The sequence below is a fragment of the Pelophylax lessonae genome (assembly GCF_965119305.1).
Source record: "Pelophylax lessonae genome assembly, chromosome: 10".
Lineage (NCBI taxonomy): Eukaryota > Metazoa > Chordata > Amphibia > Anura > Ranidae > Pelophylax > Pelophylax lessonae.
Window position 1 is genome coordinate 6,210,412 of NC_138777.1, and position 72,089 is coordinate 6,282,500.

At 44.4% G+C, this 72,089-nt stretch overlaps 2 protein-coding genes across 2 annotated transcripts in view; both read left to right on the forward strand.

The window, feature by feature from the left end:
* Positions 1–5,929, forward strand: part of LOC309565561 (vomeronasal type-2 receptor 26-like) — a gene marked incomplete at both ends in the record, with an annotated part of 51,001 nt that extends 45,072 nt beyond the window's left edge. Inside the window, one exon of the mRNA XM_082270518.1 lies at positions 5,250–5,929. Coding sequence (XP_082126644.1) covers positions 5,250–5,929 — 680 coding nt within the window. The remainder of the gene's footprint in view (positions 1–5,249) is intronic.
* A 2,793-nt stretch (positions 5,930–8,722) lies between these two features.
* Positions 8,723–42,539, forward strand: LOC309565562 (vomeronasal type-2 receptor 26-like; the record flags this gene model as incomplete). The annotated part of the gene is made up of 6 exons (XM_082270519.1): positions 8,723–9,123; positions 19,794–20,085; positions 28,291–28,488; positions 36,732–36,959; positions 39,515–39,641; positions 41,608–42,539. The coding sequence occupies 6 exons, from the start codon at positions 8,723–8,725 to the stop codon at positions 42,537–42,539; spliced, it is 2,178 nt and encodes a 725-aa protein (XP_082126645.1).
* Positions 42,540–72,089: the final 29,550 nt, after the last annotated feature.

Genomic DNA, 72,089 nt, shown 5'->3' on the forward strand with positions numbered 1-72,089 from the left:
ACTGGGGCCGGCTCCGCAGGCGCAGCCATCGCCATCCAGCGTAGTTAAGCTCAGGACTGGAGGGGGAGGACTGGCTGTGAAGGGGGTGGAGCTAGAGTCGAGGGGACCCCTTCTGCTTGATCCGGACCTGGCGGGAACAGTGTGCAGCCGCACCGAAGACACCGGCACCCAAGGCCTGCTGCAACTCTGCAAGGTAAGGAAGAAAGGGTACAACACAAACACCCTACTACTCTTTACAAGACACTCTGCTCTGCCTCATCTCATCCATCCCACCTCAGTGCCTCATCTCATCCATCCCACCTCAGTGCCTCATCTCATCCATCCCACCTCAGTGCCTCATCTCATTCATCCCACCTCAGTGCCTCATCTCCTCCATCCCACCTCAGTGCCTCATCTCATCCATCCCACCTCCATCCCACCTCTGTGCCTCATCTCATCCATCCCACCTCAGTGCCTCATCTCATCCATCCCACCTCCATCCCACCTCTGTGCCTCATCTCATCCATCCCACCTCAGTGCCTCATCTCATCCATCCCACCTCCATCCCACCTCTGTGCCTCATCTCATCCATCCCACCTCAGTGCCTCATCTCATCCATTCCACCTCCATCCCACCTCTGTGCCTCATCTCATCCATCCCACCTCTGTGCCTCATCTCATCCATCCCACCTCAGTGCCTCATCTCATCCATCCCACCTCAGTGCCTCATCTCATCCATCCCACCTCCATCCCACCTCTGTGCCTCATCTCATCCATCCCACCTCTGTGCCTCATCTCATCCATCCCACCTCCATCCCACCTCTGTGCCTCATCTCATCCATCCCACCTCAGTGCCTCATCTCATCCATCCCACCTCCAACCCTCTGCTGTGCCTCATCCCATCCATCCCACCTCCAACCCTCTGCTGTGCCTCATCCCATCCATCCCACCTCCAACCCTCTGCTGTGCCTCATCCCATCCATCCCACCTCTAACCCTCTGCTGTGCCTCATCCGATCCATCCCACCTCCAACCCTCTGCTCTGCCTCATCCCATCCATCCCACCTCCACCCCCCTGCTCTGCCTCATCCGATCCATCCCACCTCTACCCCTCTGCTCTGCCTCATCACATCCATCCCACCTCCAACCCTCTGCTCTGCCTCATCCCATCCATCCCACATCCAACCCTCTGCTCTGCCTCATCCCATCCATCCCACCTCCAACCCTCTGATCTGCCTCATCCCATCCATCCCACCTCCACCCCTCTGCTCTGCCTCATCCCATCCATCCCACCTCCAACCTTCTGCTCTGCCTCATCCCATCCATCCCACCTCCACCCCTCTGCTCTGCCTCATCCCATCCATCCCACCTCCAACCCTCTGCTCTGCCTCATCCCATCCATCCCACATCCAACCCTCTGCTCTGCCTCATCCCATCCATCCCACCTCCAACCCTCTGATCTGCCTCATCCCATCCATCCTACCTCCACCCCTCTGTTCTGCCATATCCCATCCATCCCACCTCCAACCCTCTGCTCTGCCTCATCCCATCCATCCCACCTCCAACCCTCTGCTCTTCCTCATCCCATCAATCCCACCTCCAACCCTCTGCTCTGCCTCATCCCATCCATCCCACCTCCACCCCTCTGTTCTGCCTCATCCCATCCATCCCACCTCCAACCCTCTGCTCTTCCTCATCACATCCATCCCACCTCCAACCCTCTGCTCTGCCTCATTCCATCCATCCCACCTCCACCCCTCTGCTCTGCCTCATCCCATCCATCCTACCTCCACCCCTCTGTTCTGCCTCATCCCATCCATCCCACCTCCAACCCTCTGCTCTGCCTCATCACATCCATCCCACCTCCAACCCTCTGCTCTGCCTCATCACATCCATCCCACCGCCATCCCTCTGCTGTGCCTCATCCCATCCATCCAACCGCCATCCCTCTGCTGTGCCTCATCACATCCATCCAACCGCCATCCCTCTGCTGTGCCTCATCCCATCCATCCCACCGCCATCCCTCTGCTCTGCCTCATCCCATCCCACCGCCATCCCTCTGCTCTGCCTCATCCCATCCATCCCACCGCCATCCCTCTGCCTCATCCCATCCCTCCCACCGCCATCCCTCTGCCTGATCCCATCTCTCCCACCGCCATCCCTCTGCCTGATCACATCCCTCCCACGGCCATCCCTCTGTCTGATCTCCACCCCTCCCATGAGGCAGTGGTGATGGGGGGGATAGGGATACCATCAGTAGCGGTGGTGGTGGTGGGGAGGTGGGGATAGGGATGACATCAGTGGCAATGGTGGTGAGGATAGGGATGACATCAGTGGCAGTGAACATTGTCATTCCTATCCCCACCACCACTGCCACTGATGTTATCCCTATCCTTACCACTACTCCCACTGATGTCAACCCTATCCTCAACACTGATGTTATCTCTATCCCAACCACCACTGATGTCATCCCTATCCCCACCACTGCCACTGATGTCATCGCAATCCCCACTGCCACTGATGTCATTCCTATTCCCACTGCCACTGATGTAACCCCTATCCCCACCACCACTGCCACTGATGTCATTCCTATTCCCACTGCCACTGATGTCACCCCTATCCCCAACACCAATGTAACCCCTATCCCCACCACCACCGCCACTGATTTCACCCCTATCCCCACCACCACTGATGTCACCCCTATCCCCACTACCACTGCTACTGATGTCACCCCTATCCCCACCACCACCATACGAAACTACATACAAATTTTGGGGGCGCCTGTGAACAAAAACCTTGATTTTACTACACGTGTAATATATCACCCTGCACACTGGAATGAGAGCAATAATTATAGGATCCTTATTCATGGTAACTCTGAACTGATGACCTCTATGATCTTTAATAGCTTTGCTATATAGGGTACTGAAATGTGTTGCTATTTTTGGGCATGCATAGTCTTAAGGTTTGACACAAACTCATCTTTTATATTTTACCCAAAAATTGGGTAATATATTTTTAATGTACCCTAAAATTACCTGTTATCTCTTAGCCTGGGTTCACACTAAATGCAGACTTCATCTAAATAGCAACCCGTCCATGCAAACAGATTGCGGAGTGTATGTTAGGTTAACGACACCCCGCAATCAGTTTCCAAAACGCAGCGCGATTTGCAGAATCAGATCGCATGGGTGTGCAGGCTATATATAACTAACATAGAGAAACCGGTAGTTGTTCATCAGTGGTCATTTTGTTAAAGAAAAAAAAAATGGGCTGCTCAGCCTAAAATGCCCGGGCCTATTTTTTGTCCCAGTCCGGGCCTGGTCAGGACCTGGAACCCCAGCTAGTGGCATTGTGGTGTGCCCAGAGTGGAAGGTTGTAGTTCCTGTTTCCACCAGAGGGTGTCTCTCAGCAGCCAGCAGATCCCAGCAATTAGGTCTCCACCTGATGCTGGCTGCTGAGAGGTTATTTAATCCCTCCTCTACTATTACCTCTTGCTTCAGTATTACGTCAGGGATACCAACTGCAGGCATCCAGGTGCAGGAACAAACAAGTCTGTGTAGCTGCACTCAGGAAACTGAACCTAGACTGTGTGTCATTGAAGCAAGTTTTATTAAAAGTGGAACAAAACCTATCCAAACACCAGCAAACAGAATACACAGAAAATATGAAGATATAAATAAACTATAAACACAATTCCAAACTAATTGACAGAAAACCTAACTAGCAGAGATCAACAGGGTAAAACTGAAAGGGGCCAGCTACGCACAGGATATAGGCACAAGGCAAGAACAGTATCAGGCAGGAATTAGGCTCAGGATAAAACAGAAAGTGGAATCTGGTTAGCAGGCAAAACACTGAAGCAATAGGTAATAGTAGAGGAGGGACTAAATTCCCTTCCAGCAGCCAGCATTGGCTGGAGACTAATTGCTGGGATCTGCTGGCTTCAAGGAGACACCCGTTGGTCGACACTGGGACTACAACCTTCTACTCTGGGAACCGCAGTGTCACCAGTGTTTTAACACTCCTCCTTTCACCACTGCATCTTTACCCTGCCTCTAATTGCTTCACTAGTATATGTTTTCCACAAATCCTACTACCCACATGTCTGCACCATTTTTGTCTCGCATTACTGCACCTCTGAACACTCTCACTCTGAATGCCACCTTGCCAGCTCACCAATGCAATATAACAGCCCCTCTCCTCAGTCACTACTTGCACCCCAAAACTTGCAGGTTCTTCTCTCTTCAACTGACCCCAATCCTCCATTTCAACCATGCATCATCAGCAATGCACCAGAAGACCTTACCTGCCCCACTGTGCTTACACCCTCCTGTTCTTACCACCAAGCTTGTACCCCCCCCCTTTTAAAACTGCATATTCACTACTCCTCTCACTCTATGCCTGAACCCCTCTACCCTCACCTCACTAGCATACCCATCTCTCACCCCACATTTGCACAAAGCATCACAATAACACTGCATGGCTCTCTCCTTTCCCAGTGTGTCTGTACCCTCTCTGCCACCCAAGCTGTGCACATGTCTTCTAACTTTCATGATCTCCCTGGCTCTCACCCTACACCTGCAGGAAGTGCACCCCCTTGACACCCTGTTCCCCTCCCCTACTGTCCTTTTTTTCTAACACCATGTCTGAACCTCTCCTTCTTACCATGAGCTCAGAACCCCAACCTTGCACATTCTGGGATGGGCACACTTTGTTATGGTAATTTGGAGTGAAGAGAAAATTCTTAAAACCAAACCTTTATTTTTCCATTTGGGACACAGTATAGAATGGTTTAAAGCTCTGTTAGAATTTACAATGTATCTGATGTTCAACAGTTACTAAACTGCAAAGGCTATTCTACTCTCTCCTAGTGACTAGTCAACAAATCTTTATATTTAGTACATGAGAAATCGTTAAGAAAATTTGCATGAAAATGTGAATGTCACATCATAAATTATGTAGAGTTAAAACCACACCAGTCCTTCAAGTTTGAAACAGATATATATATTTTTTTCAGATAGTGAAAAATGCTACAAATGCTCTGATCTCGAGTGGTCCAATGAAATTAAGACTTTATGTATCCCGAAACTAGAAGACTTTCTCTCCTATGAAAATGAAACAATAACTGTAGTGGTTACATCGGTGACTGGCCTGTGCTGTGTGCAATCCGCTATGATACTTGCAGTCTTTATATACTTCCAACACACACCGGTTGTAAAAGCCAATAATAAAAGCCTCAGCTTTGTTCTTCTGGCCTCCATCATTTTAGGATTCCTTTGTGTGTTCCTGTTCTTGGGTCGGCCGGTGGATCTAACCTGCCAACTACGCCAAATATCATTTGGAATTCTCTTCACGGTGGCGGTCTCTTGTGTGTTGGCCAAGACGTTCCTGGTTTGTATCGCTTTCAAAGCCACTACACCTGGAAGTGTGTGGAGGAAACTGGTTGGGGAAAACTTTCCCATCTTCATGATCCTCATTTGTTGCTCTATCCAAGTTATAATCTGTATTAGTTGGTTGACCATCTCTCCTCCCTTCAAGGAATTGGACACAAACTCATACCAGAAAAAGATCATCATTCAGTGTAATGAGGGGTCAGTTATCGGGTTCTACTCTGTCCTGGGATATATGGGGATCCTGGCTGCTGTTAGTTTTATTATAGCTTTTTTTGCAAGAACATTGCCGGACAGTTTTAATGAAGCCAAATACATCACCTTCAGCATGCTGGTGTTCTGCAGTGTCTGGATTGCCATGATCCCGGCCTATCTGAGCACCAAAGGGAAATACACGGTGGCTGTGGAGATTTTTGCAATACTGGTCTCTAATATTGGACTCTTAGGTTGTATATTCTTTCCAAAATGTTATATCATTTTATGCAAACCAAAACTTAACAAAAGAACAAATTTGCTTGAGAGAAAATCAGCATTTGGCATCACCATAAGGTCTAAATGAAACTTATAAATTAAAATAATAATAATAATAATAATAAAGCAATATTTTTTTTCAACCTTAGTATGAGAAGAGCAGAGCATTGCAATTTTTGTAGGTAAAAGGAGACCTATGCCTGTAGTCTAAGCTTCTTTTTTTTTTTTTTAATATATGTATGCATGATGAAAATCCACTTAATATTCTCCAATTAAGATAACTAATATAATAATAAAAAAATAAAAAGCTGTTGGCGCGGCTTGGTTGCCAATTTCGCCTTTCTGGAGGCCCTGGAGGTCCCCATCCCAGATTGGCTGGATTTGCCAACAACTTACGGGAACTCATGCACTGCTTCCCCAAGGCCTCAACGCTCCAGGAGACGATGACTGCAGTCCACAGCGAGAATAGAATCCAGAGACATTCCAACTTTTCCTGAGCCCTAACTGAGGACAGATGCCACAGATACCCTTTGGATGGCCAGGAGTAGAGGCTCTTCTTTCTCCATATGGGTGTCTCCCATTTAGCATATGCTTATCTTTCCGGGCTTTGTGGCAAACTGCCGCAGTGAAGATCTATCTAGACACATCTTCCTATCCTTGTTGCTAGTTTGCCCACGGGCACCCAGTGGATTGGACCCCAAGGGACCATGACGGTCTTTGTTTCTTCTTGGATAGCCTTGGGGGTCCTTCACTGTGTCCCCAGCATAACAATCCAATTGATTTACCATGAATACTTATTGTTGGCTTGTTTTGTATATTACTAATTGTTTGTACGTTAACTATAGCCCGCTGCTTAATGGGGGTCGACACGCTGCATGTGCGCACTATTATAACTGTAACTGAACACTGTGCTTGTGGACTTCCCTCAGTATACGGCTTCCTTCGGTCTTGAACATAGATATCAAATATTCCAGCCGCCCCCATACAAAGCTAGCCGACAACTTAGCTTGTTCTGGAACCTTCTCTTTTATTGAACAGACACACATAATTTATATACAGCATGGAAATCCCCCTCCTGATCAAATTACCCCATCAGGTCAGGGGTTGCCTGACTACATTCTCATATACAGATGAAATAGTATACAGAAATATAATTAACATATCTAAAGAACAACCAACACAAACAGTATACTATTTAAACTCAGCAACTAACAGAGGACAATGATTCAATCCACCTGAGCCAATTAACTAGCAGACGGCCATCCTTGAGCTCCTGGAATACAATACACATTATCATAAGTGTAAACACAGAAGATAACCAATAGATAACAGGTGGGTAGATCAGCATATTCAACAATGTGTAGAAGACAGGTGGTTGAGCTGATGATATTAGCAACTGTTATAAGTCTGACTGTGCGGAGCAGTCTTCATAGGTTTCTTGAGATAAATATTGCTGTCCCATTTGAAATAATCCAAACCATATTCTCAGTGTCCACTAAGTACTTTTTGGTGTATTTTTTTTTTCTTTTTTCTCTCCTCCTAGGAGTGGACATGTGAGCGTGGCGGACTGTTCCGGAAGGTCGTGGACCCTAATGTTATATGACATCCTAGATTATGTTAAGTTCTATGTGTGGATCATTTTGTAGTTTGAAGCGTAATCTTCGGCACATTTATTAGAGTCACACGCAGGTATTCTTACTGAGCCATTACCCGCCCATGTACCCCACAGGGTCAGTTTAAGGTGCCCTTGGAGAATTCCCTTTATTGTTACACATAGTTGTTCATAGTTGAGGTCCCTGCTAAGTTTACAAGTACAGGCTTCCACCTGACAGCACATCTGTGGCTGCTTTGCAGAGACCTTTCCGACACCTCCCCCCATAGGCTGCGCTTTGGTGCGTTAGGCTCTATATAGCCAATCTTAGCATACCTGATACACCCTTTCTCCTATAACTCATCCTTTAATATTGTTAGTAACTTTTTCCTTTTTCCGCTCTCTTCGCCAAATTTCCTTTTTCCTTCTCTTCCCCGCTTTACCCCCTTCCCCCCTCTCTACCCCCCCCCCCCTTTTTTTTCGCCATCCAAGCTCTACGAAGGGAAGATGGTGCCTCCTGTAGCTTCTATTAACCGCCAGCCTGGGAATGGGATAAAATGTACTTCCTTAAATGTTCATGGCTTGACCACGTCGGAAAAATGGTCCAGACTTCTTTTGGATCTCAATCAATTCCGTACCCAGGTAGCTTTCCTACAGGAAACCCACTTCAAACAAGAAGCGGTGCCTAAGTTGTACAAACGCGATTTTCCTTGGGTATATCATGTACCCTAACCTTTGTCTAAGTCCAAAGGAGTCAGCATTTTGATCGCTAAGACTGTCCCCTGTACCCTACATGAGGAACGTGCAGATCCTCAGGGCCGTTACTTGCTCCTAAAAGGCAAAATTGGAACTACCCCAGTGATTCTGCTTAATGTTTACTTTCCCAATTCGGACCACCTCAATTTTCTGTGGTCCTTGGTCCCAATCCTGTTGGAATTCCGGGTGGGCACTTGCATGTTAGGTGGAGATTTTAATTTTGCTCCGAAGCCATTACTAGACGTTTCGAGAGGGACATCTCACCTATTTGTACCTTAAGAAGTTGAAAACTGAATTGTTAATTTTGAACCTGGTTGGCCCTTGGAGAATATTGCACCCAAAAGAGGGATTACACTTAGTATTCCTCGGTACATCATACATATTCCAGGATTGTTTTTTTCGTGATTCAACACAAAGATTTGGCGCTTGTCGCCTCCTCCCAGATTTACCTTATCCCCTTCTATGACCATGCACCAATTCACTTGACCTTGGTATGCAAAGCTGCTTCCTCCAGTCCCCCGACCTGGAGGCTTAATGTTGCAGATTCCGGAAGTTCGTCTTGAACTTGACAAAGTACTATCTGATTTTTTTACGGAAAATGTAGATTTGACCTGGAATCCGGCAACCGTCTGGGAAGCACATAAATGCGTTGTACGGGGCACGTTGTTTCGGATAGGTGCTCAAAAGAAACATGAGAGGTCCAGGCGGATTGATGAGCTTGTTCCTCAAATGCGTCCCTCGACTTATTGCATGGCTCTCTTGAAGGTCAGAGAGGAACAGAATGGTCTACTTTATCAGAAGACCACACAATGCCTGGCCAGGGCCAGACATTCCATATTTGAATTTTCAAATAAACCGGGATCTATGCTAGCAAGAGTCCTGCGTGGACCGAGGAAACGTACCTTTAGCTCACATATCACAGACAGGGAACAAAGGTAAATACTTCTAAAAAAATAGCGAAGGAATTCTGTAGTTTCTATCAGGGGTTGTATAACTCGACCCCCGATACTGTTGCAGACCGGACAGAGTCAGCGAGTGCATACATCCGAGCCTTGGGGATGCTCACACTATCTGTTGAAATCAATAACTCATTAGAATCTGAGATCACGGCTGAGGAATTCAACTTGGCCTTAGCCCAAACAAAACCCCGGAAAGCACCTGGGCCGGATGGATTCACGTTGGCATACTACCACACTTTCTGGACCAAACTGACCCCTCACATCCTGACAGGTTATAATTCTTTAATAGGGGAAGGTTCCATGCCAGTAGACTTATTGAGAGCCTTCATTTCACTTAAACATAAGGAAGGGAAGGACCTGGCCCAGTGTGGGAACTACCGCCCAATTGCTCTACTAAATGTGAATCTAAAACTCTTTTCTAAAATGCTGGCAAACAGGCTCCTACTGCACAGTGGCGGCTGGTGCTCCATGGGCCGGAGGGGGGGGGGGGCGGCAGACCGGACTACACCAGGCTGCACACCATCCCCAACCCCCCGGACCACGGCGAGACAGGGGAGGAGAGGACAGGATAGACAGGACAAACAGACAGACAGGACAGGCAGGACCCCCCCCCCCGCTCACCCACCCTGCCTGGATGCAGCAGCAGGTGGCGGCGGCAGCTTCGGCTTCTTCCCCCTGTCTTTTGCATCTCCTCCCTCCTCCTCCATGCCCAATGGCATGGCTTCTCCTTTCGGCCAATCGGGAATTGGGTCTCAAAACCCGCTTCCTGATTGGCCAGGAGGAGGATCCGTTTGACAATAGCAAATTTTCATTCGCTATTGTCACACAATTGGGTGGGCTCGGGGCGCACTGCTCTGCGCCCCAAGCCCACCTTTTTTTTGACCTGTGAGAGCCTCTGGCTCTAATCACATGGTGAAAAAAAAAAGCCCCATTGAACTCCATGCGTCCGGCGCCCCGCATGTAGATTAGGAGGCCGGACGCATGGATAGGGGGGGCGACACCCCTGCGCCCCATATGACCAGTAGCTACTACTATCGCACATTCTGAAGTTTATACATTTAGATTAGGCAGGTTTTGTGCCATCTCGGGAGGCAAAAGATAATACAGTGTAATGGGGGAAAAAAAGGGTGCGTAAATCAATGAACAGAAGCAGCACTAGAAAATATGTGAAATAAGTAATAAGAAAAATAGTGCGCTCCAAAAATGTGTAGCAACAAAACTGGTTACATAAATACAAATCATGTACAGTGAGGCAAACACAAAAGCCTAATGAATGTCTTTAAGTAGTGGTTGACTTAAAGGTCATAGTCCATAATCAAACATATATATAACGATGATCTTCTGAGAAGTGAAATCCACAACTGAAATGGTGACATGAAAAAGGTGTATCAAATCAACGTTGTGAGTGGCCTCTTCCGTGTAGCCAATACAAAGTGACCTCCTAATAACAGGCAGTGGTGTAGTGATAAAAGGTGACACCCCAGTGGTAAAAATTAACTCTTACCGGAGATAAAGGAGGTAAAATCTTCAAGCTGTTGTGAATAAGGAATCCAGTGTCAGCAAAACTTAAGAGGTAGAGCACTCTCCCTTCCGGATCTTCCTGGACAGGTCCACCTACAGCATCTAGACACGATCTTGGTACGACTCAAAGTGAAGTGACCCAAAATTGATTTCCCATGAGAAAAAAAGGGGGCTAAGTGCATTATCCTTAAAACCAAAATTTAATAAAAGCAAATACACTTACAGCAATCCAAGTGAAATAGATATGACAATAGCTGAAAAATATCACGACCGCCTGCAGAACGGTTCCGTGACCAAGTGACAGCGCGATTAGCTCCTACCGACGTTATATATATGTTTGATTATGGACTATGACCTTTAAGTCAACCACTACTTAAAGACATTCATTAGGCTTTTGTGTTTGCCTCACTGTACATGATTTGTATTTATGTAACCAGTTTTGTTGCTACACATTTTTGGAGCGCACTATTTTTCTTTTTACTTAAGAGATAATACAACTCAGGTTTTTAATCTTATCTAAGCGAACCCGATCTTTGGAATGCTCCTTCCTTTTGCTTTCCACGGACACAGAAAAAGCCCTTTACAGGGTGGCCTGGCACTTTATTTGGGCCACTCTGTCTCACATCTGCTTGGACCCTAACATGCTTCAATAGATCTTGTCACTCTACTCCACCCCTTTGGCAGCGATACGGGTAAACGAATGGTGCTCTGACTTTTTTAACATAGTAAATGGGATGAAACAGGGCTTTCCCCTCTCACCGCTTATTTTTATTTTGACTCTGGAGCCATTTCTCTGCTCCAACAGTGGCAACCCCAATATCGGGGGTAAACAGAAGCCCTCAGTACACCATAAAATAGTAGTTCACACAGACGACTTGATTCTTCTTTTCTCCAATCCACATGTCTCCCTTCCCAATATCCTTGAGGCCCTTGAGGTGCTAATGGGGAATTATCAAATTTCAAGTTAAACTTAGCCAAGTCCGCGGAAAAATCTATACGGTACCTGGGTATAAACATTACTCCTGACCTTGCAAACCTGTATTCCGAAAACCTGCTTCCCATGCTTCAAATATTGAAATCTGAACTTCAACGCTGGCATTCCCTGACTTTGACATGGTTTGGGCGATGTAACGCCTTGAAAATGACTGTTCTCCCAAGGTTACTGTATGTTTTTCAAGCCATGCCAATCCGCATTCCCCCAACTTTCTTCTAACAGCTCTATTCCCTCTTTAGAGAATTCATATGGTCCCATTAAACTCAGAGGATAAAACTGCAGCTTCTGTCTCTGCCCAAAGGGAAAGGGGGCACTGGCCTCCCCAACATATTTTAGTATTATAGAGCAGTGCATCTTTCTAGGGTTGAGGATTGGCATTGTAATATGAGTTCCAAGCAGTGGGTGACTATGGAGATCGAGGATGCCCCTATCCCCCTACTGGCAGCATCATGGCTCACCTTCTCACCCCCTGGGGACATGCAGAAACACCCACTGATTGGCGCAACATTGGCAGAGGTTAGGTCTATCTTCCACACCACGAATATATCACCAGTACTCTCCCCTATAACGTCCATTTTAGGGTAACCCCCGATTTCATTCCTCACTAGTGGCAAGATTAGAGGGCTGAACCAACAAGGAAAATCCTGTCTAATGGATGTATGGCCACAGGGTAGACTTCCTTCCCTCGCAGACATTTCCAGGCTCTCGGATCCACCCCTGGATACCCTGAGCACTAACCAACTTAGACACTTTCTGCAGACTTTTCAGACTCCTCGTAATCTTACGCTATTTGAACCCTTATGTAGGAAGGGGGAACCTTCCAGACAAACACTGTCCTTGTTGTATAGCTAGTTACCAGCTATTTCACTATAGATGAACTGACACTGACATTTACCCGCCACTTGGAAGCTGACCTAAACATTTAATTTACGCCAAAAACAAATGAAGAAAATTCTCTTTTTGGCTCACAAATCTTCCATGGCGAACCAATACCAGGAAGTCAGGTACAAAATTCTTTGAATATGGTACAGAATACCTTTCATACTCCACAAGATGGACGGTGCCATACCCAACATGTGCTGGCGGTGCAATTCAGAAGTTGGTACGATACTTCATACTTTTTGGTCCTGTCCTGGGGCCTTTTTGGAAGGAGGTGACGACCACCGTAAAACACTTGACCTCTGTTGATTTGAAAGTTAATCCAGCTGCATGCCTTCTCCACCTGATGGAAAGACCCCTCCGGATGTTTAAAATATAACATACTATGCAGTTACTCAGCGCAGCAAAGGCTTGCATCCCTGCCTAGTGGAGGCAACCCTGACCACCAACCTGAGTTTTGTGGTATTCTAAAATAAAGGATATCCACCGTATGGAGGAATTGACAGCTACACTCCAAAATTCTGAAGAACAATCCAGAGACAAGTGGATGCTCTGGAGACACTTTACATGTACAGAAGTATATTTACGGGACGTAGCGCGATCTGAAGCCACACTGAGCTGAATGAGGCAGGGGCCCTGATTATCAGGATAAGCCTTTTGCTTCATTATCCTTCAGAGGATGTTTCGTTAGCTTGTGCACTTGTCTTCCCCACCCTTTCTTTTTCTCCCCTTATCTCACCTATTGCCTTTTTAATAATTTATACCTTTTCTGTAAGTACAATTATTACTGGTAGACATCATTGAGACACTCCTACAACATCGCTGGATTGAGATGGGCTCAGGTAAGTATTAGGGAGGCGGCTTCACACATAATTATTTTTATCTCAATGAATAGAATGCCTCTTCTGCCTTTACAACCACTTGAAAGTGCAACATTAAAAATTCACATATGCATTAAATAACATGCTTGGGGATGCCTTAAGGCTGGATGTGGAGTTATGCACCTGTACAATTTACTTCCACAAAAGTGACATTTAGAAAAAAATAAGCTGTTGTCACTAAGTTCCCACCTGGTTTTCTTCGGCTTCTAAAAATATGGCCTGGGGCCTCCCAAAATTCATACCAGACCTTTAGGGATTTTGAAGGGGACTCCATGCCAGTAGGTTTTAAAGATGACAGTACATATTGTTTAAAAATGTGTGCTGTGCCCTAAATAAATGTTGTGGGTCCCTCAAAATTAATGGCAGGCCATGTCCAGCCATGTGTTCTAGATGGCCAGGAAATGGGAGCTCAGTGAGTGTGCATCCCTTCCTGAACCTCATATCCTCAACACTAAGGTGGCACCTCATGGTGGGGCACAAGGGCACCCTCAAAAGGCCATTTGCTCCTCTGTTGATGGGAAGAATGGCCTCATCCCCACATCCATGGCCCAGTGGATGTGGGGGTCTGTTGGGGGACTTATAAGGATCTGGAAGAAAATAGGTGGATATTCTTGTATATTGCCCTCTTGCTAACATTATTTCAATAAGAAATAAAAACAATCACACTGTGAAAAAGCCCTTTATTAGAAAAAATAAAAAAATAAAAAAAAAAGTTCCCCTATACAAAGTAATTGCCAATATCATTGTCCAGCAGTGTAGATCTAATGTCAATCCCAAGAGATGCCTGATGACCTTTTCTCTATTAGTTAACTAGATTGACTTTTTTTTCAAAAACTGACTATGTATCTATGTAACAAAGTCAACAGCTAACTGAACAGAGGTAAACAAGCTCTCAACACCTATAGCAAGCCTTATGTCCATATCAGCAAAATGGTTAAAGCAAATTAACACCAATAAAATGTCATATAAGCCATACCTTTGCACTTCCTGATTACCAGATTATTGTGCTCTCCCCAGCCAATATCTTTCTCTTGTCTCTCCTGCTACCTTCCATATCTTCACTGATGCTCATTACTGACCTTGGCTTGTTCCTGGACTATGCTTTCACTTGATCGCAGCCTGTGACCACTTGGTACTGACCTTTGACTTGTTTACTGACTTCACTTCTTCTTGATCCACTACATGCTATATCTGCAACTGGACCCTGGCCTGCTCACCTCCATGTGAGGTGATCCTGAGGACCATGACCTGGTGCTAACGCGCAGCAAAACATGCAGAAAAACCCATCTACACCATGAGGTACTCTGGTGAATACCATTTAGTGCTTAGCAATATTTTTTATAAATGCCGTATAAAGAAAAGAGGAATCTTTTTAATGTGACTTCAAGAATGACATGGAAAAAACACCAATTATTTAAATAATATGTGTCCTAGATGGCCAGGAATTTGGGACTCAGTGAGTGTGCGTCCCTTCCTGAACCATACCAGGCCTCATGTCCTCAACACTGGGGTGGCACCTCATGGTGGGGCACAAGGGCACCCTTAAAAGGCACCTTGCTCCTCTGTTAATGAGAAGAAGGGCCTCATCCGCACATATCTGGCCCAGTGCATGTGGGGTCTGTGGGGGGAGGGGGACTTATCAGAATCCTTGTATCTTGCCCTCTTGCTAACGTTATTGAGTAGGGGGTATATAGTATCCCTTGTTAGTCACACAAATTAAATTTTAATAGGAAGTAAAAACAACCACATTGTGAAAAAGCCCTTTATTCTAAAAAAGAAATACTAAAAAATGTTCCCCAATACAAATGAATTGCCAATATCGCCGTCCAGCAATGTAGATCTAAGTCAATCACAAGATATGCCTGATGACCTTTTCTCTATTGGTTGAACTAGATGGACTTTTTTTAAAAACTGACTAAACACTTCCTGTGGAAGGACCCTTACCTTGGCCCCAAATTCCAATGAGGAGGTGTGGGTTGTCACAGCTCTCGCCGTGCCATACAGACGACCAGGCGTGGCCGCCGTTAAGTACATTTCAGGGGGTTTGAACCTGGGTACTTTGATGTTCTGGGCCTGTTATCCTGCCTCTGAGCCACACTTCAGCTCATGTGGGTCCAGTCTTGTTTATCTGGCATTGCCTGCAGCACTAGGGGGCTGGACTTTACCTGAGAATGCTCCTGTCTCTCATTGTCCTCCTGAAGCTAATTGCTCATATAAGTAAGTTATAAAACACTGCCTCTCCCTGAGAGCAGGGTCAGTTCATTGTTCCTGGTTGACAGATTTATTGCCTGTGTTCTTGTCTCCTGAGCTTGTTATCCAGACTGACTCCGGCTTCTGACCTTTGCCGCCGCTCCATGTTTATCCTGACTGTGACTACAGTTGTTCCTGGACTATCCTTCCGTTTGTATTCCTGCCATAATGCTAATTGGAGTACTTTTCCTGCAAAACCCCCGTGCACAGATTCACAGCCCAGATGGCTTCCTTACCTGGTCACCTTGGACTGTGGATATCTGCCCTACAGACTCCAAACAAGGTAAGCCCTAACATGGGTGATGTCACCTTTCCTCACTGTTACCTCCTGGGATAGCTAAGTTTAGGTTCTCTAGCCCGTTTTAGAGGCAGTTCTCATGGGATTTTGAGCACCTAGCTATAGCAGGAGGTAACGGTAAGGTCCAAAGATGCCACTCCAGGAAGCATTGGAAGCTAGGGCCTAGATAAATATATATATTTTTTTTTTTTAGCAAAAACTTTATTTTTAAATCCCCTTTGCAAGTGGTTTCAAAAACGGATGAACAAAAGGACCTCAAGTGAAAAATCTTTAGAATCATTTGTACAGTTTTTCTTCTTATGCAATTGGGATTATGCAAATGTTAAACATAGCACTACTCTCAGTCTTATTTTCATTTTATTTTATTTAAAATCTTGAACAACTCCAATAAAAGATAGAGCAGATCACTAGCCATGCTCAGCCTAGGAAACCACGCTGTATGTGATGTGACATAGGGGCTTCATAAATTAAAGCAAATTCTGATTGAGTTCCATCTAATTAATGATCAACGTGGATTTTGTTGTAACATTTGAATGGACACAATTTATCTCAAATTAGGATTTTGTTAAGGTTCATTCACACAGTGCCTGAGATTCCTTTTTTTTTTTTTATTTGGTTTGCTGAATTAACTTACTCTCTTATAACTTATATCTTTGTTTCATTGCCTCGTGTGATATTTAGCAAGACAATGACCACGTTTTGTGTGTTATTTATTTGGTATTTACTTCTATTACTCGCAGGCTCGGCTGCTTTGTGTTCCTGCAGATCTGTGACTCATAATCCGTCGGCAGCCTGTGATTTACAGCTAAGAGATACTTGGGAGGATTTTGGATATTTTCAAACCGGAGATTTTATTATTGGAGGAGTGTTCACGGTGAATTATCATATGATGCCATTAATAAGCAGCTCAAGTGTTACAGCCATAGCATGTGTTAAGTGAGAATTTTGCTCATTGATTTCTTTTTTTTTTTTTCTTTTGTTTTGTTTATGCAAATTCATATTATTAAATTAAGGTTTACATTGTTACAATTGATGGAGACAAATAAATAGGTTTTCAAAAATGTGTTTCTGTATGGATTTTGTAATAAAGGAACGGCAGAGGCAGATAAATAGATGTAAATAATGGTATGTAAGGGGCTCAGCAAGCACGATTGATATTACACGGACATTTCTCAGTTTTTACATTTGGCAATTCTTTTTTTTTTTTTTTTTACAATGCAATGATAATTATTGTTATTTTAGATCAAATTGACAACATTTTAGCCAATACAGTTATAAGTCAGTTTTGCTGGTTTACTGAGCATTATAGATAAGATTGCAAAAAAAAAAAAAAAAGATTGCAATGTGTGAATTAAAAATGAGGTACATTATTATTTTTTTTTTTCAACTATAAGATAAGGCAGGCGATAGTTGCACAGTTAAAAGCCAGAGTCAGCGGGAAGCACATTTATGCTCTTTTAGTAATCCTCTATGGGAGATCGGATGAAAATGGACCGCCTGTCTGTTTTCATCTGATCCGATCCTCCAGACTGATGGAAAAGAGGGTTTCCCTCCGTCTGGATTTCACGGACCACATCGGATCGGATAGCAGCGGGTGTCAACGAATATGTCACTGCTGATATCCACTGCCCCATAGAGCTGCATGGAGCGTCCGATCAGGTCTTCCTGAAAAACTGACAGGGACCGGATCGGAAAACCCGTGTGAAAGGGGCCTAACAGCTTCAACTCTTCTGGGAAGGCCGTCCACAAGGTTTAGGAGTGTGTCTATGGGAATGTCTGACCGTTCTTCCAGAAGCACTGTTGTTGGATGAGAAGTCCTGGCTTGCAGTCTCCACTCTTATTTATCCCAAAGGTGTTCTATCGGGTTGAGGTCAGGACTCTGTGCAGGCCAGTAAAGTTCCTCCACCCCAAACTCGCTAATCCATGTCTTCATGGGCCATGCTTTGTGCACTGGTGGGCAGTCAAGGGGCCATCCCCAAACTCCTCCCACAAAGTTGGGAGCATGAAATTGTCCAAAATGTCTTGGTATGCTGATGCCTTAGGAGTTCCCTTCACTGGAACTAAGGGGCCAAGCCCAACCCCTGAAAAACAACCCCCACACCATAATCCCCCCTCCACCAAATGATTTGGACCAGTGCACAAAGCAAGGTCTATAAAGACATGGATGAGTGAGTTTGGGGTGGAGGAACATGACCGGCCTGCACAGAGTCCTGACCTCAACCTGATAGAACACCTTTGGGATGAAATAGTGTGGAGACGTGAGCCAGGCCTTCTCGTCCAACATCAGTGCCTGAGCTCACAAATGCGCTTCTGGAAGAATGGTCAAATATTTTCATAGACACACTCCTAAACCTTGTGGACAGCCTTCCCAGAAGAGTTGAAGCTGTTATAGCTGCAAAGGGTGGGCCAACTCAATATTGAACCCTACGGACTAAGACTGGGATGCCATTAAAGTTCATGTGTGTGTAAAGGCAGGCGTCCCAATACTTTTGACAATATAGTTTAATTATTTAAATATGAATTTAACCACTTCTGGACCGGAAGGATTTTCCCCCTTAATGACCAGGCCATTTTTTGCGATTCGGCACTGCGTTACTTTAACTGACAATTGCGCGGTCGTGCGACGCTGTACCCAAATACAATTGATGTCCTTTTTTCCCCCGATAATAGAGGTTTCTTTTGATGGTATTTGATCACCTCTGCAGTTTTTTTATTTTTTGCGCTATAAACAAAAAAAAGCGACAATTCAGAAAAAAAAAAAAAAAACAATATTTTTCATATTCTGCTATATAATATTTCCAAAATTAAGAATACAATTTTTTTCATCATTTTAGACCAATTTCTGCTCTGCCACATATTTTTTTGGTAAAAAAATCCCAATAAGTGTAATTTTGATTTGATTGGTTTGCGCAAAAATTTATCGCGTCTACAAACTAGGGGAAAGATTTATGTCATTTTTATTTTTTATTCACTAGTAATGGCGCAGATAAGCGATTTTTTTTTTGGGACTGCGACATTGCGGCGGACAGATCGGACCCCTAAATTACATTTTTGACACTTTTGGGGGTACCAGTGACATTACTACAGTAATCAGTGCTAAAAAAATGCACTGTCACTGGAATAATGACACTGGCAGGGAAGGGGTTAACCTAGGGGTGATCAAAGGGTTAAGTGTGAGTCTAGGGGAGTGTTTTCTAACTGTGGGGGGGGGGGAAGGATTTGTGAAATGATCATAGAGACCTGTGTTCCTATATAGAAGGATCACAGGCACTCTGTGTTCATGCCAGAGAGAACAACGGTTAGTTGTGTTTAAAACAGCAGACCGTCATTCTATTCCAGCGGGGAGAGATCCCCGCTGCCTAGTGGGGGCGGGCCCGTGCCGCCAGCGTCGCGCGGTAGCCACCAGTAGAGCTCCCGCGGATTGCCGCACAGGTACGGCGATTCACCGAGCCAGCCTGCTGCAGTAGGTCGGCAAGTGATTAAACAAAAGCTTAAGCAACCATGTTATGATGGACTTAAAAAATGCCCCCTTCATCGGGGCATGATAAACCTTGGGAAAGCCTGGGATTTACAGCGGGTGATGGCGAGAGGGGGAGGCCCTTCACAGTGTTGTAAAAGAAATTAGGCAGCTGTAGGGCCGCCTGCACCACTTTTACAAAACAGCAGATCACTGGCTGAAACAATGGCTGCAGCTGCAGTCATGATCTTGTAATAACCACAGGAAGGAACTTTCTTTACGTCTGTCCATCAATCAGCAAGTGTTCAATCTATCACATTTTTCATTGGTTCCTTTGTATATACTTTATACATGTTCCCTTCACAGCCCCGTCCCTCATTACTATAAAAACCTACTTGCATTCTTCTTCGGCATTGAAGTAATGAATGAAAATTTTCGGGAGCTGCAGAACATTTCTCTGGGATATCACATTTATGATTCCTGCGGCGATGCAAATAAAGCTGTAAAAAGCGTCCTGCAGATATTATCCGGGCCGGGGAGAACCGTCCCCAACTATTCCTGTATGAAACAAGACCGGATCATCGGATTTATCGGAGATCATCACTCCAGGACAACCATACCTATAGCTCAGGTATTGAGCGTCTACAGGTACACTCAGGTGAGCATTTCCTTTTACATCAGTGAACTCAATGCTAACAATTTCTACTGAGTCATCCAAAAGCTGAACAGCTAAATATGTTTTAGATATAGATACATGGAAGCCATGTTACCTGTGTAGCACTGCCCCCTTGAGTACTGCCAGATGTCACACTTACGGGTCCGACCCTGAGTTACCATTCGCAACCTTGACATGCATAGTCTCTCTTTTTTCCTTCTTGGCTCATCCAATAATCAGTCCAAGGGTATGTAGTTGTTTTTGTGTTTATTTATAAATTAGAGTTGGGAGAAGGGAATAGTGGGATACTCCGAATTAACTATTCACAATATCGGAGGACTTCTATCTCTCGGTACAGCCAGGCTGTTGATCAACCTTGCCACTGAGGTGGATTTAGCTTTAAGTCTCTTTCCTAAGATGACTTGATGAACTAAGGTTATCTTCAGGACACTCTCCTCAGTATCCTTTTTCTCAACTGCCGACACCCGCCCACTGACCATCCTACTCCTGGGGTGGCCCCCCTCAGGTCAGGCCACTTGACACGAGCCCCTGTACTCACGATACTGATTTTCTAAGGTCTCCAGTGTCTCTCACTCAGTCAGCTCTCCTGGACCTCTGGGTTCAGCTCCGTTCCTCCGAGGCTGGAACTCTGCTTTAAGTCTCTTTCCTAAGATGGCTTGATGAACTAAGGTTATCTTCAGGACAGTCTCCTCAGTATCCTCTATCTCAACTGCTGACACCCGTCCACTGACTATCCTACATGTGGGGTGGCCCCCCTCAGGTCAGGCCCCTTGACACAAGCCCCTGTACTCACAATACTGTTTTTCTAGGGTCTCTAGTGTCTCTGCCCTCAGTCAGTTCTCCTGGACCTCTGGGTTCAGCTCCGTTCCTCTGAGGACGGAACTCCGCTTTAAGTCTCTTTCCTAAGATGGCTTGATGAACTAAGGTTATCTTCAAGACACTCTCCTCAGTATCCTCTATCTCAACTGCTGACACCCGTCCACTGACTATCCTATCCGACCTCTGGGTTCAGCTCCGTTCCTCTGAGGACGGAACTCCGCTTTAAGTCTCTTTCCTAAGATGGCTTGATGAACTAAGGTTATCTTCAGGACAGTCTCCTCAGTATCCTCTATCTCAACTGCTGACACCCGTCCACTGACTATCCTACATGTGGGGTGGCCCCCCTCAGGTCAGGCCCCTTGACACAAGCCCCTGTACTCACGATACTGTTTTTCTAGGGTCTCTACTGTCTCTGCCCTCAGTCAGTTCTCCTGGACCTCTGGGTTCAGCTCCGCTCCTCTGAGGCCGGAACTCCGCTTTAAGTCTCTTTCCTAAGATGGCTTGATGAACTAAGGTTATCTTCAGGACACTCTCCTCAGTATCCTCTATCTCAACTGCCGACACCTGTCCACTGATTATCCTACATGTGGGGTGGCCCCCCTAAGGTCAGGCCCCTTGACACAAGCCCCTGCACTCTGGCCCTCAGGACAACCTCCTGAAACCATGTGCCACTGCTACAGAGGAGGAGACAGCCGCCACCCTCCAGGACTCTGTTCACCAGCCAAAGACCCTGCAGCACATGTGCTCCTGGCTTTTATACTGTATCCCAGCATGCACTGAGGTGACCTGCCCTCTGCCAATCACCAGGACTGTACCAAAGCCTATGAATCCATTTGTCAGGTTTCCTCCCACTGTGCAACATGCCTCCCTATTGGACCAGTATGAAACAATGAATCACACACTGAGCACAATGAGCAGGTATCACTCACAGATCCTGCACTCTAATAGGCAGAGAGCAATATAGATTTGCCTGCAGCTCCTCTGATAGGCAGACAGAGCCAAAAACTATACTCTCTCACTAGCACCTACCTAGGAGGGTGCTACACTCACCCCCCACCAAACGAGCCATGTCCTCACTAGCACCTACCTAGGAGGGTGCTACACTCACCCCCCACCAAACGAGCCATGTCCTCACTAGCACCTACCTAGGAGGGTGCTACACCTGCTAAATGATTCGTTTTTCTGTCCATCCAATCCTGAGATTTACACAGCCCTGCCACACATTACAGCCAGACTAAAGACCTGACTTGTCTCTGCTGCAGTACAAGAAACAGATTGGTCACCTTCCCACCCCCAACCTGTGATTGAACCATGAAAGAGTAGCAAATGAACCTCAACTCTCATCTCCTTGTCTATGTCAGCAAGGTTTTGATCAGCACATATGCATACAGCACATCTGATTGGCCCTTAGTGTTACTCCCAGGGCTGCTGTTAGAAATGATGGGGCCCTGTACAGCCTACCTGGCAGCGCCTCCCCAATATGTCAAGACAATATTTTCACTAAAATATACTAAAATCATTATTAGCGGACACAAACATAACAGAGAACCTGTGTGAATTAACCCTTTTTAATTGTTTTTTTACATTTTTCAAAATTATTATTATTTATTTTAATTAAATTTATTTATTTTATTTCTATTTTACAATTTTTTTATTACAATCTTTTTGATTGTTATTTATTTATTTTTTTTACAATTTTTTTTTTACAGGACGTGGAAGCCTGCAGCGCTGTGGGGGGCACAGTAAAAGGGGGGCCCAGGGGGGGGGGGTGAATCAGGAGCAGGCAGAACAGGGAGGGGGGATCGGTGTCTGAGAAACAATTACAGGAATGATGCCCTGTGTCAGTGTCTCTCCCTGCAGCAGCTGAAAGCTGGCAGGAGGAGGAGAAACTGGCTTTCAGCTGCACAGGGCTCTCTGAAGCAGTAATTGTTTTAATTGCCCCTCAACCCAACCGCACCGATTTCCTGTGCTGTTGGGGCCCCTCTGTGTGCCCAGGTCCCCTACAGGAGGGCTGGTGCCCCCCCCCCCCCATCAGCGACCCTGGTTACTCCTCCCTTTTCCAGTCTGAGCCCAGCTGTACAGCAGATTGTAAGAGGCTTATACTAAGTCAATCTTAGGTAAACTAGTTGCATTTAAAGATAATCATTTCTGCTAAATACATACCTGCATTCATCAGGGTTTATGTTTTATATCTGCCTGGCATTTATATTTAATCCCGAACTCCAGGAATGTGTGCACAAGAAAAATGTAATCCGCTCCACAATCTGTAACAGTCTGGCCGCTGGTGAAACATTGGCTACATGTGTTAAAATGGACACCAGAGGGCGCGTCTAAGTGGAGCTAGTTAGCATTTATAATTTAAAACAGTGAAAAATGCACTCACAATTACTAAGACGTATAAGGCATATCTTAACCACTGTAACCCCGGAGGATTTGGCTGCTCAAAGACCAGGCCCTATTTTGCGATTCGGCACTGCGTGACTTTAACGGACAATTGCATGGTCGTGCGACGCTGTACCCAAATGAAATTGACGTCCTTTTTATCCCACAAACAGAGCTTTCCTTTTGTGGTATTTGATCACCTGTGTGATTTTTATTTTTTGCGCTATAAACAAAAAAAAGAACGACAATTTTGAAAAAATAACAATATTTTTCACATTTTTTTTTTTATATGAAATTCTCAAAAAAAAATGTAAAAATCTAAATTTTGAACATTTTAGGCCAATTTGTTTTCTGCTACATATTTTTGGTAAAAAAAAATCACAATAAGCGTATTTTGATTGGTTTGTGCAAAAGTTATTGCGTTTACTAACTACGGGAAAGATTTATGTAATTTTTATTGTTTTGTTTTTTTAACTAGTAATGGCGGCGATCTGCAAATTTTTTTGCAGGACTGCGACATTGCGGCGGACAGATCGGACCCTTGACTGACATTTTTGATACTTTTGGGGGTACCAGTGACATTTCTATAGTAATCAGTGCTATAAATATGCACTGTTACTGTAATAATGACACTGGCAGGGAAGGGGTTAACTTTATTGGTGATCAAGGGGTTAAGTGTGTCCCTAGGGGTGTGATTCTAACTGTTAGGGGGCATGGCTAGTGAAGTAACCACAGAGACATACGATCCTACATAGCAGGATCGCATGGCCTCTGTGCCTACTTCAGGGAGAATGACAGTTGGTTGTGTTTACATCAGCCGTCTGTCTTTCTCCCTCTCCTGCGGGAGATCGTGAGTGGCCGGCGGACATCGGAGCCACCGGTCACACGCGCTGGCTCAGCAGGGTACGAGTGGGGGCGGGAGCGTGCCGCCGCCGGCGCGCTTGCCCCTTACAGGCTCGTGGGCGAGCGACGTAGGTCTACGTCGCTTTGCCTGTAGGGGGCTGACTGCCGCAGTAAATAGTCGTGCGGCGATCGGCAAGTGGTTAAAACCAAGGGAAGTCCTCCCAGGAACCCAGACTGAACTACAGCAATGGAGGGAGGTGTAGAGAGAAGCTGCCTGCAGCAAATAGAGCTACAGCAACACCAGAGCCAGTTTGACAGCATGGAAATATTCCAGGATGACGTCAGATGCCGGGTGCATGGAAAGGGGGGTGTTACTGTCTTCAAACGTATAGCCACACCCTCGGCATCTGACATCATTTTGGAATATTCCCATGCAGTCATACTGGCTCTGCTGCTGTTGTAGCTCTATATGCTGCATGTAGCTTCTCTTCCTGGATTGCTGCAGTTTGGCCCTGAGAGGACTTCCCTTGGTTTTAAAAAAATATCCTTCTTTCATTTTACTAAGAGCCGGTTCCCACTGGGGCGACTTGTCAGTCTCCCCTTCTATTCGTAGAAGTAATGCTCAGCTCCACGATAATATGCTCCTGAAGAAGCGCGAACGAACACGAAATATATTGAGCTAGATCAACTAACAACCATTTGGCTAAGTTGCGCTAGTAAGTACTAAATCGACAAATAATCATCAGATAAAGCACAATATTGATAGTCCACAATGATAACAAGTCTGTATCCAAATGGCAGGCACAGTCCAAATTTCAAAATTCCAGGATCAGATGAATAAACCAACGTTCATATCTCCTTACCAGAAAGCGGAATGGAGTTCGCACAAAAACTCAAATCAGATCAGTTCACCCAGCCTCCAATCGGTATGTTCAGATATTCCTCACATCCACAGGTGATAGTCATATATGGAAGAAAAATTGAAACTCCATAGCATAATACTGTTAAATATTAATGGATCACCCTGAGGAGTGCACACCGTCACCAGAAGGCTAATAGTATAAAGCACCAGCACCCTTAAGTCCCAAATGCTTACCAGATGGTAAATATTTTGTAATAAGTAAGGAATGGAAGTGACACACAGAGACCTCTCCCGACACCACTGCCTCTTACCAGATTTTAGTAGGTTCAAGCCAAACAGTCCGTCGTCCGGTCCTCGGAGCCAATAACTCTAAAGATCACTCCAAAGCAAGATAGGGTTCACCCTCAAACACAGATGGAATTGGGTCGACCAGCCTCAGATGAAAGTGCTCAGGTTCGCCTCACATCAATCAATGGTTAGTCATATGTGGGAAAAATAAACTCCATAGCATAATACTGTTATTGCTTGAAAGTCACCCTAAGAGGTGCACACCATCACCAGAGTCCCCAGGCAGAGCACCAACACCCCTATGCACCAAATGCTTACCAGATAGATAAAGCCTTAAGTGAAAAAAGAGGGAATATACACAGAGGACCTCTCCCAGCACCACTGCCGCTTACCAGACTGCAATGGGTTAAAGCCACTCTCTCCAAAACCAATCCTTGGAGCAGGTATCACCGGGAGGATATTCTTAAACTGGCTCAATCGTGTCTCTGTTTCTCCTGGATACAGACGAGAGATTATCGATGAAAAAGCTGTGGCTGTAATCTCATATAAATCCGCTGTGGGGCGCTGAGACGGCAGCGAAATAAACACTCCCTCTCCTTGGCAGTCTACAGTCTTTCCTGTAGACTGCCAAGGAGAGGGAGTGTTTATTTCGCTGCCGTCTCAGCGCCCCACAGCGGATTTATATGAGATTACAGCCACAGCTTTTTCATCGATAATCTCTCGTCTGTATCCAGGAGAAACAGAGACACGATTGAGCCAGTTTAAGAATATCCTCCCGGTGATACCTGCTCCAAGGATTGGCTTTTGGAGAGAGTGGCTTTAACCCATTGCAGTCTGGTAAGCGGCAGTGGTGCTGGGAGAGGTCCTCTGTGTATATTCCCTCTTTTTTCACTTAAGGCTTTATCTATCTGGTAAGCATTTGGTGCATAGGGGTGTTGGTGCTCTGCCTGGGGACTCTGGTGATGGTGTGCACCTCTTAGGGTGACTTTCAAGCAATAACAGTATTATGCTATGGAGTTTATTTTTCCCACATATGACTAACCATTGATTGATGTGAGGCGAACCTGAGCACTTTCATCTGAGGCTGGTCGACCCAATTCCATCTGTGTTTGAGGGTGAACCCTATCTTGCTTTGGAGTGATCTTTAGAGTTATTGGCTCCGAGGACCAAACGACGGACTGTTTGGCTTAAACCTACTAAAACCTGGTAAGAGGCAGTGGTGTCGGGAGAGGTCTCTGTGTGTCACTTCCATTCCTTATTACAAAATATTTACCATCTGGTAAGCATTTGGGACTTAAGGGTGCTGGTGCTTTATACTATTAGCCTTCTGGTGATGGTGTGCACTCCTCAGGGTGATCCATTAATATTTAACAGTATTATGCTATGGAGTTTCAATTTTTCTTCCATATATGACTATCACCTGTGGATGTGAGGAATATCTGAACATACCGATTGGAGGCTGGGTGAACTGATCTGATTTGAGTTTTTGTGCGAACTCCATTCCACTTTCTGGTAAGGAGATATGAACGTTGGTTTATTCATCTGATACTGGAATTTTGAAATTTGGACTGTGCCTGCCATTTGGATACAGACTTGTTATCATTGTGGACTATCAATATTGTGCTTTATCTGATGATTATTTGTCGATTTAGTACTTACTAGCGCAACTTAGCCCTTTACATACTTACTTTTGCTTGTCACAATTTAAGTTGCTGCTGTGTTTTATTAGTTAGCGCAGTTATATTTTCCTTTTTTACTAAAAACCATTTGGACCAGGGGCAGACTGGCAACTTTCAGCCCATGGGGCAAGTACAAACCAGAGGCCCATGGTGCAATGAATTGGCCCCCCCTCTCCCTCTTCCTGTCCTTCTCCTGACCCCCATTCCAGGCTGAAGCTTCGCTCCTGGTACTCTCTACTCACCAACTGAATCCCGGTTTTCGAGGAGGAGAGTCTCCAGTGGGGCATTAAACTGGCCTCTGCTCAGACACAGTTTACACCATCCATGCTGTGGGGGGAGGAGGCCTGGGTTCTGTCCTTGTCTTCAACCCGCACCCAGTAGGTCAGCACAGGGTCTTTTTACTTCTCTTCACCAGGAATCCTTTAGGCATGTCTGTAGCAGAAAGGGGTGCAGCTTTTTTTACGAGGCATCAGAGCGGCCCAGGGAGTAATTGCACCCCTGCCCCCTGGCCCAATCCTTCCCTGAGTTTGACCCACCACTTGGGTACTTGCCACCCCTACTTTTCCTACATTTATGGCTTTTAGACAATTACAGCACAATTTTCCTTTGGAGTAGGATACTCTATATCCAGGTTTTATGGTCCATCTTGGTGCTGGGCTTAGTATTTGAGGGAGTTCTGTTTTTTTTAATTTAATTTGTTGTAATGAATATTTGTTTAATTTGTTTTAATGAATTTTTAATAAAGCATTATTTTTAAGCAATTATTGTTTTGTAAGGTTATGTTGTGCCACTAAAGTCCATCTATTTTTCACTCGTTCCATGTAATTTAGGATGAGGTGCAGTTTACCCTAGTAGTGTCCACAGTGCCACTCTGTGGTGACTCCCAGTTCATTCTATCCTCTTTACCATATGGCAATAGGATCAAAGGAAGCTTTGATGTGTCCTTGACCAGGATGTAATCTCCACCCACCCCTTTAGTCCCCCTTCCTCACAGTGGGTAAGAACTCCAAAATGAATACAGAAGATAGGAAACAAAAACAGAGAACAGACTCCACATAGCATAAAAATGTATGGTAGCCTTTATTTAGAGCCCATAAGGGGGGGGGGGCTAAGCATAAACCATTAAAAACTCTCTCCCGTGCGGACTCCCACACTAAACAGTGGGAGCAGTATAAGCCAGAAACCAACAGAGTGGCGGCGTGCGTTCCACCTACAATGAAGTACGTCACAGCGTGTGTCCCATCTTGACGTGTTTCGTCATCAGTGTGACGTCTTCAGAAAAGCCATTTAATGCCTTTTTTTTCCACTCCGTAGATCAGTTATGGTTCTACAAGTTACGAGTTAAGCAACAGGGAACTGTATCCAAATTTCTTCCGAGCTGTCCAAAATTACCGAACCATCTATTCAATTCTCTCTAATCTGATGAAACTCTTGGGCTGGACTTGGGTTGGAGTTCTGGCCTCAAATGACGACAGCGGAGAAAAGGAATTTCAGGAGTTGAACAATATTATGGCAAGTGAAGGGATCTGCATTGCATTCAATATAAAGATCGACCTTGAGCTTTTTAGAGAGAGTGGATTTATTGAAAAAAAAATTGAAATAATTACAAAATCATCAGCCCATGTTATTATAATTTGTGGTTCAAATTCCCACCCAATGAATTTTTTTTTAAACATCTTGAACATTTATTTAAGTGACCGAACCTTGATCCTTCAACCATCTTGGGCAGCTCAGAGTTTTCTTATAAGCTATTACAGAAAAATATTTAACGGGAGCTTGGCGCTTGATGTCATGAATTTAGAAGTCCCAGACATGTCAGATTTTTTAAACAACTTTACGCGTATAAAATATCCAAACGACATGTTACTTGAAAACCTCTGGATGGCCTTCAAGAATTGCTTGTCCAATGACCCAGTGAAGAATCTATTTTATGGACGTTATTACAACCGATCGTTTCATAACTGCACTGGGAAAGAACCAGTCACATTAATTACTAGTTTTAACCAATCTGGACTCTTCCCTCAAGTATATGTCTCTGTCTACACCATGGCCAGTGCCCTAAATGAATTATTACTTCTCGGTCAAACTTTGAAAGGGAAGAACATTCTGTTTTCTACTATTAAGAATCAAGTAAATACATTTTTTCCCCCAAAAACAATGTATTTTGAAAAAAAAATTGATCCCTTTTTTAATTGGTGTAACAAAAAGTATTTTTTTTTCACATAAGTTTAACCACTTCCTCTATGTCTCTATGACTCTCGGAGGCCCGGGCGTGACGTGATGACGTCACACCTGGCCTGGCAGTTTTCAATACTGCCGCAATCTCGGCTGAATAGCCAAGATCGTTTTTTTGTTTTTTTTCAGGCTTTCTAGCCTGTAGGAGAGATCTGAGTTCTTATTGACCCCAGATCTCCCCATAAAGAGGACCTGTCATTCACTTATTCCTATTACAAGGGATGTTTACATTCCTTGTAATAGGAGTAAAAGTGATTAAAAAAAATAAATTAAGGGAAAGTGTAAAAATAAAAAATAAAAATAAAATAAGCAATAAAAAAAAATGTAAAGTGCCCCCGTCCCCGTGTGCTCTCACGCAGAAGCGAACGCATGCGTACGTCACATGCCCCATATGTAAACAGCGTTTAATCCATACATGTGAGGTATCGCCATGAACGTTAGAGAGGGAGCAACAATTCCAGCCCAAGACCTCCACTGTAACCCTAAACTGGTAATCAGTAAAAATTTTTAAAGCGTCACCTATAGAGATTTTTAAGTACCGGCGTCATTCCACGAGTGTGCGCAATTTTAAAGCATGACATGTTAGGTATTTATTTACTTGTAACTCGGCGTTACATCATCTTTCACATTATACAAAAAATTGGGCTAACATTATTGTTTTGTTTTTTTTAAATTCACAAAACAGTTTTTTTCCCCAAAAACGCGTTTAAAAAAAATTTCTGCACAAATACCATGTGACATAAAAAGTTTTATGAGTTTTTAATGATTTTATTCATTAGGGTCTCTGCTAAAAATAAAATATATAATATTTGGGGGTTCCGAGTAATTTTCTAGCAAAAAAATTATGATTTTTACATGTAGGAGCGGAGTGCCAGAAATCGCCCGGTAAGGAAGTGGTTAAGCCAAGTTGCTTTTAGACGGGTCGCTCAATATGGTAATTTATTTATATATCTATATATAAATTTATATTTGTATTCATATGTGTATACTTACATATTTATTTATTAATATAATTGTATTTATTGTATTTATTTATTCACACTATTCTAATCCTGGACGCAATTGCATTGGTGTTATTTGCACTACCTTTATAAAAAAAAGTATTATTTAACCACGCTCTCACTTTTACAAATTAAAATTAATAAAAATAAAAATAAGTGCTTAGAATTTCAATGAGTCCATCTTAGACAATATATATACAATGTCCTTTTAATTCCAGGTGAATTCAACAACACATCAGTGATACCACTCCGACAGTGACCATTAGTGTCTCCTCTTCACCAACAAGCACACAGCCCACTCACCAGAACTTTTTGACCCTTATTACAGGAAGTCAAAAACAGCATAGGGTATCTGATGATTCCGCTTGCGGTATTCAGAGGAGCATCTCAGGCTAGGCCATCGATGGCCGCGCTTTTGCACTTATAAAGCCTCATGCCAGACCATGTCCAGAAGGAGAGGTAAAAGAGAAGCCTCTCAGCCCCCATTCACACTGGGGCGACGCTACTTCGCACCGCGACCTCCGAGGTCGCGGTGCGAGCAGCGCGCCGCTACCTCGGAGCGGCCGCCACGGACTTCGTAACATTGAAGTCTATGGCGGTCGCCTCCTGGTCGCCCCAAAGAAGCTCCGGACCCTTTTTCTGAGTCGGAGCGACTTGTGTCGCTCCTATCAGAACGGGTCCGCAGCTTCCCTATGGGAGGCGACCTGCGGCGACCTGTGAGGCGACCAGGTCGCCTCACAGGTCGCCCCAGTGTGAACCGAGTGTCACAGTGCAGTAAGTCCAAATATTTTATTTAAAAAGTTAAAAACACACTTACAATTAGCACAGCATTCAAAACAAACTGGGAACGCTGGTTTGCACTCCACCTGCATTCCAAGATAGCAGAAGTGCCGTGTCACGTTGATCCCATTCTATGCATTTCGCCAGTGTGCATCTGACATCATCGGGGGTCGTCAGGAGTTATTTTCACTGAAAATTTCAGTTCACAAACATGCAATATTTAAATCTGTGAATGAATTATTTTCACTAGAAGATCATCCTGAGGTGTACATCATGTACTGTATTAATGGTGCTCCATTGTTGAAGTCAGTCTGAGGAATAGTCCTTTGTGTTAGAGGGAGAAACAGTGCAAATCAATAAGGAAAGAAATTGTGCCCCATCATTGGTGTCAGTGGGAGGAATAGTGCCCCATCATTGGTGTCAGTGGGAGGACACCAATGGTGTCAGTGGGAGGAATAGTGTCCCATCATTGGTGTCAGTGGAAGGAATGGTGCCCCATCATTGATGTCAGTGGGAGGAATAGTGCCCCATCATTGGTGTCAGTGGGGGGAATAGTGCCCCATCATTGGTGTCAGTGGGAGGAATAGTGCCCCATCATTGGTATCAGTGGGAGTAATAGTGCCCCATCATTGGTGTCAGTGGGAGGAATAGTGGCCCACCATTGGTGTCAGTGGGAGGAATAGTGGCCCACCATTGGTGTCAGTGGGAGGAATAGTGTCCCATCATCGGGGTCAGTGGAAGGAATAGTGTCCCATCATTTGTATCGGTGGGAGGAATAGTGCCCCATCATTGGTGTCAGTGGGAGGTATAGTGTCCCATCATTGGAGTCAGTGGAAGGAATAGTGTCCCATCATTGGGGTCAGTGGAAGGAATGATGCCTCATCATTGGTGTCAGTGGGAGGAATAGTGTTCCATCATTGCTATCAGTGGGAGGAATAGTGCCCCATCATTGGTGTCAGTGGGAGGTATAGTGCCCTATCATTTGTGTCAGTGGGAGGAATAGTGTCCCATCATTGGGGTCAGTGGAAGGAATGATGCCTCATCATTGGTGTCAGTGGGAAGAATAGTGTCCCATCATTGGTATCAGTGGGAGGAATAGTGCCCCATCATTGGTGTCAGTGGGAGGTATAGTGCCCCATCATTTGTGTCAGTGGGAGGAATAGTGTCCCATCATTGGTGTCAGTGGAGGGAATGGTGCCCCATCATTGGTGTCAGTGGAAGGAATGGTTCTCCTTTTTGGAAGTCATTCTGAGGAATAGTCCCTTGTATTAGGGGGAAGAATAGTGCAAATCAATATCAAGGAAAGAAATAGTGCCCCAACTTTGGTGCCAGTGGAAGGAATGGTGACCCATTGTTGGTGCCCATGGGTCAGATAAAGGCAAGCAAATGGCCGCATCTGGCCCCTGGGCTGCAGTTTGGAGACCACTGGCATATATTAACATGATCCAGATCTGGTCCAAAGCTCATTTAAAATGGTCTGTTGCAAAGTGGAAAACTGTTCTGTGGTCAGACAAATGGAAATGTGACATTATTTTTGACAACCACGGGTTCTGCTTCCTCACGACTAAAGTGGAGGGGGACCTTCCAGCTTGTTATTAGCGCCCAGTTCAAAAGCATCTCTAATGGTATGGTGGGGGGGATGTCTTTTTTTAGGGAAGGCCTTGCCTATTGTAGCAGAACAATGCTAAATTGCATACTGCATCTATGACAACAACATGGCTTACTAGTAAAAAAATTCTGGGGGGTTAACTGGCCTGCCGGCAGTCCAAACCTTTCATCAATTGAAAATATTTAAAGGGTAACTCCACTTTGGTGGGAAAAAAAAATAGCAAATAAAGAAAAAATAATATAGTGTATACAATTGCAATGCAAATCATATTGTAATTGAATGTTATTAAAAATATCCTTTCCTTTTCAATCTTCAGCCCTCTAATTTCCTGTAAAATGCAATACAATATGGCTATCATAGAGAATGTATACTGACCACACCCCCATAAACGTTTCCTGCTTGTGTGATTGGCTCACCAATTTTCCCAGAAGTCTGCACTAAGATACAAGTCAGATTTCAGGCATCCCCTGCAACAAAAATGTTATTTTTGGTGAGATTCTCCCAATAGGAACACGTCTAAAGGGATGCAGGCCCAGCAGATTTCCTCATTAGAGCCCTGCAGCTGCCACAGCTGATAGATAATTATGAAACCACTCCCATTAGACCCACTGAGCACAGAGGAACAAACAGGGATTTCGTCAGAATAACAAAAGATAGGAATCTGCAACAAAGTTTGTTATAATCCTTGTAATGTACAGAGATCACCCAGAGGGGAATGTTTTTTTCTCAGTGAAAAAGGGGCACACGGGGAGGGAGTGGATCAGAAGTAGACAAAACAGGGAGGGTGGATTGGTGTCAGAGCAGCAATTACAGGAACGATGCCCTGTGTCTGTGTCTCTCCCTGCAGCAGCTGAAAGCTGGCTGGAGAGGGGAGAAACTGTCTTTCAGCTGCTGCCTGCAGAGAGCCACACAGGGCTTCCTTCTGTAATTGCCCCTCCGCCCAACCACACTGATTCTACATGCTGTCGGGGCCCCCCTGTGTGCCCGGGCCCCCTACAGGAGGACTGGTGGTCTATCAGCGGCCCTGCCAGCAACTGATCTCTTCAGTTCCCAGATGTGTACATAGTGTTGATAAAAGAAGAGTGGATGATGTATTGTGCTAATCATGGCCCTCACCAGGGCCGGTGCTAGACTATTTTACGCCCTAGGCAAGACCAGCTGCTTGCGCCCCCCCCCCCCCCAAAAAAAAAAAAGGGGAAGGGGTTAAAAACTCCTCTATGTCATACCCAGTGACCCTGATGCGATGGTTCCTCCATGTTATGCTTTCATACCCAGTGACCCCCCATATTCCTCCATGTCACACCCGGGGACCCTAATGTCCCTCCGTGTCACACCAGGGACTTTGATGTTTTTACATGTCACACCCTTATTCCTCCATGTCATGCCGTCATACCCACTGACCCTGATGTTCCTCTATGTCAGACCCTGACGTTTTTCCATGTCACAGTTGGGGACCCTGATGTTCCTCCATGTCACACCTGGGGACCCTGATGTTCCTCCATGTCACACTTGGGGACCTCAATCCCCCATGGCACACCCAGGGACCCCGAACTCCTGTTACACCCGGTGACCCCTATCCTCCATGTCACACCTGGTGACTCTGATTCCCCATGGCACACCTGTTGACCCCGATTCCCTTTCATACCAGGGATGCTCCATATAACACCCCGGGACCCCGATCCCCTGTTCTGGGGACACTAACTGGGTGGTATTAAGAGAGTGGCCTCCACTCTGCCCTCCTTCACAGTGATCCTGCTAATTCCTTCTCCCAGGACGCTCCTCTCCTGGACCACAGTGCTCACCACAGCTCCAACCGGCTCCTGGTGGAGGGAAAAGCAGCAGTCAGAGAGCTCCGCATGTCCGCATGTCCTTCATCACCAACCTCCTCAGACCATTCCGGTGCCTCGTCGCTTCTGCCCCAATAAAGGTTCCGCCCTCCAGTGCCGAGCTTCGGCTCAGGTTCAGCTCTCCTCCGCTCCCTGCTTAATACCAACCCAGGGAAATGAACGGCTGCCTACCAGCTCAGTGCAGAGAGTCACTTCCTGCCTGGGGTTAAGGCCGTTCAGCTCCAGCTGAAGAGGATCATCATGCAGGCAGCACTCTGGTGGGCTCCATTCCTGCCTCTTGGGGCCCCTCCAACAGTGGTGGAAAGCCAGGGCCTGATAGTTCCGCCACTGCCCAAGACACCTGGCATCTTTCTCTGTCCCTTCTTCCGCCCCTAACACCACCTCTCCCCTCAGCTCACAATAATCATTCATGATGGAGAGAGAGTGCCGACTCCTGGCTGCGCCCCTAGGTGGGAATGTGCCCTAGGCGGCTGCCTAGTTTGCCTAGTGGAAGCACCGGCCCTGGCCCTCACCCCACTTTTTTGAGACATGTTGCTGCCATTAATTTTTAGACGTTAAAAATGGTCAATTTTCTCAGATTAACCACCTTAGCTATGAAAGGTTTTACCCCCCTTCATGACCAGGCCATTTTGTGCCATTCGGCACTGCGTTACTTTAACTGACAATTGCACGGTCGTGCAATGCTGTACCCAAATAAAACAGATGACCTGTACGGTGGTCCACAGGAGCGATCCTCTTGCCAGCATGGAGGCCGATTCACGGGGCCGGCGGCCGCGATCGCTCCCCGTGAAGAGAGAACGGCGGTCTGCTGTTGTAAAGACAGCAGACTGTTGTTCTCTCAGGAATCAACACAGAGCTCCTCCTATTTAGGAACACAGATCTCTGTATTGATTTTACAAGCCCATCCCCCCTCAGAGTTAGAAAGCCCCCCTAGGCTCACACCTAAGCCTTTGATCGCCCCTGGGTTAACCCCTTCCCTGCCAGTGTCATTTTTACAGTAACAGTGCATATGTTTTAGCACTGATTACTGTAGTAATGTCACTGGTCCCCCCCAAAAATGTCAAAAATGTCAGTCAGGGGTCCGATCTGTCCGCCGCAATGTCGCAGTCCCACTAAAAATCGCTGATCGCCGCCATTACTAGTAAAAAATAATGAATAAAAATGACATAAATCTTTCTCCTAGTTTGTAGACGCGATAACTTTTGCGCAAACCAATCAAAATACGCTTATTGGAGTTTTGTTTTACCAAAAATATGTAGCAGAATACAAAATTGGCCTAAAATGATGAAAAAATTTGATTTTTTAATTTTTTTTTGGAATGTTATATAGGAGAATGTGAAAATATATATATTTTTTTTCAGAATTATCACTCTTTTTTTTGTTTATAGCGCAAAAAATAAAAATCGCACAGGTGATCAATCACCACCAAAAGAAAGCTCTATTTGTGGGAAAAAAAGGACATCAATTTTGTTTGGGTACAGTGTTGCACGACCGCGCAATTGTCTGTTAAAGTAACGCAGTGCCGAATCGCAAAATATGGCCTGGTCAGGAATGGGGTAAAATCTTCCGGTCTTAAAGTGATTAAAAATACGCTCATTGAGAATTGTTTTTTCAAAGACATGTAGCTAAATACATTTTGGCCTAAATATATGACAAAAATTGAATATATTGGATATTTTTTAACTGTCAAAGTAGAAAATGTCAATTTTTTTGCAAAATTTTCGCTATTTTTTTTATTAATATCGCAAAAAATGAAAAGCACAGAGGTGATCAAATACCACCAAAAGAAAGCTCTGTTTGTGGGAAAAAAAGGACATAAATTTTGTTTGGGTACAGCATTGCATGACCGCGCAATTGTTAGTTAAAGTCGCGCAGTGCCAAGTTGAAAAAAGTGGCCTGGACATTAAGCAGGAAAATCCTCCGGTCTTAAGGTGGTTAAAGGAAAATTATCCAAAGGGACAAAAGCAAAAATACCAGATACCAGATCATATGAGAAAAATTTTCGCATTTGCCCCTTCGGATAATTTCGGAGGAAAGCTGTGTACTAACAATCAGATTATCATACGATCGCTTCGAAAATGCGATTTTTTTGTACAATTTTCTGATCCTGTGTATGGGCCTTAAATGCAGTAACTCCATCTGAACTATAAAGAATAACAACATTTTCAAATCCTTTTCCTACAAAAAAAATTGTCAAAAAAGGGCATTAAGATGTATTTTTCTATTTTTGTTACCTAAACATGTGACAAATGTATGTTTTTCATGTTTTATTTCAATTTAAAGTTACATCGGTCTTTGAAGAAACTTACATATAGAAGGGAAAGAAACATCCTTCGCTTTTATAATAAAGACAATGAATTTGTTACATATTATATCATTAAAAATTGGATTATCCTTAGCAATGGCAGCATTGTGATTAACTGTGTTGGCCACTTTGACCCTTGGAAAGAAGGCGATAACCAGTTTCCTATAAATGTGAAACATATCATTTGGAAACACAACAAGAGAGAGGTAGGAAAATATATATATATACTGTATATTTATTAGTGAAGGTTAATATGTGTGTGTAGCACTACTCCCATGGGAGCTGCATGATGCGGATTACCCTTGGTTACCCATAGCAACAACTTAGTAATTCAAGGTACTTTAAGTGTTTGGCTCAGTCAGAAAACAATCCAGGGGATTTGGTTTTTGTGGTTTATTTTAGAACTTGGATAGGAGAAGGGATGAGTGGGATACTCCAGCTGGATGAACTATGCACAATTTTAGGACTTCTAACTATGCTGAGTGTGGCAAGGCCGCTGCTTCACCTTGCCACTGAGATGAAGTGCTTGATAAGCAAACTGTGTAGTGAATTACTCTTCAGGGCCCCGCTTGGCACCCCCTTTACCCCATACCCTTCAGGGTTCTACTTGGCACTCCCTTTACTCTTGCATACTGTGTGGGCTGACCTTCTATCCTCTGACTTCACTGGAGTGGTCCCCCTTCCTAGGCAGACCCCTTGGCAAGCCCCCTGGTACTCACGGACACTGTTTTTCCCAGGTGACTCTGCCAGCATCTCCACTGTCAGCTTTCCAGGATCCTTCAGGCTCAGCTCCACACCTGGCACATTAGGCGGACTGCCAGTGACCACCTTCCTCAGACTGCAGGAGCAGAGACAGCCGTCACCCTCCTCCTGGGACTCTGCTTCCCGCCAAAGACCACCCTGTCACATGTGCCCTTGGCTTTTATGGTCAATCCCAGGATGCACTGCGGTAGTGCCCTCCCACTGGAGCTGCCACAAAAGCCTGTTCGCCACTGGCCAGGTTTCCTCCACTGTTCAACAGGCTCCCCTATTGGATACAGTGGGGACACTCCCTTAGACCAAGTGAATCACATATGGACACATGTGTAGCAATATTTCCAGGCATTGGGCCTGATGTGGGTCTGCCATTGTCACCGGTAACACTTCCAACACACATAATTAGTGAACCCAGATGTGAGAACTGAGACAATGACCATTCCGGCATCTTTGGTTTGTTTTGTTTATTGTATAATGGGGATGGGAGAAGGGAATGAGTGGGATACTCCTGTGGCTCAACTAGGTTTAACTGGGACACTGTACAGAAAAATGCTTGTCGGCGCTGTCTTGACGTCAGCAGAATGCCAGCCAACACTTCCTGGAGCTTGCAGATACTTAAACTGTTCAAAAGTGCTAGAACTCTGACTTTAATGTGTTTGTTAACTCAGAAGATCCAGGACTGTAATACAATTGACTCCTGACACTCTGTTTAGCTCTGAAGTCCAATGAACAACTCCCTCCAGCCCTTCACTGACCGAGGTAGCTCCTTGTAACTGCTTGTGCTGCTGCAACTCTTAACGCTGTACACTGTATACTCAACTGCTGGCGTCCCTTCACACTTCAGGGTCCTCTGACTAGGCACACCCATTAATACTTCAGGGTCCTCTGGCTAGGCACCCCCTTTTACTGCTAGCTGACTCCCCTGGACCTTCTCTGGAGTGGTCCGCTCTACACTAGGCAGACCCCAGGGGCAGTCCACAATACTCACAACCTTGGAAGGCTTTCCTGAAACTGGACCCCTCTCGCTCCACTGGTCATCAGCACACTGGATCCCTTCTGCCACTCAGCTCAGCTCTCTCTCTCTCTGCACTCTCAGGCAAGCCGCCTGAGACACCTTCTGACAGGAGGTGAGACAGCCGTACTCTCCCTCCTGGGACTCTGCTTCCCGCCAAAGACGCTGCGTCATGCGTTCCCTCCAAACTTATACCCACTCCCAGAGGTGTACCCAGTAGGTGGCGGGGGAGCCCATAAATAGTCTGAGGCCTGAGGCAGCAGGAGAGAGTTCCTGGGTTCAGTACTGCTGGGGGGACCCATGTGCTGGGGCTCTGCCCCATGGGCATGATTATTGGAGGTGCCACCTAGAAGGCATTGAGGTCCCAGCTTCAGCCTTAGCTGGGGGGCCTATTTGCAAAGCCTACTTCTGGAGATCATTACGGTCTGGAGAAGCTCACTGGAGAGTACAAAGAAGAAGTTGGGGGGAAAGTTGTCCAGCTGTCCTATGGTAGAATGAGTCCGTATCTCTCTCACTGGAGAGCGCCCATTGGATATTTGAAGGAGGCAATCAATGATCCTGTGGCTTTGTGAGTAGAGAACCCTGGTGCTGGAAGTTAGTGACTGTGTACAGTTTTCGGACTCTCTTGGGAAAAAGTCCTAATCAACTGTTAGCATTAGAGACTCTTTAGGACATTTTTGTGAAGCTGAGGCAGATAGAGAAGAGTCCTCAAAATGTGCAGCTCTGGAGTCTCCCATGCTCCCTGTATCCCATCCAAGTTCACCGTTACAAAAAAAGACACCCCTAGTCTGTTCCTTCAAGCCAGAGAGAGAATAGAGGAAATCCTGTGTGCCTTGCTGTGTGCACTCTAACTGGCGGGAGGATGGTCAAGTTCACCAACGGCTCTTTAGGGGGGTGTACTACACGTATATACTTTTTTTTTTAAAGAGTCCTATGATGGATATATTATTATGTGATTACATCTTGTTGTATTCATAATGGTTTCTTCACCAGATTCCAAGATCTCAGTGTTCAGAAACATGTCTGCCGGGTAGTAGAAAGATGCCAAAATCTGGAATTTACAGCTTCTGCTGCTATGCCTGTGCACCCTGTTCAGATGGAGAAATGTCCAACATCTCCGGTATTATTATTGAATACTCTTGGTGATTTTATAAAGATGCTTCACCAGTGGGATATTTTTCTGCTTATCACTGCAGTTAAGTGTATAAAGCAAATGTGCTTTGGGCTTGTGTTGGTGGCTTCAGACCGACACCAGTTTGAGAGGCCGGTTTAATGTCCTCTCCTCCCCCGGCCAGCCCCAACCAAGCTGTCCAAGCTCCCCCCAACTGCCAACTGCTGGCTGGGTCAGGAACCGGGATTCAGTTGGTGAGCAGAGAGTTCCGGGAGCGGAGGTTCAGCCTGGAATGGGGGTCAGGAGAAGGACAGGAAGAGGGAGAGTGGGGCCGAGTTGCTGCAGCATAGGCCTCTGGTTTGTACTTGCCCCATGGGCTGAAAGTTGCCAGTCTGCCCCTGCGTCCGCCCCCCTCCCGCAGTCTTCCTTGTGATAACGGCAGAGCAGCTCAATAGCCACATCGGTTGTTATCACATGAAAGCCGACCGTCTGCTCTAAAAAACGTTACTGGTGGTGATGCTACTAGCTGCAGGCATGACCCCGGTACAACCACTTCCTCAAAATGACGTACAGGTATGTGATTCTCTGGGAAGTAGTTAATTCTTCCCAATGACCACAAATGTTAGGAGCTTTCTTCCTACTAACCATGACACTAATGCATCATGCGGTATAGATATAGCAATTTTTAGAGGGGGTTCCCTGAACCTGGAAGGTTTTCAAGGGTTCATCTATGTTGAAGAGGTTGAGAAAGGCTGGTCTAATGCAATTATTCCAAAATCTGAAGATGTCACACGCTGATGATAAAACGCGTCGTTTTGGAAAGCACGTAGACCACGTGACCGGTAGGCGGAAGTGCTCGCATGGCGTCCCTGCACTCCCCACTGTGTTTACACCTGAATAGGTGTTTATATCTTTCTGTGGCTTACATAATTTTTCAGCAAACACTCCCTTGGACCTATTGGACCTTTTTTGGGGGATTTTTTTAATGGAATTTTAAGGAATTTCTGTACCTATATATTTTTTCAATAAATCCTACTGGAATACACTACTGGATTTTTGTATTCCTTTCCCTATACATCTACACATGCTGAGTCCTCTGGGAATAAGGAGTAAGGTGGAGGAGAGGAGGCACAAGTGAAACCAGGAGATACAGAAATATCCCATGGTGGAGGAGAACACCTAAGTCCGGCTGATCCCCTTTGTGGTAAGACAAGAGAGGATCCACGTCATCTGGTGAGTTCTTTTAACATCCCCCCAGCACTTGTGGTGTCCTTGGTCTACGCTCCATGCATGAGGTGGCAGTGCAGTCCTCTCCTTCTGTGATTTACTCAACACTTTGATTATTCCCTCTGGAATTCCCAACCTTTTTCGGACTCATTATAATAATTTTTTCTGGACTGTCCTTTTAGTACAAGAGTTATATTTTCTGGTATATTAACATTGTTTGTGCCTTGGGTTACCCAGAACAAAATCACGTATATTTAATTTTTCTTTTTTATATTTTATATATTTTTTTATTTTCATCAAGCAATCAGCACATACGTAAATATAGATATTTTCAAATAGTATTGCCCACTACACATTGGGGACACTATTTACACCAATTAATTAATTATTTTTTGGAGTTAAATATTTCCGCACATAATTTGTTTATAGGTGGTTATTGTTATACCCTTGGTTTGAGTAGAACAAGCGCAGACCTGTGGGGGTAGGTGGTTTCACCTTACCCTTGTTTTTTTCATTCAGTTTGTTTCTGTAGCAGGAAGGGGCCTAGCAGCTGCTTATCACTTTTACAATGTATTTGTTCACTAATCATTTTGTTTCACTAATAGAGGTGGTCCTTGGTGCGGGTGAATATATGTGTTTTTTTCAAGAGCAAAAATACTGAAAAAAATGTGCATGAAAATGTGAAAGTCATTTAGCATTTAAACCACACTACTACAAGTTTTACAAAAAATATATATATTTTTTTCAGATAGTGAGAAATGCTACAAATGCTCAGATCTCGAGTGGTCCAATGAAATGAAGAACTTTTGTATCCCTAAACTAGAAGACTTTCTCTCCTATGAAAATGAAACAATAACTATAGTGGTTATATCGGTGACTGGGCTGTTCTGTGTGAAAACAGTTTTGATACTTGCAGTTTTTATTTACTTCCAACACACACCGGTTGTAAAAGCCAATAATAAAAGCCTCAGCTTTGTTCTTCTGGCCTCCATCATTTTTGGATTCCTCTGTGTGTTCCTCTTCTTGGGTCGGCCGGTGGATCTAACCTGCCAACTACGCCAAATATCATTTGGAATCCTCTTCACGGTGGCGGTCTCCTGTGTGTTGGCCAAGACGTTCCTGGTTTTTATCGCTTTCAAAGCCACTACACCTGGAAGTGTGTGGAGAAAACTGGTTGGGGGAAGCTTTTCCAACTCCGTGGTCTTGCTTTGTTCCTCTATCCAAGTCATAATCTGTGTTAGTTGGTTGACCATCTCTCCTCCCTTCCAGGAATTGGATACGCACTCATACCAGAAAAAGATCATCATCCAGTGTAATGAGGGGTCAGTTATCGGGTTCTACTCTGTCCTGGGTTATATGGGGATCCTGGCTGCTGTCAGTTTTATTATAGCTTTTTTTGCCAGGACATTACCGGACAGTTTTAATGAAGCCAAATACATCACCTTCAGCATGCTGGTGTTCTGCAGTGTCTGGATTGCCATGATCCCGGCCTATCTGAGCACCAAAGGGAAATACACGGTGGCTGTGGAGATCTTTGCAATACTTATCTCTAATATTGGACTTTTAGGTTGTATATTCTTTCCAAAATGTTATATATTTTTATGCCGACCAAAATGTAACAAAAGAACAAATTTGCTTGAAAGAAAATCAGCATTTGGCATCACCATAATGTCTAGATAAAAGCTAAAAATTCAAATAATAATAATAAGGATGAAGTAATAATGTGCCATTTAAATAAAATAACACAACACATCTCCAGGTATGGCTAATTAACCACTTCAAGCTTGAATTCGGAAGAGCAGAGACATTTTTATATGTAAAGGAAACCCATGTCGGTAAGGAACAAGAGAAGAAGACCCATGGGACTTTAACGAGACAACCACAAGAATATAAAATTACATACGTTTATTATACAAAAGGATAAAAAAAGACAATACATAGTGTTACATATAACAAACATGAAGATAAAAAATAGTGTAGCGCTAAACCATAAAAATTACATGTGAATGTAATAAATATAAGTGAATATCATATAAACAACGAATAACAAGTGAATGAATATAATTGATGAGCGATGAAAGTCCAAGAAAAAGACCAAAAAAAAAAATGCGTGCACAAAAAGTCCCAATACATAAAGGTGACATTTTCATCCAAGGAGGAAAAACTTATTTGCAAAGCTCCTCTTGTGACAACCACAGGGAAGTGTAGGCAGGGGACACCACTGTGCAAAGCTAATGGAAAGCAGCTTACCAGAACAGTATGGCCAATCAAATTAATGAAATGGCCTCATAAGTGTAAGGGTAAAACAGGTGGGCTCCAGTATCGCCAAGAACAGTACCCAGGAGGTTCGGTCTCCACAGTAGGTCCAAATGGCCGGATAGATGCAGATATGTGTGGAAGATATATAACAAAAGACCAAAGCGTAAACCCGTAAAACTTAATCCAAGCAGGTTTATTAAAAGGCTACTTACAAATTTGCAGAAACAGACAAGCACATCAACATAAAAGGGCTGAAGATCCGATTGCGGCGTCCCGCGTCTTCACAACAGAAAGCGAATAACATAACAAACATGGTCCTCAAAAAAAGGCATTTCACATAACCAATATATATATAAAAAATACTTGTTAGTCTGCTTGAACATCGACAGTGTCAATAGTCTGTGCTTGCTGAATCTTGACGCGTTTCACGAAGAAACAATTTTGCTTCATCAAGAGAAAAAGCACAGATAATCTTATAATATAGCAGTAACCTGTAGGTTCAAAGATACTCAGAGGTCCACTTGTAGGACCCTACTGTTTGAAAATATCTACATATCCAGACTAAGTCAAGGTACATAAAGTCAAGGAAAACCACTATACTCATCCCAAAAGGGAAATGTGCTGTTCAGTCTCACCGGGAGTTGGGGGGAGAGGGATACCAGGCCCACAAGACACACAGGACAGGCAACCCTCCAGGGCCAAATGATGGAAAAAAAGGCCTAAACCCCTTAGGAATTCCAGCATCTATTTTTAAACTGAAATGGTGAGGAGTGCTTTTTTCTCCTGATGAAACGGAAATTGTGTCTTCACGAAACGCGTCGAGATTCAGCAAGCACAGACTATTGATACTGTCGATGTTCAAACAGACTAACAAGTATTTTTATATTTATTAGTTATGTGGAATGCCTTTTTTTTTTTGAGGACCATGTTTGTTATATGTAACACTATGTATTGTCTTTTTTTAATCCTTTTGTATAATAAACTTATGTAATTTTGTATTCTTGTGGGTGTCTCGTTAAAGTCCCATGGGCCTTCTTCTCTTGTTCCTTACAATATTTTTGGGGCTGAGACACGCCTGTCTTCTGTTTATGTCAGCTCAGTTCCTTTTTGCAACCTATGTCGGTAGTCTAAGTTTTTTTTTTTTCAATAATCCACTTAATAGTCATTACTTATTATAACCAATTTATAACTTATAACTAACTATAACTAATATAATAATAAAAAAAAAGAAAACAATAAAGACATATTTTGCAAGCAACATTTTTATGTCCGTGCTTTTTATTTTATACATAGGCTTCTATAATGCTTATCACTACTGATTGAGTCAGTTCAATTTGTGAATAAGTATGCATAAGGTATTAATACTTTCGATTTACAGTGGTTGTAAATCCTTGCATAAACAAACCCGATTCCAAAAAAGTTGGGACGCTGTACAAATTGTGTATAAAAACAGAATGTAATGATGTGGAAGTTTCAAATTTCAATATTTTATTCAGAATACAACATAGATGACATATCAAATGTTTAAAGTGAGAAAATGTGTAATTTTAAGGGAAAAATAACTTGATTTTAAATTTCATGGCATCAACACATCTCCAAAAAGTTGGGACAAGGCCATGTTTAGCACTGTGTGGCCTCCCCTCTTCTTTTTATAACAGTCTGCAAACGTCTGGGGACTGAGGAGAAGTTGCCCAAGTTTAGGAATAGAAATGTTGTCCCATTCTTGTCTAGTTCAGGCTTCTAGTTGCTCAACTGTCTTAGGTCTTCTTTGTCGCATCTTCCTCTTTATGATGCGCCAAATGTTTTCTATGGGTGAAAGGTCTGGACTGCAGGCTGGCCATTTCAGTACCCGGATCCTTCTTCTACGCAGCCATGATGTTGTAATTGATGCAGTATGTGGTCTGGCATTGTCATGTTGGAAAATGCAAGGTCTTCCCTGAAAGAGACGACGTCTGGATGGGATCATATGTTGTTCTAGAACTTGAATATACCTTTCAGCATTGATGGTGCCTTTCCAGATGTGTAAGCTGCCCATGCCACACGCACTCATGCAACCCCATACCATCAGAGATGCAGGCTTCTGAACTGAGCGCTGATAACAACTTGGGTTGTCCTTGTCTTCTTTAGTCCGGATGACATGGCGTCCCAGTTTTCCAAAAAGAACTTCAAATTTTGATTCGTCTGACCACAGAACAATTTTCCACTTTACCACAGACCATTATAAATGAGCCTTGGCCCAGAGAAAACGCCTGCGCTTCTGGATCATGTTTAGATTTGGCTTCTTTTTTTGCCTATAGAGTTTTAGCCGGCAACGGTGAATGGCACGGTGGATTGTGTTCACCGACAATGTTTTCTTGAAGTATTCCTGAGCCCATGTTGGGATTTCCATTACAGTAGCATTCCTGTATGTGATGCAGTGCCGTCTAAGGGCCCGAAGATCACCGCCATCCAAAATGGTTTTTCGGCCTTGACACTTACACACAGAGATTGTTCCGGATTCTCTGAATCTTTGGATGATATTATGCACTGTAGATGATGATAACTTCAAACTCTGCAATTTTTCTCTGGGAAACTCCTTTCTGATATTGCTCCACTATTTTTCGCCGCAGCATTGGGGAATTGATGATCCTCGGCCCATCTTGACTTCTGAGAGACACTGCCACTCTGAGAGGCTCTTTTTATACCCAATCATGTTGCCAATTGACCTAATAAGTTACAAATTGGTCCTCCAGCTGTTCCTTATATGTACATTTAACTTTTCCGGCCTCTTATTGCTACCTGTCCCAACTTTTTTGGAATGTGTAGCTCTCATGAAATCCAAAATGAGCCAATATTTGGCATGACATTTCAAAATGTCTCACTTTCAACATTTGATATGTTATCTATATTATATTGTGAATAAAATATAAGTTCATGAGATTTGTAAATTAGTCCATTCCTTTTTTACTCACAATTTGTACAGTGTCCCAACTTTTTTGGAATTGGGTTTGTACATAAGGAAGCGACTAGCTTCAAGTGATACTCAGAGATGAAACAAATTCTCCTACATAAGTTGTACCTGCTTATCTGCAGCTGAGGTGTAACTAGAACCTTCAGGGCCCCGGTGCAAGAAACCATGAAGGGCCCCCCGGACCCCTGACCGGGGCCCTTCCCTTCAAGCCTGGGGCTCTTCCCACTGATCCTGGGGCCCTTTACTCTCATCTTTCACAAATTCTGCAGTGGGTCCCCTTCCCGCCATCTTGGGGCCTCCCCACGGTGGTGGAATGCCAGGGCCCGTTCGCAAGTGTGACCTTTCCAATCCTGTAAATTCACCCACTGGTGTCAGTAGTTTTTTATTTTTTGGTATTTTGTATTATTTTTTTATCATTTTATCTTATTTTTTTACAATGTCAATTACTATGACTCTGTCCATTCAGAAAAGGAAGGAGCTGGTAAATTAAATATTTACCGACCCCTTTCTAGTTCACTATTGTGACACATCCCCTGCAGCAGCCGGCAGGAGAGGGGAGGGAGCACAGTGGGGAAGGGAGCACAGTGGGGGTGGGGGGCAGGGGAGCACGAAGGTGCCCAGAGACAGCAGAACACAAGTGAACTGGATAGGAGGAGTGGTGGGGGCAGCATACAGAGGAACCAATCTCCTCCATTTTCCTCCTGCAGCTACAGGAGGAAAAAGGAGGACAGTGATTTCTGTACATGCTGCCCCCACCCCCCTTCTATCCAGGTGTACAGGGGAGCCGCACAGGCCCCCTGGAGCATGGGGCCCGGTTGCAATTGCAACCCCTGCAACCCCTGTAGTTACGCCCCTGATCTGCAGCCATCTCTTCTCTACATCCATTCAAAGTGCACAATTTATACAGCTTGTCTGAGCTTTCAGAAATCAGGGGGCGGGGAGCTAAACTCTGTAGCGCTCAGTGAGAGCTGATTGGAGGGAAGGGACACCCCCCCCCCCTTCACACAGCACACAGGAACAGAGCTGAGGCTGTCAATCAGAAGCTGGAGCTCCCTCCCCTTTATAGCTCTTGGTGTCAGGAACACTTGTCAGAAGTGACTCATGCCAGTGCAATCTTGAGAGCATTAAATGGCCCTGGGCAATGCAGTGCAGTGGGGCCCCGCCTACACAATCACCCACAAGAATAAAAATGCAAATTATCGATAAGGTGATATTTATTGGTACAGCAGTGCCAGGCTAATGACAGCTTCCAAGTTGGACGGCTGGGTCCGGTGAACACACACATGGATGGGAGTCAGACTTGACTTTCCTGTATGTGCCTGTTCCTGTGGAGGGAGACAGGCATTCCTGTAGTTGTGATGGGATGAATATATCAGATGTGCTAAACACCAATTATTTAAATAATATGTGCCCTAAATGGTCAGGAAATGGGGGCTCAGTGAGTGTGCATCTGTTCCTGAACCATACCAGGCCTTGTGTCCTCAACACTGGGGTGGCACCTCATGGTGGGGCACATGGGCACCACCAGAAGGCACCTTGCTCTTCCGTTGATGGGAAGAAGGGCCTCATCCCCACATCCCTGGCCCAGTGGATGTGAGGGTCTGTTGTGGGACTTATCAGGATCTGGATAAAAATAGGTAAATATCCATGTATCTTGCCCTGTTGCTAATGTTATTGAGTAGAGGGAAAATAGTATACTTTGTTAGTCATTCACAAATTAAATTTTAATAGGAAATAAAAACAACCACACTGTGAAAAAGCTCTTTTTTCTAAAAAAAAATACTAAAAAATTTTACCCAATACAAAATAATTGCCAATATCATCGTCCAGCAATGTAGATCTAATGTCAATGTCAGGAAATGGGGGCTCAGTTAATGTGCATCCCTTCCTGAACCATACCAGGCCTCATGTCCTCAACACTGGGGTGGCACCTCACAAGGGCATCCTCAGAAGGCACCTTGCTCCTCTGTTGATGGGAAGAAGGGCCTCATTCCCACATCCCTGGCCCAGTGGATGGGAGGGTCTGTTGGTGGACTTATCAGGATCTGCAAAAAAAAATTGATAAATATCTATCTATCTGGCCTTCTCGCTAACGTTATTGAGTAAGTTCTATATAGTATCCCTTGTTAGTCATTCACAAATTGAATTCTAATAGGAAATAAAAACAACCACAGTGTGAAAAAGCCCTTTATTCCAAAAAAAATACAAAAAAATTTTTCCTGATGCAAATTAATTGGCAATATCATCGTCCAGCAATGTAGATCTAATGTCAATCACAAGAGATGCCTGATACCTGATTATTGTGCTCTATCCAGCTAATATTTTGCTTTTGTCTCTCCTGCTACCTTCTGTATCTTCACTACTGCCCATTACTGACCTTGGCTTGTTCCTCAACTATGCTTTCACTTGATCAAAATCTGTGACCACTTGGTACTGACCTTTGGCTTGTTTATTGACTACACTTCTGTTTGATCCCTACCTGCTATATGTGCAATCGGACCCTGGCCTGCTCATCTCCATGTGGGGCGATCCTGAGGACCAGGACCTGGTGCTAACATGCAGCAAAACATGCAGAAAAACCCATCTCCACCATCAGGTGCTCTGGTGAATACCATTTAGTACTTAGTAATATTTTTTGGGGACTCAGTGAGTGTGTGTCCCTTCCTGAACCATACCAGGCCTCATATCCTCAACACTGGGGGTGGCACCTCATGGTGGTGCACAAGGGCACCCTCAGAAGGCACCTTGCTTCTCTGTTAATGGGAAGAAGGGCCTCATCCCCACATCCCTGGCCCAGTGCATGTGGGGGTCTGTGGGGGAACTAATTAGAATCCGGAAGAAAATAGGTGGATATCCTTGAATCTTGCCCTCTTGCTAACATTATTGTGTAGGGGGTATATAGTATCCCTTGTTAGTCATTCACAAATTAAATTTTAATAGGAATAAAAACAATCACACTGTGAAAAAGCCCTTTATTCTAAAAAAAATACTAAAAAATGTTCCTCAATGCAAATTATTTGCCAATATCGTCGTCCAGCAATGTAGATGTAACGTCAATCACAAGAGATGCCTGATGACCTTTTCTCTATTGGTTGAACTGGATGGGCTTTTTTTTTTTTTTTTTTTTTTTTTTTTAAACTCAACAGCTATAGTAAGCCTTATGTCCATATCAGCAAAAGGGTTAAAGTAAACGCCAACCAATGAAATGTTATATAAGCCTTAATATATTAATAACATCACTTGGAAAGCTTACATTATTTTAATCACAAGCTTTCATGAAAACAGCTGATGATAGTGATATGAAGGCCAGTGTTTGTGTTATGGGGGGGGGGGGCAATGGTCTGCCTGTCTCCCCACAATCTTCTGCCTGTAGATGGCTGCTGTTAGAAATCACAGGGCCCCGAACAGCCTACGTGACAGGGCAGGCAACATGTCTCTTCAACGCCTTTGTTTTATGAAGAGCGATCCAAATGCTGACTGTTCTTCAGAGAGCAAAGCCCACGTGATTTATTGTTTTTTTAGAATTTCTTTTTTTTTTTTTAAGTTTATTTTTATTTTATATCTTTTTAACTTCCCTGGTGGAGGGCGGGAGGGGGGGGGGGGGGTTCAATAAAATATCAGGAGTCTAAACAGACCCCTGATGTCTCACTTTTGAGACAAATAAAAGGATTGAGGATAGAGATTCCCCAGTTCATTTCTCTGAAACCTCAGGTGCACAGGACAGTGAATGAATGGGAAGTGCTTTGTGCTGAACAGCTTCCTGTTCATTCACGAACCAAAGCATAGTAAACACAGTTTACTATGCTTCAGTTATGAATGGCCACAGGAGGGATCAGTACCCCAGGTACGCCCCTGGGTCTGCCTGTCAGTTTTTCAGACCTGATTGGGTGCTCATCCCCCTCACAGTTATAAAACACCCCCTAGGCTCACATTTAACCCTTTGATAGCCCCTGGGTTAACCTCTTCCCTGCCAGTGTCATTATTACAGTGACAGTGAATATTTTTAGCACTGATTACTGTAGTAATGTCACTGGTATCCCCCAAAAGTGTCAAAAATGTCAGTTAGGGGTCCGACCTGTCCCACGCAATGTCGCAGTCCCGCTAAAAATCGCAGATCGCCGCCATTACTAGTAAAAAAAAAAAAACCAACAAAAATTACATAAATCTTTCCCGTAGTTAGTAGACGCGATAACTTTTGCACAAACCAATCAAAATACGCTTATTGTGATATTTTTTTACCAAAAATATGTAGCAGAAAATAAATTGGCCTAAAATGTTAAAAAAATTTGATTTTTACATTTTTTTTTGAGAATGTCATATAGCAGAATGTGAAAAAAATATTTATTTTTTCAGAATTGTTGCTCTTTTTTTGTTTATAGCGCAAAAAATAAAAATCGCACAGGTGATCAAATACCACCAAAAGAAAGCTCTATTTGTGGGGGAAAAAAAGGACATCAATTTCATTTATGTACTATGGGGCAGCAGATGTCAGCACTGACATGTCTGCTGACACCCGCCGCTGTCCACGATCCTGACCGTGAAATCCAGATGAATGGAAACCCTTTTTTAGATCTGTCTGGAGGATCGGATTGGATGAAAACGGACAGGCGATCCGTTTTTATCTGATCTCCCATAGAGGAGAACGAGGATCTGACAGGTCTGTCTATGCAAAGTAAGCAGGGATCGGCCCGTCTCTGCCTGCTCAGCGGATCGATGCCCGCTAAGCAAAATGGAGTCTGATGGGCGGAAAGCCCGTGTGGAAGGACCCTTACCTTGGCCCCAGATTCCAATGCGGAGGTGTGGGTTGTCACAGCTCTCGCCGTGCCATACCTTGCAGGGAATTTGAACCTGGGTACTTTAATGTTCTGGGCCTGTTATCCTGCCTCTGAACCACACTTCAGCTCATATGGGTCCAGTCTTAATTATCTGGCATTGCCTGCAGCAATAAGGCACTGGACTTTACCTGAGAATGCTCCTGTCTCTCATTGTCCTCCTGAAGCTAATTGGTTGATTAAGTAAGGTATAAAACACTGCCTCTCCCTGAGAGCAAGGTCAGTTCATTGTTCCTGGTTGACAGATTTAGTTCCTGTGTTCTCGTCTCCTGAGCTTGTTTTCCAGACTGACTCCGGCTTCTGACCTTGCCTCCACTCCATGTTTATCCTAACTTGTGTCATCCTTTGACTACGGTTGTGCCTGGACTATCCTTCAGTTTGTATTCCTGCCGGTCCTGCTTATTGGAGCACTTTTCCTGCCAAGCCCCCGTGTACAGATTCACAGCCCAGGTGGCCTCCTTACCTGGTCACCTTGGACTGTGGATATCTGCAAGGGTGAGCATAAATCTCTGCGCTACAGACTCCAACCAAGGAAAGCCCTGACATGGGTGATGTCACCTTTCCTCACTGTTGCCTCCTGGGATGGCTAGGTTTAGATTCTCCAGCCCATTTCAGAGGCAGTTCTCATGGGATTTTGAGAACCTAGCTATAGCAGGAGGTAACGGTGAGGTCCATTGATGCCACTCCAGGAAGCATTGGAAGCTAGAGCCTAGATAAGTATATATATATATATATATATATATATATATATTTTTTTTTTTAGCAAAAACTTTATTTTTAATTCCCCTTTGCAAATGATTTAAAAAATGAACTAAGGAGCTCAAGTAAAAGAAATCTTTAGAATAATTTTTACAGTTTTTATTCTTATGCAAATGTTAAACATAGCACTACTCTCAGTCTTATTTTCATTTAATTTTATTTCAAATCTTGAATGACTCCAATAAAAGATGGAGCAGATCACTAGCCATGCTCAGCCGAGGAAACCACGCTGCATGTGACGTGACATAGGGGCTTCATAAATGAAAGCAAATTCTGATTGAATCAATGATCAACAGATTTCTTTTTTCTTTACTATTCCGTTTGCTGAATTAACTTACTCTCTTATATTTTGTTTCATTGACTTGTGTGATATTTAGCAAGACAATGACCACATTTTGTGTGTTATTTATTTTGTATTTACTTCTATTACTCCCAGGCTCGGCCGCTTTGTGTTCCAGCAGATCTGTGACTCATAATCCGTCGGCAGCCTGTGATTTACAGCTAAGAGATACTTGGGAGGATTTTGGGTATTTTCAAACCGGTGATTTTATTATCGGAGGAGTGTTCACGGTGAATTATAATATGATCCCCATGAGAAGCAGCTCATTTGTTACAGCTTTTGCATGCTTCAAGTGAGAATTTTTCTCTTTGATTTCTTATTTTTTTTGTTTATGCAAATTCATATTATTAAATGAAAGTCTACATTGTTACAATTGATGGAGACAGATAAATATATTTTCAAAAATGTGTTTCTCTTTTTTTTTTTTTTTTGAACAGTAATGAACAGTGCAGTAAAATAACAGTGCAACAAGAGCATTTTGTGCAGTGAAGACAATATAATCAGCAAGTATACGAATGCACAGCAATTTATAACAAAGGACAAGGGAAAGTGGTGGTGGGGGGAGGATGTGAGGGGTGAAAGAGGAGAGGAGATTAAGAAAAGAAGAGAGAGGGAGAGAAGGAACAGTGAGAAGGCCCCAAGAATAGGGCCACGTCTTAACCCAGGCACTTCAGCACTAAACATATGGATCATATGGATGTCTAAGGTTGGATGGATATGGGGAGATTACAAAGAAAATTTGTGGGAGCTGTCTTAGACAGAAGAGGGGAGGGGTGGGAGCAGGAAGGTGTATGAATAGTAGTTTAGCAAGGATTAGATGTCCCCAGTTCTATCAGGGTCGGAGGAGAGGACCGTGTAGTATGTGAAAATCTTGTTATGAAAGTCTATACCTCATGTGGGCCATGTTTTGGTAGCAAAAAGCCACCACTTGAGTTCGAACCAAGTTTTGGAAGAGTCTTGGTTGAAATCTGTATTTCTTTGGGGGAATCAAAAATGGAGAAAGATCTGGGAGTCTTGGTAGAGGATAGACTAAGCAATAGCACGCAATGTCAAGCGGCAGCTGCCAAAGCCGGCAGAATATTAGCATGCATAAAGAAAGGGATGTATTCCGGAGATAAAACTATAATCCTTCCACTTTATAAAACTCTGGTCCGACCGCATCTGGAGTATTCTGTCCAGTTCTTGTCGCCAGTCCTCAGGAGGGATGTGTTGGAGATGGAGAGAGTCCAGAGAAGGGAAACTAAGGGGGTCTATTGTTGTGTGGGGGATCTTTTGTTGCTAGGGTCTTTTGTTGTGTGGGGATCTACTGTTGCTGGGGGGGGACTACTGCTGCTGGCAGCAGTGGATCTATTTTACTGTTTTTCTTGTTATCATTAACAAATTCCATAGAAATTATTTAGCACCACAAAATTATACTTAGTTCTGTATTCTCTAAAAGTGGCGGTACTGGCAGGTGGTTTGGGGGTAAAACCAGGGATGGTGCTCAGATGTGGGTAGGGGGCGAAGACTAGGGGTGACTCAGAAGGGGGGAGTTCCTGCACCTATTCTCTGAGGAAAAAAGCCCTGCACAAACATGAACTTTAATGGCATCCCAGTCTTAGTCCGTAGGGTTCAGTATTGAATTGGCCTACCCTTTGCAGCTATAAGTGTCCTTTTACATGAACTTTGCGCCCGGCGGACTCCATTTTGCTCAGCGGGGATCGATCCACCGATCCCTGCTGAGCAGGCAGATGACAGATCACTTTTTTAGAGACGGAGCTGTCAGATCCCCGCTCTCCTCTATGGAGAGATCAAATGAAAACGGACAGCCTGTCCATTTTCCTTTTTGTTTCAAAAAGCTTTATTGAACAGAGAACACATTAGAAAAGGGTACAACAGTTAGATCATTCCGATCAACATTCTCGGTGATCCAATAATAACTAAAATAATAACAAAACAATGGTATATAGTATTGTAGACACAATAGCAGGAAAGAGGTTCAGATGAATATAAATTATAAACTAGTATTAAAGTGTATTTAGTAAAGGAAAATATGAGCTCCGATAGGAATGCTTTCCTTACGCCTGTCCATTTTCATCCAATCCTATACGATCCTCCAAACAGATGGAAAATAGAGTTTCCATTTGTCTGGATTTCACGGACAGGATCGGATAGCAGCGGGTGTCAGCGGACATGCCACCGCTGACATCCACTGCTCCACAGGGGTGTATGGAGCATCTGATCAGTAGGGATGATCGAACGGTTCGGGTCGACCATCGGTTCGACCCGAACATTGACTATATGAAATTCGGCCGAATTACGAACTTTTTCCGGAAAAAGTTCGGAATTCGGCAACCAGAACCGACCAAAATGCAATGGGACAGGAACTGGGCTTTAAAAGCCCGTGATTGGACCAGAACCATCAGTAAAAGCCAATTGAGGGGGCAGGAGGATGCTAGGAATGTGATTGGAGTGACTAGGGGGTCCAGAGGCCAATCAGTAGTGAATACGCCCCCCCAGTATATAACATAGCCCCGCCAAATCTCTAGCATTGTAATACAGGGCTGTGGAAGAGAGTGGAAGCAGTTCTGTTACTTCTGCTTCAAAAGTGTCATTTAGCAATTATTAGTGTGTGGAAAGGGATATCTAGTGTAGTTAGGGTACTATTTTCCACTATAGTTAGATTCAATAATCTAGTTTCTGTAGGGAAAGTGTTAAGTGTCAGGGTGACCGTAGTGTAGTGTAGGGTGAACTGACTCTTGACTGCTATGGCAGGGTGACCAAACTCTTCCATGTCAGGGTGACCGCCAGAGAAAAAAGATCGTTTGTATTAGAATTGCAGTAGAGCAGGGTAGGGCTCCGCTACTTTCACACATGACCGTTTTTGTTGCAGGCGTTTATTGGGCTTTTTTGTGGACGTCTTTGGAGGCAGGCATAACATCTGAACTTCTGTATAGGGGTATATATACACACACACATATATGTATATATACACATACACACATATAGGTGTGAAAGGAGCAGAACCCTATGCCTGCACTAATGAAATTAGCGCAGGCATAGGGCTCCGCTCCTATCACACCTATATGTGTGTATGTGTATATATATATATATATATATATATATATATATTTATATGTGTGTGTGTATATATACCCCTATACAGAAGTTCAGATGTTATGCCTGCCTCCAAAGACGCCCAAAAAATGCCAAAAAAAACGCCTGCAACAAAAACGGCCAGGTGTGAAAATAGCGGAGCCACTGCCCTGCTCTACTGTAATTCTAATACAAACAATCTTTTTTTTTTCTGGTTCTGGACATGCTACAGAGCTGAAACTTCACAGGTACACTTTTTAGACCCCCCAGACACTAAATCCAAAGAAATCTTTTTTTTTTTTTCAATAATTTTTTCAATAATTGGCTCTCTATCAAAAACGACAATTTTTAAGAACTTTTTTTTGTGTGATTAATAGTCCCTGGGGCATGACCCAGAACCCTAGGCACTTTTTAGGGGCATTTATTGGCTTTTAGGACTTCAAAATTGTGTTTTTAATTACCGAAGTTTGGGTCCCATTGATTTCACTGGGGTTCTGGAATCCGGACCCGAACTTTCGGGAAGTTCGGGTGTTCTGGTCGAACCAAACTTTTCAAAAGTTCGATCATCCCTACTGATGAGGTCTGCCTGAAAAACTGACAGGGACCTGATCGGAAAGCCCGTGTGAAAGGGGCCTAACAGCTTCAACTCCTCTGGGAAGGCTGTCCACAAGGTTTTTAGGAGTGTCTATGGGAATGTTTGACCATTTCTTCCAGAAGCACATTTGTGAGATCAGGCACTGATGTTGGACGAGAAGTCCTGGCTTTCAGTCTCCACTCTTTTATTCATCCCAAGGGTGTTCTATTGGGTTGAGGGCAGGCCAGTCAAGTTCCTCCACCCAAAACTCGCTCATCCATGTCTTTATGGACCTTGCTTTGTGCACTGGTGCGCAGTCATGTTGGAACAGGAAGGGGCCATCCCCAAACTGTTCCCACAAAATTGGGAGCATGAAATTGTCCAAAATGTCTTGGTATGCTGACACCTTAAGAGTTCCCTTCACTGGAACTAAGGGGCCAGGCCCAACCCCTGAAAGACAACCCCACACCCAAATCTCCCCTCCACCAAATGATTTGGACCGGTGCACAAAGCAAGGTCCATAAAGACATGGACGAGCGTGTTTGGGGTGGAGGAACTTGACTGGCTGCCTGCACTGAGTCCTGACCTCAACCCGATAGAACATCTTTGGGGTGAAATAGAGTGGAGACTGTGAGCCAGGCCTTCTCATCCAACATCAGTGCCTGACCTCACAAATGTGCTTCTGGAAGAATGGTCAAACATTCCCATAGACACTCCTAAACTTTGTGGACAGCCTTCCCAGAAGAGCTGAAGCTGTTATAGCTGCAAAGGGTGGGCCAACTCAATATTGAACCCTACGGACTAAGACTGGGATGCCAGTAAAGTCCATGTGTGCGTAAAGGCAGGTGTCCCAATACTTTTGACAATATAGTTTATTTATTCAAATATGAATTTAACCACTCCTGGACTGGAAGGATTTTCCCCCTTAATGACCAGACCATTTTTTGCAATTCGGCACTGCATTACTTTAACTGACAATTGCGCAGTCGTATGACGCTGTACCCAAATAAAACACCCCCCCCCCCCAAAAAAAATAAATAAATAAATACATGTTTTTCATAATTTTAGGCCAATTGGTATTCTGCTACATATTTTTGGTAAGAAAATCCCAATAAGCGTATTTTGATTGGTTTGCGCAAAAGTTATCGTGTTTACAAACTAGGGGAAAGATTTATGTAATTTTTATTTTTTATTTACTAGTAATAGTTACATAGTTACATAGTTAGTGAGGTTGAAAAAAGACATCAGTCCATCCAGTTCAACCTATGATGTGTGTGTGTGTTTGCTGTTAACCGTACATTGTATACCCCTGTATGTTGTACATTGTATACCTCTGTATGTTGTACATTGTATACCCCTGTATGTTGTACATTGTATACCCCTGTATGCTGTACATTGTATACCCCTGTACGTTGTACATTGTATACCCCTGTATGTTGTACATTGTATACCCCTGTATGTTGTGGTCTTTAAGGTGCCCATCTAATAGTTTTTTGAAACTATCGATGCTCCCTGCTGATACGACTGCTTGTGGAAGAGAATTCCACATCCTTACCGCTCTTACAGTGAAGAACCCCTTACGTATTTTAAGGTTAAACCGCCTTTCCTCTAGTTTTAGTGAGTGGCCACGTGTCTTATTGTATCCCCTTTCTCTGAATAGTTTGTTCCTTATGCTAGGGTTGCCAGTACAGTATTTGTACATTGATATCAAATCCCCCCTCAATCGTCTCTTCTCCAGAGAGAATAGGTTCAGTGCTTGTAGTCTTTCCTCATAGCTGATGTCCTCCATTCCCCTAATTATTTTTGTTGCCCTTCTCTGGACTTTCTCCAGTTCCAGCACATCCTTCCTGAGGACCGGTGCCCAGAACTGGACAGCATACTCCAGATGTGGCCGGACCAGAGTCTTGTAGAGAGGGAGAATAATCTCTTTATTTCTGGAGTGAATCCCCTTTTTTATAAATCCCAGTATTCTGTTGGCTTTGCTTGCAGCGGCTTGGCATTGCATGCCACTGCCAAGCCTGTTGTTCACCAGTACCCCCAAGTCCTTTTCCATCCTAGACTCACCCAGAGGTTTCCCCCCTAGTGAGTAGCTTGCTCTCTGGTTTCTGGCACCCAGGTGCATTACTTTACACGTTAAACCTCATCTGCAATGTAGTTGCCCACCCCATTATTTTGTTCAGGTCCGCTTGTAAGGTTTCCACATCCTGCATAGAAGATATTGGCAAGCTTAGTTTAGTATCATCCGCAAATACTGAGATTGTACTCGATATCCCCTCCTCTAGATCATTTATGAATAAATTAAACAGGATTGGTCCCAGGACAGAACCCTGGGGGACCCCACTTTCCACACCCGCCCAATCCGAGTACTCCCCATTAATCATCACCCTCTGGACTCTCCCCTGGAGCCAGTTCTCTATCCAGGTACTCACCTTATGGTCCATACCTACCTTCCTTAGTTTGTACAGTAAGCGTTTGTGGGGAACGTTGTCAAAGGCCTTTGCAAAGTCCAGATACACCACATCCACAGGCTTACCTTTATCTAGGTGGAAGCTCACTTCATCATAGAAGGTTAATAGATTGGTTTGGCAAGAACGATTTTTCGTGAATCCATGCTGATTACTACTAATAATACCGTTTTCATTACTAAAGTCTTGTATGTGGTCCCTTAACATCCCCTCCAAAGTCTTGCAGACTACTGATGTTAGGCTGACCGGCCTATAGTTACCCGGGATATATCTCGGCCCTTTTTTAAATATTGGTACCACATTGGCTTTTTTCCAATCAGCTTGCACCATACCCGTCTGTAAACTATCCTTAAAGATCAAGAATAATGGTCTGGCAATCACCTGGCTGAGTTCCATAAGTACCCTTGGGTGCAAGCCATCCGGTCCCGGTGATTTATTTATGTTAAGTTTCTCTAGTTTAGTTCTAAGTCTATCTTCTGTTAGCTATGGCGGCCCTTCCTGAGATGTATTATTTAATTTATCATTACAAGCTGGGTTAGTGTAGCCCCCCGATTCTTTTGTGAAGACTGAAGAGAAGAAATTATTTAACACTTTTGCCTTTCTCTGTCCTCAGTGGCCATATTTCCTTCGTCATCTTTTATGGGGCCAATGTGTTCTGGCCTCGCTTTCTTACTATTTATATACTTAAAGAATTTCTTGGGGTTTTTTTTTTTACTCTCTGTATGGGGGCGATCTGCGATTTTTGGCGGTACTGCGACATTGCGGTGAACCGATCGCACCCCTAACTGACATTTTTGACACTTTTGGGGGGACCAATGACATTACTACAGTAATCAGTGCTAAAATATACACTGTCACTGTACTAATGACACTGGCAGGGAAGGGGTTAACCTAGGGATGAGCAAAGGATGATATGTGAGCCTATGGGAGTGTTTTATAACGGTATGGGGGATGGGCTTGTGAAATTACCACAGAGACCTGTGATCCTATATAGAAGGATCACAGGCGCTCTGTGTTCATTCCAGAGAGGAGAACGGACAGCTATGTTTTACAACAGCTGCCTGTCGTCCTCTCTCAGCTGGGAGCAATCGCATGTGCCCAGAGGCAATTGGTGCCCCTGGTCTCATGGATCGGCATCCCAGCTGCCTAGTGGGAGCAAGCCCCCAGGAGCGCTCCCGCAGATCGCTGTACAGGTACGGCGATTCGCGCAGCCGAGCCAGCCTGCTGCAGTATATATGCGGCGGGCGGGCGGTCAGCAAGTGGTTAAACAAAAGCTTGAGCAAACATGTTATGGGGCAGGGGCGTAACTACAGGGGTTGCAGGAGTTGCAATTGCAACCGGGCCCCATGCTCCAGGGGGCCTGTGCGGCTCCCCTGTACACCTGGATAGGAGGGGGGGGGGGGCAGCATGTAGAGAAATCACTGTCCTCCTTTTTCCACCTGTAGCTGCAGTAGGAAAATGGAGAAGATTTGTTCCCCTGTATGCTGCCCCCGCCACTCCTATCCAGTTCACTTGTGTTCTGCTGTCTCTGGGCCCCTGTGTGCTCCCCTGGTCCCCCCCCCTACTGTGCTGCCCCCCCACTCCACTGTGCTCCCTCCCCTCTCCTGCCGTCTGCTGCAGGGGATATGTCACAATAGAGAACCAGGAAGGGATCAGTAAATATGTGATTTACCAGCTCCTTCTTTTTCTGAATGGACAGAGTCATAGTCAGTCACATTGTAAAAAAATAAAATAAAATGATAAAAAATAATACAATTAAAATACAAAAAAATAAAAACTACTGACACCAGTGGGTGAACTGGTCACACTTGCGACCGGGCCCTGGCATTCCACCACCGTGGGGAGGACCGAAGATGGCAGGAAGGGGGCCCACTGCAGAACTTGTGAAAGGGTCCCGCTGCGGGACCGTAATAAAGGGCCCCGCAATGAGAGTAAAGGTCCCCAGGATCAGTGGGAAGAGCCCCAGGCTTGAAGGAAAGGGCCCTGGCCAGGGGACCAGGGGGGCCCTTCATGATTTCTTGCACCGGATCCCGAAGGTTCTAGATACGCCTCTGTTATGGGGACTTAAAAAAAATGCCCTCTTCATCGGGGCATGGGAAAGCCTGGGAATCACAGCGGGTGATGATCTTGTAATAACCACAGGAAGGAACTTTCTATACGTCTGTCTATCAATCAGCAAGTGTTCAATCTATCACATTTTTCATTGGTTCCTTTTTATATACTTTATACATGTGCCCTTCACAGCCCCGTCCCTCATTACTATAAAAACCTCCTTGCATTCTTCTTCGGCATTGAAAAAATGAATGAAAATATTGGTGGGCTGCAGAACATTTCTCTGGGATATCACATTTATGATTCCTGCGCCGATGCAAATATAGCTGTAAAAAGCATCCTGCAGATATTATCCGGGCCGGGGAGAATCGTCCCCAACTATTCCTGTATGAAACAAAACCGGATCATCGGTTTTATCGGAGATCATCACTCCAGGACAACCATACCTATAGCTCAGGTATTGAGCGTCTACAGGTACACTCAGGTGAGCGTTTCCTTTTACAAGGTTTTACATTTCCAATGTGAACTCAATGTTAACAGTTGCCTCCAGGGGCTGACTGGCAACTTTCGGCCCAGGGGGCAAGTACAAACCAGAGGCCCACGGTGCAGCGACTCGGCCCTATTCCCTCTTCCCGGCCTCCTCCTGACCCCCATTCCAAGGTGAGTACTCTCTACTCACCGCCCCGAATCTGGGTTCTGGACCTGGCCAGCAGCGGACAGTTGGGGGGAGCTGGGACAGCTCGGTTGGGGCTGCCTGGCGGAGGTATGGAACCGGCCTCTGCTCAGACACAGTTTACACCATCCATGCTGGGGTGGGGGGGGCTGCGCTCTGTCCTTGTCTTCATTCCCGCACTCAGTAGGTCAGCAGTGGGGACATTTTACTTCTCTTTACCAGGAATCTTTTAGGCAGAAGTGCTGCAGACCTTTTAGGGGGCATCATAGTTGCCCGGGGGGCAATTGCCCTCCTGCCCCCTGGCCCAGTCCTCCCTTGGTTGCTCCTGTGTCATCCAAAAGCTGAACTCCAGGCAAACAGCTAAATATGTTGTAGATATTGACATATGGAGGCCATGTTACCTGCTAAAAGAGTTGTATTTCTGTCCATCCAGTCCTGAGATTTACACAGTCCTGCCACACATTATAGCCTGACTAAAGACCTGACTTGTCTCTGCTGCAGTAAAGGAAACAGATTGGTCACCTTCCCGCCCCCAACCTGTGATTGAACCATGAAAGAGTAGCAAATGAACCTCAACTCTCATCTCCTTGCCTATGTCAGCATGGTTTTGGTTAGCACATATGCATACAGCACATCTGATTGGCCCTTAGTGTTACTCCCACGGCTGCTGTTAGAAATCATGGGGCCCTGTACAGCCTACCTGGAAGGGCCCCCCTCCCCCAATATGTCAAGAAAATATTTTCACTAAAAATACACTAAAATCATTATTAGCGGACACAAACATAACAGGGAACCAGTATGAGCTGATATTGTATTTTTTTCACATTTTATTTTCCATATCCCTCCCCCCCCCCCATGTGAACGGATATCAGGTACATTGTACTCCTACCCATTCACCAAAAAAGCGTACAAAAAAAAATCAAAATAAACACAAAAGCCAGTTTTCGACAAAACTTTTATTAAAAAAAAAAAAAGTATCCCCCCCCATGTAAATTCATCGTCAATCACGTTGCCCGCCGAACCCGAAATATAGAAAAAGAAAAAAAAGAGGCTCCCGCCTCTTCACACGCCTCCTGGCTAATTAGCTGCTTGAGCCATGACAGCTCTTTTATAGGAAAGGGACGGGGACGCCCGTTACATCACCCGGTGGCAGCGCCCCTTCTGACATCACGTGAACTTATGTTCGACTCGAACATCAAGCCCATCCCAACTGAGAATATGTCTATCCCCGGAGCTGTGGGAGCATAGTCAACGGAGGTCCAAGGCACACACGGCACACCCCAGACGGGGATAGGTCCAAAAAAGTTGTAAATAATGCATGAAGCAGTTTCGAACATTGTCTGTAAAAGGAAATAAGTAGTATGTAGAATTGAATGTTGCTGCTTGCATATAAGTATGAGACCTGGGAAGCCAAATCTGACCAAAAGAAGGATAAAGAACAAGTATGGGATAAGAGTTAATCAAAAGGACCAACAACAAAAAAACAGAAAGTGATGTAGTGTGGGGAGTGAATGAGTTTAGAAGAGCGTAAAAAGTTAACCCCAATAGGGTGAATAGAACCGACGTTCCCTGATGCTGGACCCAGAGTACAGCTGTCGATGGTTCGGCTGAAAGAAGGATCTCATATCTGAAGTGATCAACACATCTTCAAAACGCCCTCTTCTTGCAGGCGCTGTTGGATTGCTACCCGCAACTGTCTCTCTGTGACTGGAAATTCCTCTGCCAGCGCACGCAGAAGCAGAATGCAGCATTTCTCGCAGCAAGGCCTGGAAGTGCTGCATTCTGACCGCTCTCTGTGATGGTGGTAACATTTCCGCCATTTTTCGTTTGTACCGGGGGTCTAAGTACGTTGCCACCCATTACTGGTCCTTGCCCTTTATGCTTTTTATAGGGGGGTCCCCCTTTAAACACTGGAGCATGAAGGCCCCATTCGCACTAAACTGGAAGCGGTGGAGTGGCCTAGCTCCAGCTCATCATCCAGGATAATGTCATCCTCATTCTCCTCCCCCCATCCACAGACAACACCAGGGATCCCAGAAAGGTTTGGAGCATGCTCTTCTTGCTCCTCCTCATCCGCCCCAGCACCATCCTCCTCTGACTCCTCTTCAGACTCCTGTTGTTGATTTGTCTCAGATGGAGTAGCACCCCCTGGGAATTCATCCAACATTGCGACTTCCTGATCTTCCTGCTCCTGCTCCTCAACGGCTTGATCAATGACACGACACAATGCAGGATCCAGAAAGAAGGCGTAAGGTATGATGTCACTGATGGCGCCCTGGCCGCGACTGACCAGTTTGGTGATCTCATCAAATGGCCGCAGAAGTCTGCATGCATCCCGCATGAGCAGCCACTGGCGAGGTGAAAAAACCCAAGCTCCCCAGAACCTGTCTTGCCGCAGAGTTCATACAGGTAGTCGTTAACTGCATGTTTCTGCTGGAGCAGCCTATCAAGCATATACAACGTTGAGTTCCATCGCGTCGGGCAGTCACAAATAAGACACCTGATGGGCAGGTTGTGTCTCCGCTGAATGTCAGCAAGGCGAGCCATGGCTGTTTAAGATCTTCTGAAACGGCCCGAAATTTTCCTGGCCTGCCGCAAGATGTCCTGGACCCCAGGGTATTTGGCAACAAATCGCTGCACGACCAAGTACAGGACGTGTGCCATGCATGGCACATGTGTAATTTTGCCCCGTTTCAGCGCACTCAGCAGATTGGTACCGTTGTCGCACACCACTTTACCAACTGTCAAATTGAGCGGTGTCAGCCACTGATCTGCCTGTGAGCGCAAAGCTGAAAGGAGTGCAGGACCAGTGTGGCTCTTGGCATCCAGGCACAACAGACACAGCACAGCATGGCAACGTCTCACCTGGCATGTGGAATAGGTTCTGGGGATCTTGGGCAGCGCAGCGGAAAAGACGGTAGCAGCGGAAAAGGAGGAGTCAGTCGAGGAGGAGAGGGAGGATGGAGTAGGAGGAGAAGGAGGAGAGGCAGGCCTGCATGCAATCCGTGGCGGTAAAACCAAATCTACACGAGTGCCACGGGTTACATGCTTGATGGCCGTCAGAAGGTTCACCCAGTGGGCAGTAAAAGTGATATAAAAGCAAGAGAGGTAATTGGCGCTGCCTAAAAATATATAAAAAATAAAATAAAACCAATAAGACTAATAGCTAGTGTGTGAAGGATGTTTCGGATAAAAATAGATATAAATATAAAGTGCAAAATAGTAGATCAATACAATCACAGATCGATATATATGCACATGTGATTTATAAAAACATATATAGAGCAAAATAGTGCAAGAAAGTGCGCATACCCCAAAAAATTATATATATATATTAACGATCTATATAAAAAGATCAATTAAAATGAGATCAGCCAGTGGGGAATCTGGCCAGTCAATCAACAAAAGATAAATGTGGAATTTTATCTGTGAAAGGAATATCTGCGCAACAATATCAAAGAAAATATATAAAATATGATAAGTGAATAGGTGCAATAAATATATAAATTGCGGAATAAAGTGCCGTATAATCAAAAATAATATATAATAATGGTGGGTAGTGCTAAAGTGCTGATTAGTGCAGATAACTCAATTTTAAAAGTGTTGATTTATAAAAACTCATATCATCAACAATATATAAAGGAATTAATCTGTGGGTATGCTCAAAAAACGGATAATTCAATCTTTCGAATCAATCAGTAAAGAGTCCTTAAAAGTTCAATAAAGGGTGAGCTGTGGCAATATTCTACTCCGTGGGTGGGTGTTTTGTAGTGCTCCAGTAGTATAAGTGCCGGGTGTGGGGACAGTGCACCCCTCTTGTTCCCAATTTGTCCCGCACTCACCAGATAATCACACCCCTACAGGGGTATCCAGCATATAGGACCAAGATCCGCTATCCGGTCATAGAATGTACATGTATGCTGATCCTTCTGGTGTAACCCTCTTGGAGCCGTATGGATCGTGGATATCAGAATGAACTCATGGGGAATATATCCAGGGCATCATAGGGAAAAAGAGCCTCACATAGTGATGTATCGTTTAAAATACAATCTTTTATTGAAGCAGTTTAAAAAACGTACTCACATTTAAATGGGTAAAACAAGCGACATGTACTGTAGGGACCGCAAGACCCTCTTTAGCAGTGGCTTCTGGGACGCCGAGTTAGCCAACCACCGGATCTGCGCTCCAACGATGCGGATGCACTACGTCACTTCTGCATCGTTGGAGCGCACCTTCTGCAACACCCCTGCGTAATGGCCTTCCTCTGCCTGTCATTTTTTAAATTACCCTGTGACAAAAGTCTCTAGAGAAGTGCAGTATATGTGGAAGAAGGTATATAACACCCCGCTTCAATCTGTGGTATTGGGGGGCCACTGGTTTATCACACCAGTTCTACAAAAAATTGCCCAGTAACTGTTGTCACTATGTGTAGCAGAGTTAACACAGCAAAAGAGGCAACATTTTTTCAGGACTAAAATACACTCTTATAAAAGTATACTGTTAGATAACACCCCACTTCAATCTGTGGTATTGGGGGGCCACTGGTTTCTCAAACCAGTTAGACAAAACATTGGCCAGGGAGTTTGGCACTGTGTGTAGCAGAGTTAACTCAGCAAAAGAGGCAATATTTTTGCAGGACACAAATACAATCATAAAAGTATGCTCAGATAACACCCCACTTCAATCTGTGGTATTGGGGGGCCACTGGTCTATCACACCAGTTCTACAAAAATTTGGCTAGTAACTGTTGTCACTGTGTGTAGCAGAGTTAACGCAGCAAAAGAGGCAAAATTTTTGCAGTACCCAAATACACTGTTATAAAAGTATATGGTTAGATAACACCCCGCTTCAATCTGTCATTTAGGGGGGCCACTGGTCTATCACACCAATTATAATACTTTTTTAAAACTGCCTTTGTCACTCTTTGTAGTTGTAGTATTGCTGAAGAAAGGCTCACCACACCAGTCACAATGCTGCACAGTGCACAATACAAATCCACTATGATATGCTTTCTATATTAGAAAGTATATTATAAGTGTATTACACCCCTATATAGTGCATTGCACACCAAAGAATAGTTCACCTATACCAAATACCAGTCCTTGAAAGGACTTTTGTGGTCCTATATCAGAGCGATTTGTGTCACTGACAATCTGTCCCTGGTGCACACAGCAAACCTCTCCCTACACTGACACAAGAGACAATATTGATAGTACACCTATTCCAAATACCAGCCCTTAAAAGGACTTTAGTGGACATAACAGAGCCATTTGTTTCACTAACAATCTGTCCCTGCTGCACACAGCAAACCTCTCCCTACACTGACAAAAAGCAGAATGTAAAATGGCCGCCAGGTCAGGTCTATTTATAAGGTAGGGGGTATGTCCATGTGCTAAAATGTCTTCGTTGGCTGTCCTGTGCCATGGGTCAAAGTTCTGCCCAATCAATGTAAACTAATGTGGCTGCCACGAACAACGCCATATGTTCGCAAAATCGGCGGACTGCAACGAGCAAAGTTCGCCGCAAACTAACCGATGGGTGAACCGCAAGGCCATCTCTAGTCCTGCGATCCCCTTCTGTCAGGACCCCGCTTCACAAGAGGATTTGAAAACCCAGCGGCATCACCTACATCTGTAATTCTCAGCAGAAGAAGCATTTTGATTGGTCAGCACCATCACATGGACGGCGTTGGCCAATAAGATTCCTTCTAGCCCATGCTGTCAACATGCAGACGGCCCCCTCAGTGCTGGTGACACAACCAGTGGTTTGGACATGTGGACCGGCCGGCGAGTGTCACCTCGCTGGTGGGTATCACCCAGGTGTGGTCCGCACTCCCCCACACCCCCATAGCAACGCAGTACAATATTAGCTATCAGATATTAAAGTAGAATAGGCAAATCTTTTTTTTTTTTCATTTTGGATAGAGTAAGGGAGGGTTATGACCTCTGTCAGTCTTTTTTCTTGCCATCTGTGTCCAATTGCGGAGATTTCCCTTTACTTCCTGTCCATTAGCCAAACTGGAAGTGAGAGGAAATTCCTGCAAATTAACCGCTTCTCGGCCACTCGCTGCATTTTTACTGCGGCAGAGTGGCTCTCCTGCGCAAACCGACATAGACCTACGTCGGTCGCACGTGGGAAGCTAGGGGGCGAGCGCGCCCCGCCGTCGGCACGCTCCCACCCCCACTCGGCAGCGGGGAAGCTGATGCTCGGGTCAGGTGGCTCCGATTGCTGCCTGACACCCGCAGTCGCTCCCCGCTGAGAGAGAAGGACGGTCGGATGTTGTAAACACAGCTGACCGTTCTTCTCCCTGGAATGATCACAGAGCCCCTGTGATGCTTCTATATAGGATCACATGTCTCTATGGTCATTTCAGAAGCCACGCCCCCCACAGTTAGAATCACTCCCCTAGGCTCACGTTTAACCCCTTGATCACCCACAGGGTTAACCCCTTCCCTGCCAATGGCATTATTACAGTAACAGTGCATATTTTTAGCACTGATTACTGTAGTAATGTCACTGGTCTCCCCAAAAGTGTTAAAAATGTCAGTTAGGGGTCCGATCTGTCTGCCGCAATGTCACAAAAAGATTGCAGATTTTCGCCATTACTAGTAAAAAAAAAAAGAAAAAGACAGTAAAAATGACATAAATCGTTCCTGTAGTTAATAGACGCAATAACTTTTGAGCAAACCAATCAAAATACGCTTATTGCAATTTTTTTTTTCTTACCAAAAATATGTAGCAGAAAACAAATTGGCCTAAAATGTTAAAAAAATTTGATTTTTTAATTTTTTTTTTTTTTGAGAATGTCATATAGCAGAATGTGAAAAATATTGTTTTTTTTTTCAAAATTGTTGTTTTTTTTTTGTTTATAGCGCAAAAAATAAAAATTGCAGAGGTGATCAAATACCACCAAAAAAAATCTCTATTTGTGGGGAAAAAAGGACATCAATTTTTTTCGGGTACAGCGTCGCGCAATTGTCCGTTAAATTAACTCAGTGCCAAATCGCAAAATAGGGCCTTATCAGGAAGGGGGCAAATCCTTCCGGTCTTAAAGTGGTTAATGGAACTCCATAGGGATCCCCAGGTTACCAGAACTAGTGTGCCCATTGGAAGATTTCCCCTCTTTTACTTTTCTGGGGGGCAACCCAAAATTTAGGATTCCCTTTAACTTTCACTTTTAATGATAATGTAAACAGGACAAATATGTACGTCACTTGCCTGATGAAGGCGCCCTGCGTGGCTCCGAAACGTTGCTGTATATTATGTGACCCTGAAATAAAGTTTTGGACCCCTTTAAGGAAGTCCTTGGTGTGCTGATGACATTTCTTCACTTTGAGTATCCACGGTTTCCACCCTATGGTCATTACAGCACAAAGCATCATTAAACAGACGGTTATTATGAATGTGTGCGCGGGAAATATTGCGTTTGGATCTCCCCAAAGGGGGCACAGACAGCAATAAAGACTGTCAGGGGCTCTAATCCACCTACACTCCATCCAAATAAAAAAAAGGTATTGCCTACAGTTATACTTCAATAATATTGCTAAGCCAGGAGGTGTCATGCGCCTCGCTGGACTTATCCCGTGGTGTACCTTTATGATTTTTTTTTTTTTTTACAAAGGAGCTGAATTCCTGGAATGCAGCCTTAATAAATTAAACTCAAAGATATTTCTATTGCTTTTATTGCAAATATTGCAAACCCACTTGCGCCAACCAACAATCAAACAAACAAACTAATAAATTAGCAGCTGCTGCTGTGAACCTAATGGTTAGACAATGTTATAAAATCCATAAGAGTAATATATTCTTTACAGACAACAGCGCTTGCTCTAGAAGTGTAGAAGGATCCTTAAACCCACCCAAATTGAGCAAAAAACATCAATATTACATACAGTATATAACAAACTTATATGTATTAGTGCAACAAAGAAAAAAAAATTGTGCCTAAACCCAGTGCATACAATAGTCCAGTGATGCTAATTATACCCCACATAACATGAATGGGATGTGTCCCCTAAAAGATTGGGTTTAATTATTTGTTGTTCTTCCGGTTCCGGGAATGAGCTGATTCTGCACTCTGCCTGTTGGTGGAGCGCATATGTAATATTCGGTTTCCGGTTTGAGGGATCCTACATTGATTTTACAGGTGTCCCCAATCTTGGTTCCATTAACTACGACTATATAAAGGATGTGATGCGGACGCTTGGACACGCCCCTGAAGACGTCGGAATGACGAAACGCGTCGGAAGGAGCTAACCAAGCGTCATCTACGTCACACCCGGAAGTTGTTGGTCGGCCATTTTCTTGGTTATTACCGAAGGAACGCTGTCCAGAGCTCATGTTTCATTCTTTTACCTTTACTTATTGGGTGAGTGCATACCCTAGTCGTTTTTGAATAAAATTTTATTGAAGATAATGCACTATGGGCCTGTTACTTGTTGGTGTTTCCCCATTTTCATGAGGTTGCTGGTCCATCGAGTCACCGTAGGAGGATCGGGCTTTCACATGACATGTGTTTTCCTGGAATTATGTTTGGAGATTGGAGGCTGTGAATATATGCAGATGATATCCCTGGGGTGCCTGGTTCCTGTGAAGGGGTTTTAGTGGTCCCTTAACTGCTTATTGCCATATTCCTATAACCATCTGGTAAGAGTCAGTGTGTGGTGGCTGGGTCTGTCACATTTACTCTTTATCAAACACCTGGGTGGAGAATATGCCGACCCTGTAACCTGCATCCCTAAAGAACTGCATTTTATATGGACTCTTACTCATTATGTTATGTGTGGTATAACTAGCGCAACTCATATGCCTATATCATCCGGTATTTTAGAGTTAGCTGCTGGTGTCCTGTAGGGGCGCGGGGTATTTTATTATTGTATAATAGTCCAGTAATAACAGTCCCAAAGAAAAACCTCCAAATTCTTCAAAAGAAACGGCTCACTCTTCCTGCCATGATGGGTCAGTGCATCCCATAGGAGAATACTTCTAATAGAGAAAAGGTGACACCCTGCATGAACAGCGAGCATGAAATTCCCACTCACCAGACGGTGTTGATCCTCTTTACCATATGGAACAAGGAGTGAAAAATAGATGGACTTTAGTGGCACAACACAACCTTACAAAGCAATAATTACTTTAAAATAATGCTTTATTATAAATTCATAAAAATCTCACATAAACAACAACAAATCTCCACAATTGTTAGGGCGGATTTCTCTGCATGCCCTCTATGGTCCCTGATGCCTCCTTTGATTATTTTACTGTTCTCACGGTAGCAGGATTCCCAGCCGTTTCGCTGGATGTGGGTCTGCCAGGTTTACCGCAAGCTACAACAGCACATTTAAGCATGTTCTCCAAGTGTGAGCACTGAGACGAGGAACATTCCGGCATCTTTGGGTTTTTATGTTTTTTGAGAACTTGGATGGGAGAAGGGAATGAGTGGGATACTCCTCTGGCTCAACTATGCACAGTTTGAATGGGACAACTGAAAAAATGCCTATTGGCGCTGACTTGACGCTGCCTAGATGCCGGTCAATGCTGGTTGGCACTGGTCAACGCTGACTTGCTGTCCGTTAACACTGAACTGACTTCTGACACTCCTTTGTGGCACCCTCTTTCTCAAACTTCTCTTCAGGGCTTAGACAATGGCACCCCCTTTCTAAGCTCCCTCTTCTGGTTAGCTGGCTCCTGGATCCCTCTGACCTTCCAGAGTGGTCCCCTATCCTAGGCACACCCCTGGGCAGTTTACAGTACTCACAACACTGCTTTCCTTGAAACTTCTGCCCCAGCAGCTCCACTTGGTCCACAGCACACTGGATGCCTCTCTGCAGCTCAGCTCAACCTGCTGTCCTCTAGGCCAACCGCCAAGGACCTTTTCATACACTGACAGGAGGAGAGACAGCCATCACTCTCCTCCTGGGACTCTGCTTCCCGCCAAAGATGCTCTGTCATGTTACATAGTTACATAGTAGGTGAGGTTGAATAAAGACAATAGTTCATCCAGTTCAACCTGTGTAGGTGTGTGGGGCCGTAATCATCTCTCATACCCCTGAATGTTCTGATCCTTGAGATGAACGTCTAAGAGTCTTTTGAAAGCCACCATACTTCCCGCAGAAAACACCTCTTGTGGGAGAGAATTCCACAATCTTGTAGCCCTAACAGTAAAGAACCCCTCATGTGCTCCCCTCAGACTTATATCTCATCCCAGGATGCATTGTGGCCAGTACCGCCCACTGGGACTGATATTAGCCCTGGTGTGCGGTACTGTCCAACAATATCCCTCATTGGATACAGTGGGGAGACTCCCCAACTCAACAGTCACACCTGGAAACACATAACAGCCTAGCTGAACAATCAGGACCCCCTGATAAGCAGGCAGGGCCATCCATATACTTTTCCTAGCACCTACCTAGGAGGGTGCTACATCACTATATGATTTTGTAAGTAAATATTGATTTATAGAGATATGTATTGTATTTAAAGTTCAAGTTTTACATTTAAATAGTCGTGTGTATATATGCAAAGTCTATAATATGAATCTCCCCTTCTATTCATAGAGAAGTAATGCTCAGCTCCACTATAATATTCTCCTGAAGAAGCGCGATTGAGCACGAAATACATTGGGCTAGATCAACTAACAACCATTTGGACCCACCACCTGGCTACTGGCCACCCCTACGTTTCCTACGTTTATGGCTTTTAGACACAGCACAATTTTTCTTTGGAGTGGGACACTCTATATCTAGGTTTTATGGTCCATCTTGGTGCAGGGCTTAGTATTTATTGAGGGAGTACTGTTTTTTATAAATTAATTTGTTGTTGTTTATGTGAGATTTTTAATCTTATAATAAAGCATTATTTTTAAGTAATTATTGTTTTGTAAGGTTATGTTGTGCCACTAAAGTCCATCTATTTTTCACTCGTTGTTCCATGTAATTTAGGATGAGGCACAGTTTACCCTAGTAGTGTCCACAGTGCCACTCTGTGGTGACACCCAATTCATTCTATCCTCTTTACCATATGGCAATAGGATCAAAGGAAGCTTTGATAGTGTCCTTGACCAGGATGTAATCTCCAGCCGGGCCTTTAGTCCCCCTTCCTCACAGCGGGTAAGAGCTCCAACGTGAATACGGGAGATAGGAAACAAAAACAGAGAACGGACTCCACATAGCGTAAAAATGTATGTTAGCCTTTTATTTAGAGCCCATATGTGGGGGGCTAAGCATAAATCATTAAAAACTCTCTCCCGTGT